This window comes from Coenobita brevimanus, chromosome 40 (assembly GCF_032717465.1).
Source record: "Coenobita brevimanus isolate Jiangsu-jjx chromosome 40, ASM3271746v2, whole genome shotgun sequence".
Taxonomy (NCBI): Eukaryota; Metazoa; Arthropoda; class Malacostraca; order Decapoda; family Coenobitidae; genus Coenobita; species Coenobita brevimanus.
This window is the reverse complement of record NC_136993.1, coordinates 57,512,582-57,584,670: the sequence shown is the minus strand read 5'-3', so window position 1 is coordinate 57,584,670 and position 72,089 is coordinate 57,512,582. Positions and strand designations below refer to the sequence as shown.

The 72,089-nt window shown below is 42.5% G+C and overlaps 1 protein-coding gene across 1 annotated transcript; it reads left to right on the top strand.

Moving 5' to 3' along the window:
* Positions 1-22,900: 22,900 nt before the first annotated feature.
* LOC145397134 (uncharacterized) lies at positions 22,901-65,026 on the top strand. The gene is made up of 6 exons (XM_080270332.1): positions 22,901-22,909; positions 52,426-52,635; positions 60,874-61,020; positions 62,998-63,182; positions 63,693-63,762; positions 64,774-65,026. The coding sequence occupies exons 2-6, from the start codon at positions 52,448-52,450 to the stop codon at positions 65,024-65,026; spliced, it is 843 nt and encodes a 280-aa protein (XP_080126458.1). The 5' UTR covers positions 22,901-22,909; positions 52,426-52,447.
* Positions 65,027-72,089: the final 7,063 nt, after the last annotated feature.

Below are 72,089 nucleotides of genomic sequence, written 5' to 3'. Positions count from 1 at the left end.
CCTCCCTCCACCTCACTCACGTACACTCCTATAGTCAATCAGTGCCTCATTCTCCATCCTCGTCATGTTGTGGGATATAGTATATATTGTACATGTGTAATAATGTGGGTTGTATATTCAACTAGTTGGCTACCCTGCCAAAAGGCAGCACTGCTGCTTCAAACTGGTGTCACATGTTTTAAGGACTCTCTGTGTTGTTGAGGAGCATTACCCCATTTCACTTTTGTGTTGTGCTCATGTACATATTGGGCAATTAACCCACATTGAAGTGACTCAGTGTTTCTGTGACCCTGCCAAGGTGAAGGTAGTTCCAGGTCCCTGAGAATTAGACAAACGGCACAGTGAGTTACCCAGAGTACAACATCTGTGTCCGACATTAACGGCCAGTTTTATTTCCCCCTTACTCATAATGATGTGGGATAACACTCTTCAGCGACTTTCTGTGTGTCTAGTGCAGTATTTAGTGCCACGTGTGTGTAGTACAGTATTGTAGTGTCAAGGGTAGTGCAGTGCAGTGTTTTTTTTATGTTGGTCAGGATCCAAGCGCGAGCAAGGTGTCTAAGAGAGCTGTGGTATGCCCCCTCTCTCCACTCTGGCTGGCCATACACTGAGGCTGCCAAAGTCTCCCACACAACACCACCTCCTCTCATATGCACACATATGCACATAAACATTTGAATGTACGAGTAGAAAAGATTTCTTATTTGTGGGTTTTCATCTATTTGATTTGCGTCAGTCCGAAATGTCATGGCATTGAGAGCAGTGTAGACCATGCACATAATCATGCCTAAGGGACAAAAGAAACCTACAGTGGCAACAGAGGTGGACCAGCCCCCTTCTGTGGTACCGCAGAAGGAAAAAGGCCCCTCCCCCCCATTTTCAAGCCACTTCCCCTTGACAGGCAAAAATGGATATTGCAGCTCCTTTGCGTTGGATGGAGGACCAGGAGGAGCAAAGGGCAGCACAGGAGCGAGCACGTCATGCAGAGGAAAAATAGCACCGTTGAGAGGAGGAAAGGCATCGTGCAACTGATGAAGTGACACGATTTTAAACCTTCATTTCATAGCTGTGCCACCCCACACACACCAGCATCTCTCCACCCTCACTGCCTACAACCAGCCATCCCACTTCGTCCAGTCACATCCCACACCCACATCTACCCGAAGCAATCATCAAACCACCTCCAGTACTCCCTCCAGATGAATCTTTTCAAATCTTCAAAGAATGGAGATGCAAGTGGGTGGACTATTCTATGGTGGTTGACTTCCTAAGTTTGCCACTCAGGAAACAACTGATCCAATTATGTATGCGCCTCTCTCTTTCGAGACCCAACATGTGCTGGAGTACAAACTATAGGTGCCCCCAGATGACACTTTCTGTTTATCAGGTGCTGGACAAGCTGGACCAGCACGTCAAGGGCCAGAAAAATGAGGCACTATGTCAGCATGAGCTTTTCGGATGCAGATGATGGCAGGTGAACCTTTTAATTACTTCTTTGTTAGGCTCAAGAATGCAGCCAAAACTCTTGAGATTTGCCGAGGCCAAAGTATGATCTGTCAGAAGACTCAGCTCAAGCAAGTGATTCTGATGGAAGCACAAGTTGGTGAGTTATTCCAGCACCTAATTTCACTCGCCCCTACCAGCTCGCTGGATGAGGTGATACAGGAGTGTTATAAGGCTACAAGAACCACCAGGTCAGCAAAAACATCTCCCCAGACCGCAGAGAGGGCCACCTCCCAGTGCAAGAAGGACAGAAAGAAGCCCCACAAAGTTTAGGTTGGCCTACCCATAACAAAGACACCCGACACCCCTTGCACCAGCTGTGGCTGGTTACGCAAGGTGCAACTGTGCCCAGTCGCAGAGTCATTATGACACAATTGTGGGTGACAGGGACATTGGTCCAGGACAGTGAGGTGGCCAGCCAACAGTGTTACCTGCAAAATATGTGGTCAAGATGGCCACTACAACAAATGCTGCCCAGCTTCCAAGCCCAAACCTCAATGATAGTGAGGTAGGAACCCCCTACATGCTAGCACAAGATACACTCAGTCTCCCCGTAGTGGTCCACACACCCATGGTCAACACCTGAGCCACGTCAGGAGAGTGAGTTCCACATTGCACACCAAAGCCGAGTGTCCTCAGCCAATCACCATCACCCATAGCAAGATGTCAGGACACTTACACATGCTTCCCGACACTGGCGATGATGCCACAGTCGTAGGCCTGGATCACTTGCTGTACCTAGGTCTATCCAGGGATGATCTTAAGCTGCTGCCCAAGGCTAAATGCTTCACAGCTGATGGGTCTGTGATGGCTCCAGACCTCAGCATATTCTAAACAAAAATTACATTTGCCATAAGGTCAATTACAACGTTGATCGACATTCATGAAGGAATACCAACTCTTTGCTGTCCTGCCATGATTGCAGGGAGTTGGCAATAATTTGCCATATCACCACCACCACCTCTCATCAGCAACACAAGCCCCTCAGAGGTTAAGGAATACTTCATGAGGGAGTTAAGTGATATGCTTGTGACCAAGGAGGACTTCAAGAATAATCCACTTAGGATAATGTTGGTCCACCCATGATGATCCACCTAAGGGGAGATGCAAAGCCTTTTGCCATACATACCCTTTGCCTGATCACCCTTGCCTTCCAATAGTCAGTGAAACAATGGCTGGAGTCTATGATAGCCCAAGGCATTATTACTCTTGCAGGTGACGACCCGTCTCCATGGTGCCACCAAAGAGTAGCTACTGTCAAGCCTAATGATGGTGTGAGAATCACCACTGACCTGTGCAAGCTGAGTAGTCAAATGTCACGTCCAGCGAATCCCTTGCCCACCCCCTTGCTGCCATTTGCAGTGTGGACCTGAAGGCATGCTTCTATACGATGACTGATGCCCTCTGCGGCTACTGGCAAATCGAGCTTGCTGAGGAGGACCCGCCAATGACTAGACTCATCACACTTTAAGGTGGTTTCAGTTATTGCAGCTGCCCTATAGGTTTTGCTGTAACAGAACATGCCTTCTGTCTCCGAGATGTAGCATTACAAGGTGTGACAAAGTGTGTGAAGGTCTTGATGATGTTCTCCTGTATGATGAGGACAACCTCACACACTTACAGTACATCACATCCATAATGTGCTATCCAGATGTTGTTCTAGATATATCCTGTCCATGGATGTCATAGTAGCTGATCTAGAAAAGATCAAGGCCATTGCAGACTTTGCCACTCCTGTCATCCTGACCTGAGGTCTTTTATAGGCCTTGTGAACCACTTGACAGAGTTCTCCCTGGACATATCAGCAGCCGCACAGCCCTTGCTCCCCCTAATGAGCCCCGAGCAGATATTCCTGTGGACCCAGAATCATGTTGAGGCATTCAAGAAAGTGAAGGAGGCCCTCTCAAGTCCACCTTTTTAAGCAACGTTTGACGCAGCCTTACCTACCATCTTGCAGACAGACACATCCCGCCTGCATGGCATCGGTTATGCCTTGTTTCAGGACAATGGTGGAGGACACCAGTGTGGCTCCAGAGTCCTAATGGATGCAGAGACAAGTTATGCCACAACTGAATTGGAACTATTAACTGTGAGTTGGGCAACATCAAAGTGCAAGTTTTACTTAAAAGGACTGCGGTATTTTGAATTTATCACTGACCACTGCCCACTCATACCAATCCCCAACCATTATTCACTGGATATTATAGAGAATCCCTGCCTCCAGCCTCTGAAAAAGAAGCTTTCACCATACCAGTTTACAGCAAAATGGTGAGCAGGCAAACAGCTCTGCATGCCAAATGCCTTCTCCCATTATCCTGTCAGTCATCCCAGCCCTGACGATGGCATGCTGAACACAGAGACAAGTATCTCCATCAGGACAGTCGTCACACTTTAGGCAGTGTGCTTCTTAGACAGTTCTCAATGCCAGGAGCCTTCTTCTGATGACAAAGTTATGGAGACCTTCCAGAAAGCAGTCCAATGTGACCCTTCCTACACAAGGCTCCTAGACTGCGTAAAGAACGGCTTCCCTTATCACCACTACGATCTCCACACAATACTGCTCCCATACTGGAAGATAAGATAGGATCTCTACACTGATGGAGACCTTGTGCTTCACTGGGCATGTGTTGTTCCTCCAGCCCTATGCCATGCCATCTTGGCCTGCTCCCACGACAGCCATCGTGGGGCATAGGCCAACAAGAAACATGCAAGGCAGACGTGTCCACTGGCCCAGCATCAGTGCAGGCATCACCAACACTGTCTACGCATGTGAGCCATGCCAGGTACTCCAGCCCAGCTAGCAGCAGGAACCACTGCTTTCTGATGGCACCCCAACAAGACCCTTTGAGTCTGTGTCAGCCAACTTCTTCAGTGTTACAGGGAAGTTCCTTCATAGTCATGGCTGACTGCCTTTCAGGCTGGCCTGTTGTCATCATTCCCTGTGGCCGTGACACGACGTCTGCCGCCACCATACGCCAGTTCTGGCACATCTTTCGTGACATAGATGTCTCCATGCGACTTAGGATTAATGGAGGGCCCCAGTTCATGAGCCGGAATCTTCCAACATTTTTAGACCATTGGAGAGTCAGTCACATGATCTCCTCACCACACTACCCACAGTCCAATGGCCACGTCGAGGCTGCCGTCAAGTCAGTGAAGATCTCAATCTCAAGGTGACCCCATTTGGCAATATCAAGTGTGAAGACATCGATCGGGGTCTAGAGCTTCACAACACCCTGAACCACACTGGACACTCCTCAGCACAACTTTTTTATGCATACCCCGTCTGCTCCTTTGTGCCAGCCCACTCAGAGTCCTTCTAGAAGAAGTGGCAAGTGAAGACGAAGTAATGTCACTGCCTAGCAGCCAAACGGGCTTGTGATATCATGACCCAATACAATCAACATGCCCATCCCATCTCCAGGATGCAGATCAATGAGCAGGTTCGCATCCACAATCCAACTTCACACCTCTGAGACAAGGTGGGCACCTTTATGGGCATTGGCAAGTCAAGGGAGTACTAGGTCAGGCTCCCCAGTGGCCGTGTTTGGTGGAGAAACCGCTGCTTCCTTCACCCAGTGCAGTTCCCCACGGATGACCTCTGTATTGATGATGTCTCCACCCCTCGCCATTCAGAGCAGATCCACCAGCAGCAGCAGCCCACTCAAGACTTCGCTAGGAGCGTATATAGGGGAGGGAGGTGTGGGGTATTATGTACATTGTACGTGTGTAATAATGTGGATTGTATATTTAACTAGTTGGCTACCCTGCTGAAAGGCAACACTGGCGCTTCAAGCTGGCGTTAGTTGGGACCAACCACTCGTGCTGTAAGGACTCTCTGTGTTGTTGAAGAACATTACCCCATTTCACTTTGTGTTGTGCACATGTACTCACATTGGGCACTAATAGAACCTACAGTGAAGTGAATTTGTTTTTGTGACCCTGCCAAGGTGAAGGTATTCCAGGTCCCTGAGATTAAGACACGCATATGACCAAACCATCTCGTAGAATTTCCATAACACTTTCATTCTCATCCACATCAACACCACAACACTTCTTTATCTCCTTATTAAACCATCTGTCTCTCTATGTAACTCCATATATTCATGTTAACTAATACATTTCAATCTCTCTCTCTCTCTCTCTCTCTCTCTCTCTCTCTCTCTCTCTCTCTCTCTCTCTCAAAGGATATACAGGTCAAGGTCCTTAGTAAGAGAGGGAGGGGTTTGGAAACTGCCTGTTCTGTTGTTTGTTGATGATGCTGCAATGATAAGTGGAGTTGCAAGGCTTGCTGAATGAGTTCGGTAGAGTATATAGCAAACGAAACTAAACGTACTATAATCACTCCCACTAATAACTTCAACTCTGAGCGAGATGATATGTATCATTATGATAGTAATCGCTGTTTAAGTAAAAACAAAAAGTTCTGTGATGTGTGTAAGGAGTGCCGGTCCTTAGAGAATGTATCATCAAGTTTATGTCCAAATTTTGATTATCTTATGACAAACAACTTTATTCTTTTCAGATGCTCAGCTCCATACTTACCTACCTCATCATCATCATCCAGTTCCGAGTACCGAGCCTCTCCACCTTAACCACACCTGGCACCACACTTGCCACCTCGTCTGCTACCACTCCTACCAGCATCAGCCCAAATCCACCCACGTAACTGAAATCCAGAAGACTGATTTTACATTATTTTTTGTTGCAAGATCCGTAGGTTATTAGTCTTTTAATGCTGTCCAGCTCCACGTAGTCCGCTACAGATATATGTTATGATTTAGTAGCGCATAGTGTGAATGGGTATCCTGTGTATGCTGCTATTCTGATTTGATATGAGTTTTAAGATGTATCTAGGCTTCTATAGTGTCGAAGAATTTGTGGTATTAATGCACTGGGATTATTTTTATGTAACTTATGTTTAGTGTAAGTTCAGTCCGTATGGTGAAGTACTGTACTGTGTTGGTATAGAAAAAACAAGATTGGTGGAGGATATGTTAGAATGTAGTGTCGGGATGGTTTCGTTTATTGAGATTCACACTTTGCGGGACAGATTGTTATTTAACGCAGGACAGGAACTTCACCTCTCACATCAAGAGATATCCAGGTTCATATTTTGCTCAGCTATTGGAAGCCAACAAGCACCGTTTGTGTACGGGCGTGAAATTACTAGCTGTAGAGGGACATGCAGTGGCAGTGTGGTAATGTAGATGTTCTGAGAGTTCGCGTGTACAGTAATGACAGGATTAAATTATACTCTCCCCGTTGTTCCGTCACTTCATTTTAGACACGGACATCTAGTTCGTACGTGCCTAAAGAAGGATTGCCTTTCACTGTTTCAGTGGTAAAGTTCCGCTGCAGTTATTCTTTTATTTTCTCAGTCAATTCAATATATGTAAAACTGGGAGACTACTTGATGGAGATATTGCCTCTTCTGAAGTTTGCTGATGATACTGCTTTGTTACTGAAGAAGAATTGGAGCTGCAAGGCCTAAAGAATGAGCATGGAAGTGTGGGCAAGAAACAAGGTTTACTTGTGAATGAGAGGATTTTCCTTTTTTTTTTTTCCCTAAGGAATGCGGTCATGAGGTGCATAGTGAAGCTGAATTATCAGGGAATGGATAAGTCAAGTGTCTTACATGGTTTGATAGTGTGGTAAGCAGGGATACAGTGGATTTTTGGAGGATGAAGTGAAACAAACCATAAAGAAAAGAAGGAAGGGTGCAAGTACACTAGTTCCAAAAAGATCTGGTGCACTATGAGTCGTATGCCATCACGAATTATTCGACCATGTGGAAGTTAAAAGTTTGTCAGTAACTATATATTGTCATATGCCCGACCTTTCCCTTATTGTTTATGCGATCTACAGGCAGTAGCTGGTATGACAATCACATAACATCCGGGTTACAAACATGTGCGAGGACGGAACCGCATTTCCCGGTTATCGATTTGTATGCCATAACAGTTGTCATATATTGTGCACATATATTTTGGATCTAGTGTACAATGAAGACAGTTACAAGGAGCTGGGAGGTGAGCATGGAAGAAAGGGAGTATTTGCATAACGGTTCTGTGACTCCCACTTATATATATAGGAACAAAACTTTGCCTTTGATAGTACACAAATCAAGTGGGAGGATGAGATAATGAGTTAACTGAGAGGAATGTGCGGAGTTACGTGTAGATAAATACAGATATCACTCATACATATGTCTTTCTGTCTCTGTGTCTGTCTGGACCTCACATACTCACAGAATCAGACATGCATACACACATACACAAATGCTTCTCTCTCTCTCTCTCTGTGTAGTTGGGTCACTTTGTGTAGTGGTGTGTGAGAGAATAGTAATATGTTTTGTTTGGTGTGGTTTGGTGTTAAGTGTCGCCGCTGAAGTTGCACAAGTCAACTGGAGTGACACACCTCATCAGACAGCCGAACAAGGCGGTTCCCACGCCTAATATTTAGTATAATATTAAGACGTACCATTTCTTGATCCTTTATAATTCTTACAGCTGAGAGTGGAGTATGTAAGTGCCCAGTGGAGGAGCTGGCAACACAGAGAAGCTTTTTTTGATGAGGGGAATTAATAATGTTCGTGCTAACAAGACCAAACGCCATTTTCTTACATGAATACTTTGTCTTTCCCCTTGAGGAGTTCCACGTCAAAGTCCATGGCCGTTCAGACTCATGGGCAGTGTTAGATTCTTCCATTGTCCCTATACACCATGGAATTAAGCTATGGACTTGGTACAATATCTAGTATGGAGTGTTGCAGTTCAGGTAAATGCGACTTATCCAAATTTTCTTGTCTGTTTGAACGACCCTTGCGGAGTCAATAGCCATTAATTCTAAGTATAGCTCTTTTTCCACGACGCCTCACAATAGCTGCCAAGGCAACCACAGCAAAACTGTAATGGCCCACTCCAAAACAGGTGGTTCTTAAGAAACTAGAGGCTCACAGTAAATACGTATACCACCATATGGATGTAGCTCTAAAAAGATGTCAATAACATAAAACTGGCTGACTATACGGAGATGCTCGCCAATGTTAGGCAACAGTTTCTCTCATAATCTCTATCCTCCTCGCCCCCCCCCCACTCAGTGGAGTGGGAAAAACAGACAACATGCGTGTCCCCTAACAAATACCACTGCCTGTGTTATTTTCGTAATGCCCAAACTTTTCAGTGATGCAACCAAGAACGAGAGACATAAAAGGTCAAATTAGTGTTAGTTCAGGTCTGCAGTCTAAGTGACCCTCATACAAAATAAAGCCAATCCGGCTCACCAACAAACAACTCTACTGCAGTTGGTTTATTTTTGCGTTATGGAACTGGACCACCCTCAAAACAATAACACTGTGACCGAATGAAATACCACGCCGGTCGGTAAGTAAAAATGATTTTTTTTTTTTTACTGGTTAACATGGGCCTTAAATCTGATCAACAACTGGGCTGTAAGGGATTTGAATCTTCATCCACTTAAGAAAGATGCGCTCTAGTGCATTCTTACTCAGTCGCATCAATACCTGCAGTTCATAACCCATCTCTGGTAATTAGAGGGAAGCAGCTGCCCTGGATCTTGTTCTGGAGGAAGAAGCTAAATTCTGTCGATGACTGCTCAGACTCACACGTGAACACACATACACTGCCTCGCAAACCACAAAAGCAACACTGGCACTCGCCAATTTACAACCTACTGAACTATTCCTAGCAGTACATAAGAAAATATCCCATTTCGTCTACCTGTCAGATGTATCCTTCCTTGATTAGGACATTACTTCAAACCACACCTTCTCCATATTGTAGTGGTGTATATTTTCTGTTCATATGTCCTTGTGGTATTTATATACAATTAAAGCAACATCTGTACAATAACAATGTCACAATTTCCACCTACTTTTTCTTCTTGTAAATTTCTGAACATGATAATTTGATATAATTAGATTCTGAGGGTATAACATTTTACAAATACAGATGTTCGTTTAGTACTTTAAGGATATTTTTCTTTATGCTTTTGTCAGTTGATTTTTCACAAAGAGAATTGTTGACCCCTAAACGAATGTATTTATGAGTCTGTGTGATAGTAATTGTGGTAGGTGGTGGCAACCATCATCCACTCACTTGATATAGTGCTGCCTACTTCTTCCTTAGCCTTTATCATTCTTTTTCTGTGTCTGCCCTCCTCTCTTCCTATTTCTCCCATCTTTCCTGTCGCTTCTTATTGCTTTTCCTTCCTTTACAGGTGGCTTTACATTGAGTGACAAGCCAAATGGTTTCCTGTAAGCCAAGAAACCATTTACAACGCTGGGTGGTAACCATATAACCAAACCATACGTGCTCCCTACGTGTCAACAAGTGGGCTGGTGGAGGGTTAGTGCCCCTCCCCGTAAAACAAATAACTCAGAGTCAAATGGCCACCCCTTATGGGATTATGGCGTCTGGCAATGGATGGATGGATGGTGATAGTAATATGAAACAGAAATCTGAGGCCAGAGGATACAAGAGAGGCACGATATGGTTGTGTTAGTACCCAGATGTCTCATTCTCAGCTGAGTAAAATCGTCTGGCTTAAGCTGAAATAGTGCACTTGGCTGTTGAATGTGCATAATGATATTATAGTTTCCTCAGTTTAACTTGGCCCTGACTTTCGCCCTTTTGCAGCTTACTTCACGTATCTAGGTGGCTCTACATCCTTTCCATAACATTTATTAGTGACTAGTATCGTATTCCATTGTCAGCTTACTGTCACAAGTATGCATTCAAGATGGAGGAATGACAGTTTTAGGCCAGGATACAGTGAACAGCGTATAGTATTTGCACTCTTTATCTTGTTTGTTTAGACTTACCTACATAAAATCGTCTAGTTTTAGCAGAAATGGGTAAGTAGGGTTGTTGTATGTATGAGAGGGTTAAAATGTATGTCTAGGCTATTGGTACCAGTATTAAACTTACATACTAATGACTCAGTGTCTGCCGTGTAAAACCATCAGGCATTAGCTGGAAAAGATTTGTCCTCATCATGGGATGGTTAATCGTGCCAGTATTATTTTTCTCAGTATAAAAGATTTGCCGAAGTTTCAGGACTTAACACATAGTATTGTTATATTAAAACTTTTGGATGAGACGAGATTGCTCCTAAGTATGAAAAAAAAAAGAAAACTTGTACAAATACAAGCTAATTAGAATGAAGACTGCTGAAAATATTTATAAATGGTTCTTAAAGACTACAAGTTTCACGATGCGAAGTCTATCTTAAGCCTACATAATTATACAGTATCAGTATAAATTAGACAAGTAGGATATCCATTAGATCCCCCAAATCTGGATTTTTTTCCCTGCGAGGAACAGTATAAAAAAAAAAAAAGTTTTTTCAATCCAGGCCACCTCACCACCTGAATAACAGTTATATCTATGCTTTTAGGTTTTTATTGGGCATGTTCATATCAGATAAGATTAAACAAAGCTCAGGTCAACTGGACAAGGCCCTTTTATATTAGCGTAAGCTTAGCTAAGGTCAACCCAGGTTAACTTTGATCTATTAAGGTTAGTTCAAGGACACTCAGGTTCAGTTAGGTCAATTCAGGCCATTTAATTAAAATCAATTTGGTTCACTCCGCTAACTTCATATTCATTTCAAGGCGATTTTGGAGATAGAGTCAGAAACAATTGCTTCAGTGCCAATTCAGATACAAACAGGAACATCACATACTTCAACCGTCAGATCAATTCCTAGTCATTTTAGGGCATATCAGGATAACCTACGTCTACTCTGAATTAAATAGTCCTTTTGTCTGCTCAGGTCATTCGCAATCATTAATACTCAGAGTCGCATTATAAGTGACCTGCAGATTTCGTAGCACTTCCTCCTCTGTAATTTATTCAGTACATTGCATATCAATATTCTCTCGTATGTTGCTGATGCAATCTCTGTTGATAATAAAACGAAATAAATGACATGGAAGAGAATGCTGAGTTACAAGAGAATGCTGAGTTACAAGAAGGGAAACAAATCGCCAAGAAAAATGAGATTCGAAGCCAACAATGAGACATAATGCAAAACCATCAGTCGGACCAGTGTGGGTAAATTCAGGAACCTGTAGGTTCATCTTAATAAGTCTAAATTTCGGAATGGTGAGGTAATTTTTGCCCAGATACACTGGCGTAACATTTATTTAATTAACGGTTAATGTGGTGATAGCGTGTGACCAATGTGACGAACAAGTATACTAAATAAATAGAGTCATCATTAAATTGCTTATTAAGACCACGTATCGGATGTTGATTGAGGCTGGATGATCCTGGTCGGTACTGGATGATTTCGTGCAGGAGTAGAGTTGAATATAACTGGATATTGTAAATATTAGAATACTTTTTTAATACTATGGAGCTTCGAAAAGAAAAATCAGGGGATCTCTGTTGATGCGGTCAGAGAGAGGGAGACTTAATCGCAAATGAGCATAAAACATCTACTGAAAACTCTTAAGCCTCACCATACGAATACCATAGCACGATAAATTATTTACATTTTATAATATTATGATTTCTTTTATATTTATAATCTTTACCAAGAAATTAATCCGGATGTCGGAATTACTCGTACAAACAGTCGAAACAAACGAATCCTGACATATGTCCATTCAGCCTTCACATTCAGGCTATTGATTCAGAACGAGTCACTAGGGGGAGGCGGTAGCTGTATCGGTTGAGAGGCGGCCTGCACTCCTAATGGACCCATGATCGAATCCCGGCTGAGGCAGGGAACAGTTTAAGGATTTAAATTTCCTAAAAGCGGACTTTCCTGATCGTCCAGATGACCCGTCGACATGTCGTAAAAAATACCCCCGCTTAGTCCTGTATGAGAAAGCCCTAGCATGTATTCAATATGGATGGTGGGTGTTAGCGCCGAAGTGGTGACATGTGGAGGTGTAGGAGGACTACTGGGCCTTGGGATAGGTCACTGCCCCCGAGAAATAGGCCCTGAAACCTTTGTCCAGAGTCGGACACGTAAAAAAAAAAAAAAAGTGTATCCACGTCAGGATTCATATGATTCATAGGAATCATGTAGGCCTATAGTCTCAAATACCGATCGTCAGGCAGAATCAATCGTAAGATAAGCTTGTTGTAAAAGGTTATATTGTTACTTTACTTATTTGCACCAAAAGATCTTCTGCATATGCATGTTTTTGTGGAGAGGATTCATCTGTTCGTATATGAATACTGTATATATATATATATATATATATATATATATATATATATATATATATATATATATATATATATATATATATATATATATATATATATATATATATACTTAGGTGGTAGCTGGGGGCACTCACCATCCCCTTACTCGATGTAGTGCTGCTCTCGGGTTTTCGCCTTTTCCTCTCCTCCCTCCTTTCCTTCATTTCTCTTCTGTCTTTCTCTACTTCATTCTTTCCTCGTCCTTCTGCCTACGGGTGACTTTACACTCCCTCTTCTGTTCTTACCAGTTCCTTCTGCCTATGGGTGACTCTACATTGAGTGACAATTTAAATAGTTTGCTGTACACAAGGCAACCATTTACTAAGCTGGGTAGTAACCATATAACCAAATTATGGCTCCTAGTAATTTAATTTGGAAATGCGGCGTTGCAATCGGATCGAGGCTGTGTAGGTTTATATCCAAGGGGTGGTTGGTGTAATTGCTCACGTAATGACACTCAGGGATGAGTGAGGCTGGTCACTCTCATCTTAAATGTCAGGACCGACTAGCCAAGCCCCGTGCTCCAAAAGTCACACGGTACCGTCCTGACCTTGCACCGTGTGACTTCTGGCTATTCCCTAAAATGTCAGAAAAACTTGCTGGGATCCTCTTCGAAGGGAACAGGACCTTGCTAGGAGGATAAATTCAGAACTGAAGAGTATACCTGTTTCTGAGTACTCGGAGTGCTTTGTTAAGTGGATGACACGGCTCCAGAAGTGTGTAAACCTTAGAGGAGAGTATGTTGAAGGAGTGTGAACTTCAATAAATGTGTATCGCTATTAATTTTGCTTTTATTACCCTGTTGCCAAAACTTTTTGAACGCCCCTCGTATATATAAACGCTTAATTGTTATTTGTTTCATGAGGGAAGTCCCATCTTACACTCAGTTCAACCAGAATAAACAGTACACATGCATGTGCTGTATTAATACATTTTAAAAGAGTGGAGGGGGGGCGTAAATCTACACTTTTTTTAACGCTAATATTGTCAAGGCAACTGTGTTATTCATTTCTGTTTGACGCCAGGTCATTTGATTTACGTGACATCCATCCATCCATCATCCAATTCTACGGTGCCCCATGAGATGCGTAGAAGCCCCGGGCTAGGCAATTTGGTCCTGACACTTGAGATGAGAGTGACCAGCCTCACTGATCCCTGTGTGGCATTACATAAGCAATAAACCCCAACCACCCCTTGGATATAAACCTTCACCGGCTCAAACCGATTGGAGTGCTGTAATTACCCACTAAACCACCAGGTGCCATAATTTGGTTATATGGTTACCACCCAGCGTAGTAAATGGTTTCCAGGTGTACAGGAAACCATTAGGCTTGTCACTCAGTGTAGAGTCACCCATAGACAGAAGAAAGAGGAAAGAATGAATGAAAGAAAGACAAAAGAGGGAGTGTAAAGTCACCTTTAGGCACAAGGACTAGGAAAGAATGAAGTAAAGAAAGACAGAAGAGGAAGAAAGGGATGGAGAGAGGCGTGGAAGGGGCAGACACCCGAGAGCAGCACTACATCGAGTGAGTGGATTTACGTGGCAATGAGTGAAAAAAAAATCCTAAATGCTGGTAGTCGCATCATTTACTCTCTCATGGGTGAAGCAATTCTAGCATTTTATTCCAGATCAATGCAGACAATTATATACACATGGGTCATAGGTGTCAGAGCTATTTAGAGATAAATCTCCTGATGTATTTCTTATCCTTGCGTCATAAATTGGCTGCCTATAAACAGACAGCCAAACACAAAGAAGAGTAGGGACGTTGCCAGGATTTTGTTACTTGGGGGACTGAATTTGGGTTACAATTATTCTTGAGACAGGGCAGGTTGGAAAGTATTATAAACGTATCTTTATTAATAAAAAAGTGTCTAGTGTTTAACAAGAAACGAAACAACACAATCAGTAATAGTGAATGACAACATTAATTTATGTATAACAGACAACTACCTTCGTGTTCATCACTTTATCACCCACCGTCATAAAGGTGGCTGCCTATAAACAGACAGACAGAGACGGATAATTAAGTGTAGGGGCAGCCAGGATTTGGACACTGGGGGAAACTGGGTTTTAGTAATCATTATTCTTGAGATATGACAGACAGGTAGGTAGACAGACTTGTATAAACAGATTGATAGAACTATTTTACCTTTTTATTATGTTTATTGATTAGAAGGGGTGATCCATTTTACACTTGCTTCAAGGTGATCTTCATGCGATTAGGTGAATCCGGTATAATAAGCCACTGGAAGGAAGATGTGACAGCCAAGCACGTAAAAGCTAAGAGGGCTGAAGTTACAGTCCAGTCAAAGCTGAACCAACAGGAACTACCCAAGGTAGGATTACAGTGAAGTCAAAGTTAACCCCAACGACATAAGTACCTCATTTATATGGCATTCCTGCTCATTTCTGATATCTTTATTCAGGGTAGGAGATATTTTCGTAAATGAATTGTTTGGTAACCCTCCTTTTACTAGGATACTGTGTTAATCTGAATAAACTAGACTGATAACAGTAGAAATGAAATAATAGATAAGTTCCTCTGACTGAAGAGGTTAAGACAGTAAGTACAGTAAACCAGTCTAAAAGCAAAGTTAAATTGGCTTATAGTTGTAGTTAAACCTGTTAAAAGAACTAGGAAGGCAAACCCCATCGTACACTCTCTTCAGCCAGATATTCATGTGGATAAACAAGGCAGACATAATGAGTCACTGGACTAAAGATTCGATAGGCAAGAGAATGAAAACAAAGAGGGAGGAGGCTACCTTTCTATCAGAACTAAACAAGTAAGAAGTACAGACAGAACAGAGTAAGGTTGAGATTAGAGACAAATTCAGAACATAGTGAGGCTAAGTTTGGATCATCACTCAGAGGATTTTTTTGTTTCATAGCCAGTATTGGAGGATTTCATACAAAAGACCGGGAGATACCGGATATAGAGACAGAAAGAAAAAGACATCCTTAGACTGAAGTTATAAAAGTCCTGTACCCGCACCTTCTTCCTTTCATGCTTCCTGTCATCATTTTCCCTCTCACTCCAAAGACGTCCTGTGTATTAGTTTCTTGCAGTCTTCCGTTTCATCCAGCTTAAGAGAGCGTCCTGTTTAAGAAAAAGTTAATGAAAGCTGTGCCTAATCCCTGTAGTCAGAAAAGTCTCCTGTGCTGTGCAAAATCATCTGGATGTCGGTATGATAAAATTATCAATAATTCATCGTCCTGGTGGGAGTTTCGACACAGTCTTCGCTAAAAAAAAAAAAAATTGTAAGTCCGAAAACGTAATTAGGTTTCCACATCTTGTATATCCTCAGTTTCTTTCTTCTTTCTTCCAAACGCCTTTCATGTTGGCTGCACAGCTGTTTCTAGGTCCAAATAACCCCTGACAACTTTCTATATTTTAGCCTGGTTAAAGGCTTTATGGGGTTACAGGTCAACCCATATAATCAAGCACAGTATGAGATCCATTATTTTTTACTTCATCAATCTTCACAGCAATTTACCAAAAAATCACGTCAAAGAACTGTAACTGTGTGTAGAAAATCTTGCTTTACAGTGGTATTATTATTTTTTTTTTTTAATTCCGCTCTTGCCAAAACCAGATAATTTTGCTTGAACTTTGGCCATATTCTTCGAACTGGATGGGACAGAGTGTCTTAAATTCTTCCCTTGTGTTTTTTCCAAGCTGGGCAAAATGACATACCGCTGAGCATGAACCACTTACTGGGTGCCTTTTATCTGCTGTTCCTTGATTCCGGTGCCGCCTTCCTCCTGCTGCTGGGGAAGAGCCTGACACTCTCACACAGGTTCAAAGGGCTAAATGTTTTATATAATGTAAGAGTATGTAAGTACATGGATGATGGTTAAAGTCACAGAACTGTATTGCTTAAATATCTTTTTGCAGTACATTCTAAATCTATCTGTCTGTCTATCTATTGCCAGACGCCTCAATCCCGTTCGGGTGGCCACAAACAAATCGCCTCCACGTCGCCCTGTCCTCCGCCATTTCACTGTTCCGCTCCCAACTCACACCCCCCTCTCTCATATACCTCTCCACACCATCCCTCCATCTCATCCTTGGCCTCCCCCTCCCTCTTCCCCCCTCCACCTCACTCACATACACTCTCTTCGTCAGTCTTTCACCCTCCATCCTCTCCACATGGCCAAACCATCTCAGTGTATTCCTCCTAACGCTTCCTATCACATCCACATCCACACCACAACTCTTCTTTATATTCTCATTTGTCAGCCTGTCTCTCCATGTGACTCCACAGGCTCCTCATAAATAACTCATTTCCACTGCTCTCACTCTTGACTTGTGTCCTTCCAGCAACGTCCAAGCTTCACTTCCATACGTTAGAGTTGGTATCACAATACTGTCATGTAGTAACTTTTTCACTTCCATGCTCACTTCCCTGCTTCTTATCACTGCTTTCAAGGAACCAGCAACCTTTCTTCCCTGCTGCACCCTTTCAAGCACTTCACCCTCCAAACCTCCATCCTTACTCATCACACTACCCAAGTACTCAAACGTACTCACATTTTCCAATTCCTCACCATCCAACCTCGCTGTACATTCACTGACTTCACCTCTCTCAAAGACCATCACTTTACTCTTCCCTACATTCACCTTTAGATTCCGTTTCTTACACACTCTCCCAAACTCATCCACCAAGCCTTGCAGCTCTCCTTAGTCTTCACTCAACAACACAGTATCCGAAGGAGTAGACTGTAGCACCAGTCGAGCAGGGCAGTACTCCCGAGGTGGATGGAAAGCTGATGACAGGGAGTGCTGGAGCTCCCGTTTCATCAGCCCTCAGGACTAGTTCCTGACCATCCCCCTTTGCTGAACTTTTTCAGTGTCTCAGTTACACAGAGAGTAGGCCAGCATGCTCTCCAGTACAAATTTCTCTAACTATCTTCACCAAACTACATGCACAGTACACACTACACTTCCTATTCAAAATTTACCAAAAATGGCGTCGTTTTATCAAGCCTCGGAGTCCCCAGGGGGGGGACCATAAATGCCCCCACCATCTGCCCCTCTCCCGGTGACGACTCAAGGTGCCTGGAACCACTGTCTGACTCTCTTCTTCTTCATTTCTGCAACATTCGCGGCCTTTCCTCTAACTTTCGCTCTGTTGAGCACCACCTCTCCTCCTCTAAACCTCACCTTCTTTTTCTAACGGAGACTCAGCTGTCTGAGGCAACTGACAGCAAACCCTTTTCTGTATCCTCCTACTTTCTCTATACTCATTTCAAAGCCAAAGGTGGCTGTTGTGTATATATACGCAACGATTTATCTTGCTCTCGTGTTCCTGAACTTGATTCTTCTGAATTCTCCACACTCTGGCTTCGGCTTTCCTGTCATTCTCTGACTAAATATATCTGTGCTGTTTACTTATCCCCTAATTCACCCATCAAAAATTCTTCGACTATCTTACTTCTACGATGGAACACATTCTATCCATTTCTCCTTTCTCTGAAATCTCCATTCTTGGAGATTTCAATGTTCACCACCACCTTTGGCTCTCCTCTCCTTTCACGGATCCACCTGGTGAACAAGCCTACATCTTTTCTATCCTTAATGACCTAGAGCAGCTTGTACAGCACCCTACCCATATCCCTGACCGCCTTGGAGAGAGCTCCAACATACTTGACCTCTTCCTCACAACTAATCCTTCTGCTTACTCTGTTAATCTTTTCTCTCCGTTGGGCTCCTCTGATCACAACCTTATTACCTTAACCTGTCCTATCACTCCGGTACGGCCTGTGGACCCTCCAGGGAAACGTCGTCTGTGGCATTTTGGAGCCGCAGACTGGGAGGCCCCAGGCAGTACTTCTTTGATTTTCCCTGGAATGATTATTGCTTCCATGGCCGTGAGCCATCTGATTGCGCCTTGCGCATTACAGAGGTTATTCTCTCAGGCATGGAAGCATACATTCCTTTCTCATATCCTTTGACTAACGCAAGAAAGCCTTGGTTTCATCACGCTTGTTCTAATGCTGTCCGCAACAAGGAGAGGGCCTACAAAAGGTACCGGAGCCAACCCACCCCTGAATCACATCATCTTTACGTTTCTGCCTGGAATCGTGCTAAGTCTGTTCTTCGCTCTACTAAAAATAATTTCATCCATACTAAATGCTCTCAACTCTCCAACTCGAATTCTTCCCGCTCCTTCTGGCATCTTGCCAAAAATCTTTTTAACAACTTTACCTCATCATCCTTCCCTCCTCTTTTCTACTCTGATGGTTCTGTAGCTATTTCTTCTACTGATAAAGCAGATCTCTTCGCACAGACTTTCTCCTCCAATTCCACCTTAGACGATTCCGGTGCTGCTCCTCCATCACTTCCCCCCTCTGACTTCCTCATGGCTGACATTAAAATTTCTTCAGTTAATGTATTTTCTGCCATCACTGGCCTCAGTACTAACAAGGCATATGGGCCTGATGGGGTCCCTCCTGTTGTTCGCAAGAACTGTGCTTCTGTGCTTACACCCTGCCTAGGCGAACTCTTTCGTCTTTGTCTGTCAACTTGTACCTTTCCTTCTTGCTGGAAGTTTGCTCTCATTCAGCCAGTCCCAAAGAAGGGTGACCACTCCCAACCCTCCAACTATCGTCCAATTGCTTTAACGTCCTGTATTTCCAAAGTTTTCGAGTCAATTCTTAATAGAAAAATTTTAAGGCATCTTTCCTATCACAACCTTCTTTCCGATCGTCAGTATGGGTTCTGTCAGGGACGCTCCACTGGCGATCTTCTCACCTACCTTTCAGACTCCTGGTCATCCTCCTTTCGGGACTTTGGCGAAAGTTTTGCCATTGCACTTGACATCTCAAAGGCTTTCGATCGAGTCTGGTATAAATCTTTACTTTACAAACTGCCCTCCTACGGTTTCTATCCTTCTATCTGTGCCTTCATCGCTAGCTTCCTTTCTGGTCGTTCTATAGCAGCTGTTGTAGACGGCCATAGTTCTTCTCCTAGATCTATCAACAGTGGTGTTCCTCAGGGCTCTGTCCTATCACCAACTCTCTTCCTTTTATTCATCAATGATCTTCTAAGCTGTACATCTAACCCTATCCACTCATACGCTGATGACTCCACCCTTCACCTTTTCATTCGGTTCCCGCAACGCCCATCTCAACAGTTACTTCAACAAACAAGGGATGAGGCTATGGCACACCTAATGTCTGACTTGGCTCGTATCTCTGACTGGGGTAAAAATAATATGGTTGTCTTTAATGCATCTAAGACTCAGTTCTTACACCTATCAACCCGACAAAATCTTCCACAGGTATACCCACTAATGTTTAATAATATTCAGCTTAATCCTGCATCATCCTTGAACATGCTTGGGGTTTCATTTACTCGGGACTTATCTTGGAAAGATCATATTACATCTCTTGTAAAATCTGCTTCCAAGAGATTGGGTGTGCTAAGCCGACTCCGCTCTTTCTTTACCCCTGCACAATTGTTGACTCTATACAAGGGTTTTATCCGCCCCTGTGTGGAGTACAACTCTCATGTGTGGGGAGGCTCCCCACATACAGCTCTTCTCAATAGGGTGGAGTCAAAGGCTTTTCATCTCATTAACTCTCGTCCTCTTACTGACTCCCTTCAACCTCTGTCTCTTCGCCGCACTGTTGCATCTTTATCTCTTTTCTATCGCTACTTTAATGGTCACTGCTCCTCTGAACTGTCTGCTTGCATTCCTCCACCTCTAAGACGGGCACGTAGCACCCGTCTGGCAGCAAACTCTCATCCTTTTTCTGTCCAACTCTCTAATGCAAGAGTTAACCGTTACTCCCAGTCTTTCATTTATTCAACAGGTCAGCTCTGGAACTGTCTCCCTCTGTCTGTATTTCCTGCTGCCTATGATCTCCAGTCTTTCAAACGCAGTGTGTCCAGGCATCTCAAAATGATCGGATCTTGAATTTGGCTCTATATTGTATTTTGTTTTTCTCTTGGAGGGCTCTGTTACTGCGGGCTCATGGCCTTTGGTTCCTTCTTCCCCGCATAAAAAAAAAAAAAAAAATCTGCAAACAACAGTACAGGGAGTTTCCAAACACTACCCTCTCTCACCAGGGCCACTCCAACATCCACTACCCTACCATGTACCTGTTTTATTACCCAATCCATGTACAGATTGAACAACCATGGAGACACGACACATCCCTGTTTCAACCCAACCTTTAAAGAGAAAAATTCAATCAGTTCACCATCCCCACGCACTGCAGCCTTAGCACCATCATACATACTCTTCACAGCATTCAACAACTTCCCATCTACTCCATATATTCTTAATACTTTCCACAATCCATGTCTATCCACCCTGTCATATGCTTTCTCCAAATCCATGAAAGCAGCATACAACTTCTTTCCCTTCTCTAGAAACTTTTCCACTAAAGATTTAAGAATGAATATCTGATCTATACAACCTCTTCCCTTCCTAAAGCCTCCCTGTTCTTCTCCAACTAATTCCTCTGTTTTTTTTCTCTAACTCTGTCAATAAGTATCCTACCATACACTTTTCCTATTATACTAAGAAGACATGCCCCTATGACTACCACACACTTCTTTTTCCTCTTTTCCTTTGTACAAGGTAATAATTATACCTGACTTCCAATCCTCGGGGACTCTACCTTCCTCCCAGGCCAATCTGCACATCTTCCACATCCATTCTACTACTATGTCTCCCACATACTTCAGCATTTCACCACACACTCCATAAATTCCTGGGTCTTTCCCCAATTTAACTTTCTTCATTGCATCCACAACTTCTATCCTACTGATTTCTTCCTGTCTTCTCACCTCCCTCCTCCTCCTCCCAGCCATTCCCCAGCCACTTATACTCGCATTACTTCCATCCTGTATGTTCAACAAGTCCTTAAATTGTTCTCTTCATCTGCTCACTTTTTCTTCTTTCTCCACTAGTAATCTACCATTTTTATCTTTCACTCCCCTGCTAACTTCACTTCCACCCTGTCTTACTCTTTTCACCTCTTTCCAGAACATTTTCTTACAATTCCTCCACTTTACACTCAAGTTCCTTGCAAATTCCTCGTCCGCTCTCTTCTTACTCTCTCTTACTAATCTTTTCACCTCTCTGTTTCTTTCTACATACAACTCTCTCTTCCGCCTCTGAACTTCTTCCACGCCCCTATTTCTCATCCATTCATTGCATGCTTTCTTCTTTTGTGCCACAGCCCGTCTTACCTCTTCATTCCACTACGCTGTTCCTTGCACCCCCTCCGTCTTCTCTTCCTCCCACACGCCACATCACATGCTGCACATATTTCTTCTGTAAATATCCTGCACACACCTTCCACGTCCCCCATCTGCTCCAATTCATATTTGCCCAATCGTTCCTCCACTTCTCTCTTATACTCTGCCTTTTTCTCATCCTCTTGTAACCTTTCCACTCTCATTACAAATACTCCTTCTTCCCGTCCCTCCCTTCTTCTATTTCTCCATCCTAATTGCACCTTGATTCTGCCCACCACCAAGCAGTGGTCAGAAAGTCCACTCCCCCAACCTCTATAAATAATAATAATTATGATAATAATAATAATAATAATAATAATAATAATAATAATAACAACAATAATAATAATAATAATAATAATAATAATAGAGAGAGAGAGAGAGAGAGAGAGAGAGAGAGAGAGAGAGAGAGAGAGAGAGAGCACAATGCTGATCACGTGCGAGTTCCAGGATAAAATGCTGTCACTGATAATTCCTTTTCAAATTATTTCCAGGTGGATGCAGGACAGCCACTGACTTTACTCCATTGGACATCTCTTTAATTTGTTTATAGTAACAGACCTAGACAATGGACGGTAGATTATGGAAATGATAAAAATACTGAAACATTATGGCGAGTTTACCTGCTTGCGTCAAACCAGGATGTTAACAGTGTAGACAGTGAAGGAAGGCAAATGAAATAATGCCTGAACAGTACTGTGAATATTGAGATTGTTCTTGTTTTTCCTATAATGCAGAAAATGTGTGTGTGTGTGTGTGTGTGTGTGTGTGTGTGTGTGTGTGTGTAAGTTGGAGCCTTTGAAGGTCGAAGCGTAGGCCCCGCCCCCAACCGTAGTGTACATAATAGGATGCTCAGTGCGCAAGAACCAGATTATTTGCTGACAACATAACACAGACAAGGTAAGCAGCCTGCAGACATACTACATTGTTCTTGCCAGTTGGTGTAAACTGTCCACCTTAGCGTGGCATAAAATCTCTTTCTTCTGCTCTATACTGAAGACTAGAATAAGATGGTAAACACTGAGAAATACTATTGAAAGAATGTACGACCATCATTTTGTCTTACTGTGTCACTGATCTACGGAAGGCAAGTTGTAAGTGGAAGAAAACTGGGTTAAGGTGATCAGTCTGTGGTTTATGAAGATTCTTGCCAATCTACTCCCCATGGATCAACAACACAACCAATATGAGTCTGATTTTAAGATGATGTACCGGGACCTCCCTCTCCTTTCCCATTTGTGTCCATTCATTCAAGTGACAGTTTTCTGTTAATGATGGAATCATCATCTCGATTTCAACCTGATTGTCATTCTTGTTTCTTCTAAACGTTTTGGTCAATTTAGGAGAAATTTCTCGAGCTCAGTGGATAAAATAGAACCTTGACTTACAAGTTCAAGAGAAGAGGTTTGCCGATCTTAGCAGAATCGTCTGGAGATGGCAGTAATAAAGAAATTATTTCATTATCAGGCCTAAATGGATATGCGACAAGTCTATGTGGTGGACTAAATTCGTTATGAAACACTTATGCTAGATGACGTTACAGTTTTTTCTTGTTTATTTTATTTAGTTTGGGCGAGCCATTACGAAATGATAAGATTAAATGTAGACCAAATAAACTACATTCATCTAAAAATTGTCGATGGTAGTGTCGTTTTAATAATAAAAAGACAGTCGTTGTGAAGTGTTTTAGGAAGCACAGGTGATGCATGGACAGCACGTTGTCTCAGAGTTCTTCCAGAAAGCAAATTAGAGGAGGCAAAGGAATTTTATGCTACCTTTAGGTATGTGAAGAAAAGGAATGTGGAGATAACTCACAATATAATCAATAAAAACTAGAGAGTGGAAAAACAGAATAATCATTTACTATTACGGTGAAATAAGGATGAGTCATTTTTCCGCCGATGGCGTAAACAACGAGACGATCAACGTGGCGCTCCAAATGATGGAGTCCACTGTCAAGGAGGCTGTGGTGTTCCAAAGCCTGGTGTATGAGTAAGTTGGGAATAGTTTGTAAAAGTAAAACTTTCAACGTGAATGTATCGAGGAATAAAGTTTTTGCTTTTGAGGGGAATGGAGTCACAGTATGTAGCGGAACAGAAACGTCATGAACTTTAGAATGTGAGTCAATTTATATAGGCCTATCTAATGCGATGAGCAAAGGTGGCAGTTTGGACGATGAAGTGCGACCAATGGTACAAATGTGAAGGAGGAGTGACTGCAGGTACAGCGAAAGCGGTGACAATAGATAGGTAGGGATACTGGCTTAAATATCTTTGTGGAAAGAATCTGACATACACTATACTGAAGCCAATCTTGAACTTTGTTGGAAGACACGCCAAGAGTGAAGGGAAATAGAAATGAGTTATTTTTGAACAGTGGTGTGTTACGTGGAGGGAAAGACGGACAAAAATGAGGAAACTCGAGAGCGCTGTGGTGTTCATATTGATATGATGGAAAGTATTATGTACTCTGAGATAGCTTGGCCATGTTGTGCGACTGCAGAGAAAAATTGGCTGGGAGGGTTCATCTGGGCGAGATGGAGGGAAAGAGAGGGAGTGGGTGAATGAGGATGAGGTGAAGGGACGGGATAGAGAGAGATATGGATGAGTGATGTGGAAAGGACTTATGTCACCGTTATGGCGAGAAGACGATTTGACCGTGGCCATTCTTTCTAGGATTAGGTCATCTGGTTAATGCTGGAAAGACAGACAGATGGAAGTAAAGACACAAGTTGTTTGACAGAGACGAGGGACGAATAACAGAAAACCTAAAAAAGAGAAAAAGAAAAAAGTGCAAATTGTTCTTTCTTATATAACTTTTAGCCGTGATTCCGTAGACAGTGATTCTTCGTACCTCTCTTTCATAACAATTTTCAAACATAGTGAAGTCTTTTTATCCTCAAGAATTTATTTATTTTATTATTGCTGTTGCCAGAATATTCTTAGGAAGAGCCGCTGTCCGTTTCGTCAATGCATCTTTGAAAATTTGATGTATAGGCAGTGAACGAGAGAGAGAGAGAGAGAGAGAGAGAGAGAGAGAGAGAGAGAGAGAGAGAGAGAGAGAGAGAGACTGGAAAAAGGAAAAAGGATAAAAAAAAGAATGGTATGCGGTCATTAGCGACCGTCCTAAGACGAGCATTTCCAGTGCAGGAGGAGCTTTTCGAACAGATGTCATATACAGCCTTCAGTAATATCAGTTATTACTAAGGTGCTCTATTAGTTCAATGATAATCCTTTGGTAGTGGTGTTAAACCTAACTGCGTCCTTGTATTTCAGACATCAGTGTGGGGGAGGGAGGGGAGGCAGTCTTTTTCAGATGAATGTTCCAAGAAATGAATCGAAAAGTACTATGATTATCATCTTTAACTCTCTTTTCAGAAACAACAACAAGAATGCACAGGAGTACAGTAACAGAACTAACAGAGCGCCCTACATAGTCGGCCACATATACCCATGTATGGCTTCCAACAGATCAGACTATACATACACGTCGGCACATCGGAGAATTTCACAGGCTTGAATGAGTATTTGAGTGTGAGTGACCCGCTGTATAATTATTCGGTATAATATTTACTCTTGCGAATCAAATTATCGTTAACTTCAAAGATTTAATAATAAAACCTTTCTTCTCGATTAATTCTCCATAGTGCACATTACCACTTCATTACGGAGGCGTATTTCTGTAATTTAGTCTTGCTGGCAAAGAGACGGGATTACAGGCAAAAAAATATTCGTTTGGTAGTCGATGGGTAAATGAAAGTTATAGTCCTCAGGACCGTCGGTTAAGGCCTCCTGACACCTCTTCCTAAGCAATTTATTTTGCTTCTTTTTTATGAAACGAAAAAGGAACCAAAGGTCAGGAGCCCACAAACCGTTCCCTCCAAGAAAAAAACAAACACAATACAACAGAGAGCCAGATTCAAGATCCGTTCATTTCGAGATGCCTGGACATACTGCATTTGAAAGACTGGAAATATAGGAAGTAGGAAAGACAGACAAAAGGAAGCAGTTCCAGAGTTGACCTGTTACATAAATGAAGGACTGGGAGAGTAACGGTTAACTCTTATATTAGAGAGTTGGACAGAAAAGGGATGAGAGTTTGTTGCTAGACGAGTGCATAGAGGTGGAGGGATGCAAGCAGACAGTTCAGAGGAGCAGCGACCATTGAAATAACGATAGAAAAGAGATGAAGATGCAACAGTGCGGCGAAGAGACAGAGGTTGAAAGGAGTCAGTAAGAGGAAAAGAGTTCATGAGACGAAAAGCTTCTGACTCCATCTTGTTGAGAAGAGCTGTATGTGGGGAGTCTCCTAGCACATGAGAGTTATACTCCACACAGGGGCGAATAAAACTCGTGTATAAAGTAAAAAAACTGTGCAGAGGTAAAAGAAAGGTACGGACTCGGCTTAGCACACCGAATCTCTTGAAAGCAGATTTTGCGAGGGATGTAATATGATCTTTCCAAGATAAATCCCGAGAGAATGAAACCCCAAGTATGTTTAAGCATGATGCAGAATTGTGCTGGATATTATTAAACATTCGTGGGTATTCCTGTGGAAGATTTTGTCGGGTTGATAAGTGTAAGAACTGAGTCTTTGATGCATTAAAAACAACAAGATTACTTTTGACCATGTCAGAGATAAGAGCCAAGTAAGATGTCAGGTGTGCCATAGCCTCATCCCTTGTTTGTTGAAGTAAATGCTGAGATGGACGTTGCGTAAACCGAATGGAAAGGTGAAAGGTGGAATCATCAGTATGTGAGTGGATAGAGATAGATGTACAGCTCAGATGGTCACTGATGAATAAAAGGAAGAGAGTTCGTGATAGGACAGAGCCCTGAGGAACCTCACAGTTGACAGACAGGAAATGAGCGATGGCCGTCTATTACAGCGGCTATAGAACGACCAAAAAGGAAGCTATAGATGAAGGCACAGATAGAAAGACTGAAATCATAAGAGGGCAATTTGGAAATGAAAGATTTATGCCAGACTCGATCGAAAGTCTTTGTGATGTCAAGTGCAGTGACAAACCTTTCCTCATAGTCCCGAAAGGAGGATGATCAGAGTCTGAAAGGTAAATGAGAAGATCGCCAATGGAGTGTCCCTGATGGAACCCATACTGACGATCAGAAAGAAGGCTGATAGGAGTGATGCTTTAAGATTTTACTGTTAAGAATATACTCAAAAACTTTTGAGACACAGGAAGTTATAGCAGTTGGGCGATAGTCAGAGGGCTGGGAATGGTCGCCCTTCTTTTGGACAGGCTGAATGAGAACAAACTTCCTGCAAAAAGGAAAGGTACAAGTTGATAGACAAAGGCAAAATAGTTTACCTAGGCAGGGTGTAAGCACAGAAGCAGTTTTTGAGGACAACAGGAAAGACCCCATCAGGCCCATATGCCTTGTTAGTATTAAGGCCAGTGATGGTAGAAAATACATCAGTTGAAGAAATTTTAATGTCAGCCATAGGGAAGTCAGAGGGGGAAAGTGATGGAGGAATAGCACCGGAATCGTCTAAGGTGGAACTGGAAGAGAAAGTCTGAGAGAAGAGATCTCCTTTATCAGTAGAGGAAATACAGTAGCTTCAAAGACATCAGAGCAGAAAAGAGGAGGGAAGGATGATGAGGTAAAGTTGTTGGAGAGGTCTTTGGCAAGGTGCCGGAAGAAGAGGGAAGAATTCGAGTTGGAGAGTTGAAAGCACTTAGTACAGATTAAATTATTTTTACCAGAGCAAAGAACAGACTTAGCACAATTCCGGGCACAAACATAAAAAAAAGACGTGATTCAGGGGTGGGTTGGCTTTGGTACCTTTTACTGGCCCTCTCCTTATTGTGGACAGCATTAGAACAAGCGTCATTGAACCAAGGCTTTTTTTTGCATTAGTCAAAGGATATGAGAGAATTGTATGCTTCCATGCCCGAGAGAATAACCGTCGTAATGTGCAAGGCACACTCAGATGATTCCCGGCCATGAAAGCAATACTTATTCTAGGGAAAATCAAAGAAGTACTGCTTGAGGGCCTCCCAGTCAGCAGCTCGAAAGTGCCACAACCAACGTTTCTTTGGACGGTCCACTGGCCGTACTGAAGCGATAGGACATGTTAAGATAATAAGGTTGTGATTGGAGGAGCCTAGTGGAGAGGAATGATTAACAGTGTAAGCAGAAGGATTAGTTGTAAGGAAGAGGTCAACTTTGTTGGAACTCTCTCCAAAACAGTCAGGGATACGGGTAGGGTGCTGTACAAGCTGCTCTAGGTCATTAAGAAAAGATGTAGGCTTGTTTACCAGGTCGACCACTGAATGGAGAGAAAAGCCAAGGTGGTGGAGACATTGAAATCTCCTACAGTGGAGATTTCAGAGAAAGGAGAAATGGACGGGATATGTTCCATCGTAATATAGTTGAAGAATTTTCCATAATCAATAGAATTAGGGAATAAGTAAACAGCGCAGATGTATTTACTCAGAGAATGACTGGAAAGCCGAAGCCAGAGAGCAGAGAATTCAGAAGAATGAAGTTCAGGAACACAAGCTCGAGATAAGTCATTGTGTACATATGCATAACAGCCATCTTTGGCTTTGAAATGAGTATAGAGAAAGTAGGATACAGAGGAGTGTTTGCTGTCAGTTGCCTCAGACAGCTGAGTCTCAGTCATGAAATGAAGATGAGGTTTAGAAGAGGAGGAGGAAAGTTAGAAGAAAGGCCGCGAATGTTGCAGAAATGAAGTGAGTCAAGCAGTGGTTCAAGGCAACGTGTTGAGTCGTGACCGGGAGAGAGAAGGATGTTGGGGGCATATGTGGTCCCCCTTTCCCTGGGGACTCGGAAGCTAGGTTATTAGACGCCATTTTTGTTTAAATTTTGAATAGGAAGTGATGCATGTAGTTTGGTGTTGACAGTTAGAGAATCTTGTATTGGAGAGCATGCTGGCCTACTCTCTGTGTAACGAATAGACTGAAAAAGTAGAGCTAAGGGGGATGGACAGGAACTAGTCCTGAGGGCTGATGAAACGGGAGCTCCAGCTTTCCTTGTGATCAGCTTTCCATCCACCTTGGGAGTACAGTCCTGCTCGACTGGTGCTACAGTCTACTCCCCTGGGGCTATTACACCTCATCGGTTACTTAACTCTTTATAATATCTCAATACTGTGGTAAAATAACGTACAAGTGTATATTATCCAGGTGTATTCAAAATTTATTTGCGGCTATATCGTACGTCTTCAGTCCTAATTTCTCTCATAAAATGAAGAAAATGATTAAGGACTTAAGAATGGATTTTTTTTTTTTTTATGCGAGGAAGAAGGAACCAAAGACCATGAGCCCGCAGTAACAGTTCCTTCCAAGAGAAAAACAAAATACAATAGAGAGCCAAATTCAAGATCCGATCATTTTTAGATGCCTGGACACACTGCGTTTGAAAGACTGGAGATCAGGACAGACTTCGTTTGTAGGGGTTTGTAATTTCTTGTATGTTACTCATAAGCCTAATATTGATATTATAAAAAAAAAATCAAGTTAATACCAAGGTATATTCTGCAAAATAAACCGCTAAGGCAGAGTTATTACGAAATTTCCTTGGTGAAAGAGAAAACAGCTTATAGCCTGTAAAGAAAGTGCTATATTCACAATGAAGACGTAACTACAATGAACGTGATTGGTGCAATGACTTTTTTTTATCTGCTACCAAAAGATTTAGTTCAGCTTAAGCTGCAGATTGTTCCTCAAAAAAAAAAAAAAAAATCAGACATATTCAAGACCAGTTCATTCTGAGATGCGCAGATACATTGCGTAAAAAAAAAAAAAAAAATGGAGGTCATAGGTACAGGGAATTTAGGGAAATACAGACAGGAAGACAGTTCGAGAGTTGACCTGTTGCCTGCATAATGTACTAGGAGTATTGGTTAATTCTTGCATTAGACAGTTGGACAGAATGGGGATGAGAGTTTGCAGCCAGGCAGGTGCTACGGGCCATTTATGTCCATTCAAATCTTTCACGTCCATGCAGGCACACTTAATTCAGTTCAGATTCGTCCATGCCCATTCAGATATAGTTCCGTCCACTCAGAGCCAAATCAGATCATGTAAAGTCCTGCCACCCGTATTCACTATGCTGGGTAACGTGTATGTTTAGGTCATGTTAGATCTAACCTGGAGTTCTAGTTCATTTCACCCATGACCACATCAGAGTATATCAATTCAAGATAAGTACAGGCAGTTTAAGTCCTCTCATGTCAATGAAAGTTCAAGAAGTGGAACTGGATCAGTACAGACTAGATACAAAGGCAAGTGGTAAAAAAGAAAGAAAAAATCCTCCCAGTAGGTGGAATGATTTATGATAGCCTATGTGACTTGGTACTTTTCTGCTTTGTACAGCTGTATACAAGCGGTGAAGGTGACAATGAACTCAGGTAATGGGTGTTAGGGCCTATGCCGGTATTAGCTACATCCATTCAATAGGTTTTTTAAATTGTTACCAGGGTTTTTCAGGTCCAGTGTGGGGCGGGTAAAGAAATGTGGACGGGACGGGCTTTGATCATGGTGGGTGTTGTGCTATGATAGGGAAAGCATCCCCTGTGAGTCTGAATGATTTATGCTGCCTGGTTATAAAGGCAGTTGTTCCAGAAATGGATGGCTTAGATGGACAGATGGACTCGGATGAGCTGAGGTGGTGATCAAGTCGATACAGATAGAGTTAGGTAATGAATATAAAAGAGTGTGCCTAATAGCAACCTGTTTTGTGCATTGGGTGTGATAAAAATATATATTCTGGTGTTTCACGGCTGCATAGGGTGGGAGAAGGTGAAGGATTGGTAATCAATGTTTTGGCGGTAGATGGTTGGCTAAGAAAGCGTTAGGATACCCTGTGGATATAGAGATTATTACAGTCATAACGTTATAAAAAAAAAAATGGGGGGAGGGGGGACAAATGAAGATAAGTTAGGGTGATGGGCTTGGAATGTGGTGGCTAGTGGGCTGAGTAAAGTGTGGGATGGGCTGGAAACAGGGTGGGACGCTGCTGTGGTAATACACCATGTGAATGCGGGTGGCACTGATCGACCAGTGTGGGCAAGGCAATGGTTGTCATAAAATTTTCTTAAGCAGACTTTCAAGAAATATTTCTCGAAAACTTAAGCATGATGGATGCTAGAATGCATAGATCAGAACTCATTATCTCTTAGTAATTCCATTGCTTGATTGTTAATGAAATAATCGCGTGCCATTACACTGTATAGGATTCAGCCATACCTGGTACTGTAAATCATATATCATGAACCAGCATTTAGAGAACTAGCTTCAGATTCTTTTCATTTTACCAAAATACCTGTCCTAGCGCATAACGTACCATAAGAGATGCTTTTTGCCAAGTATAAATAAGTATAAAAAGCAAAGTATGATCCATTCATAAATACACTGTGTTTCACGATTCTCGTTCGAACTATAACCACATGGTAGGTTTTGCCCACTGAGCTCCATATTATGGACAGGTTTTCTCAGGGGTAGCGCCGCGTACTTTGTGTGCCCGCCACCAGGGGCTTAGACTGGCGCTGACGAAGTACTGCACCCGACGCCCGCGCCTTTTTAAACTGGCCAATGAATTCGGAAAATATAGCGCTATGGTCCACTGAGCAGTTAATATATAGTGCCCTGGCTCAGCTTATGTAATCAACAGCGAAACAGAAACAGCAAGCTGAGAACAGTGTTCCAAATGCATTACCATGATGAAGGCGACTAGTGTGGGAGTTTCAATGTGGCGGCCAAAGTCACACGCTCATTGCGGAGTTGGCCTCCCCATACTATAGATCTCTGTGGTTTTGCCTCACAGATCGGACGATGAAATATATCTTCACTGCATCATTTTTCCGTTAGATCCCTCTTTATTACTTTTTCCTGCTGCCTCAGTAATATTATTCCAATTATGATAATATTCGAGCTTAAGTAGTGATATAAAATCATTATTTACTCTTCACTGCAAGACAGCTTCTTCATGCTGAGCAAAATAGTTTGGTCGAACAAAAACATAAATATTTCTCATAAGATATGTGAAAATATCATTAACTATAAAATAACCAAGATAAAACTGATATACTAACCGTCAAGCATGTATGATACTTTTTTTTTTTTTCAAACAAATAAAACTTAGTAAATTTTTGGTCAGCAGAGTTATGAGAAGCACAACTTGACCGCAGTCAGTCAAACAGTAGAATCTTGCTAAACTGGCCAAGAAAGTATGGCTTTGGCCTTGGGTTTGGAGATGCTTGAGAGTGAATATTTTTATAACTCATGGGACAAACAGAAATAAAGAATAAAGTCATAAGGAACTTTGACCTTTGCCTCAGAATTTGAGAAGGAACTAAATACCCTGTTGCTCAGCTGGATGGCAGCACAATCTGTTACCGTCGCAGCAGGTGGTGGGATATGTAAACTAACACGCTCATTCACCTCAGAGACAGTGGGCAGTATGCCACCTGTTTCAAGAAACCAGTGTTGTGTATGTGGGAAGCCAAGAGAAACGCGCCCCAAAGTAACTTTTGCCTTGTTCTCCAAGGACATTATAGGTGAATAACCAGGTTAGGAGTTAATTTCAAAGTTTACAATACAAAATTGGTGCATTCATCATACCAGGTACCCTAACAGCTCCAATGTGACAAGTGTTTTCTATGCAGTTATCATTACTGACATCAGTTACATTTCGGTAAAGGTATGCTTACATTTTATTCAAGCACCACATAAAGAATTCAGCAGGCATACCCAGGAAAATGGCCGATAACAGGTCAATATGTATGGCGCCTACACCCACCGCGAGTGCAGCATATCCCTGCTGATACTTTGGTTCTTGCTAGTTTCTTCTGTATATCTTAGGTTACCGAAGGCTAATTGCTATAAAGTCGAATAGATACTGGCTTTTAAAGATGTCTGTGATTGGAGTCGGTATTTAGAAGCAATAATATGTGTGTGTGTGTGTGTGTGTGTGTGTGTGTGTGTGTGTGTGTGTGTGTGTGTGTGTGTGTGTGTGTGTGTGTGTGTGAGATTGGAGTCGGTATTTAGAAGCAATAATGTGTGTGTGTGTGTGTGTGTGTGTGTGTGTGTGTGTGTGTGTGTGTGTGTGTGTGTGTGTGAAATTGGAATCGATGTTTAGAAGCAATAATGTGTGTGTGTGTGTGTGTGTGTGTGTGTGTGTGTGTGTGTGTGTGGCTCACTCTGTCTGTCAGTCTGTGTGCGTGTGTGGGGGGGTGCGCGAGCGCGCTTCATTCCAGTTCTCTATTACGTCAAACACTGTTAACTCTTTACCCAAAATAAGCTTATTACAATGTAACAATTGTATCAGGTCGTTAAGAACTCTGTGCCTTATGTACAGTATCATTATACTATGATAATCGTGAATAAGGAAAAGACACATATACAAAGCAAGTTGGTAATTAAGTTTATTAAGCATAATTGACCAAATTCGCTGTATGAAAGGAAATAAATAGTCTGCCCTGAAACACCAGTTACCGTCTGATTTCTCGTCTATTTTCCAGTAATTGTCTGCGTTTTTGGTGAGATGGCAGAACTGTTATTAACACAGAAACATTAATGAAAATTTGGACTTCCTTGTGACCCTACACTCCTTGGAGTGTATTGTCTCTGTTGTGAATATTTAGTTAACTCTTTGGAAACACATGCAATTATTTTGCTCAACAGAGGTGCGAGACACATAATGGACCGCAGACTGTCAAACAGCCCGGTGGTGATTGCCGAGAGAACCAAGATAGTGTGGCTGTGGCTGCGAGGCGCCTCAGCCAGGTCCATCTCCCAACAGACCGGCGCCAGTCTCTCCACCGTCTACCGCTGGATCAGGCGATGGCAGGAGGAGGGATCGGTGGAGACCAAACATTACCATTGTAGGCTTCGCATGAACCCATGGATCATTGAAAGATATCGTTTACCACCTGTTACAGACTCTGAAGTTCTCCCGGTTAAAGGAGAAAAACATTTAGATGCAATTAATTCTGCTTCTGAACTATCCTTATACAAAGAAAGAGAAACAGTGTCAGCAGCGTCAAATTCTGCCAACATGCAGATACACTCGTTTTGCGATTCTCGTTCCATCCAGCTTTGCCAGTGCTCCAAAATAGTTCCTCATTACTTTCCACAACTGGTATATCCGGATGGGACTTGCTAAAATACTCTTGTATCAGACGAACCACTGTGACAGCTGAAAGTGCTGGGGGGAGGAAGACAGGTTAGAGCTTGAACTTTCTATTTTATCTAACTTCTTGGCCTACAAAGAACCCATCTTCAGAAAGTATGAACAAGAAGTGACAGCAGAGACATTTATAGCCCTGGAAATTCCCTCTTCCTTCTCGTGTAGCAACCTGATTGGCTTCCTCTAGGAGAAATCCGTCGTCCTATCCCACCCCTGAATGCGACATAAGTGCTATCCTTGCAGTATACCTACATAGGCTGAAAAATCTCTCTATATGGCTAGTTACATTTTTTTTTTTTTTTACACAAATGTGAGCTGCTTCCAACATTGTATTTGTTAACTCAATTTTTCTCAGTGACTGTAGCTTTTTTTCCACCTGGACAAATGGTCGTGCTGATCTACAGTATATGCAACATTAGGTAATTACAGTAGATACTCTGCGGCACCATACATCTGCTTTGTATTCTGCTATCCTTGTTTCCATTCCTCATCCTGTGTCCCATATGTACGTTTTCGAGCACCCACTGCTGTATACTACACTTCTCGTTTTTACTTCTTTTCACTTTTATTTTGGCTATTTCTCCAATTTTCCATCTTGAGAATGCTGCAACATTAGGGTCTGCTTTTTGTACGTGCTTATTGATAGACGAAGCTTTGAGTGATTTGGGGACATGCGTATCTTTTATTATCGTTTGATTGAACATTGGCATATATTTTCTTATTAATATTATATCAATTGGTTTCCTTCATAGCTGTAGCAACATGCCAGTCGGATAGCACTGCATCTTAAAGGCTTTTGTTATGTGTTTCAAATCCAGTCTTATATTCCATGAACTCATTACTGCAATTGTGTATGCCCTCAGGAAACATTCTACAACCACTTCAGACGTAGTCCTTTCCTTGTGTGCAGAGAGCTAGTGGATAGAATCTTGGCTGGTTAGTTTACAGTATATAGAGAATTTAGCTCCCTCGCCTGTTCTCCATATTGTAGTATCTAAGAATGGGAGCTTCTTCTGTTTCTCTTCTCTACTCTGAACTAAATGTCATCAGTCACGTTGTTTAATATCCTCAGTGTATTTACAACATTGGTATCCTTAGGCATACCCGGTACTTACTAAAACATCGTCCACATATCTGTACCAATCTGCACTCATACTTGATTTTCCTATAGTAGTCAGCCTCTAATGCTTCCACATATAGGCCAGCCATGACGACAGAAAGAGGCGAGCCAATGGATAGACCCTTGAATTGCCTATATTCCTTTGTACTGGATGTAAATGATCCGAATTTAACACACAGTGATATTAATTTGATGTTAGTCAAATTTTGGTAATGGTAGTTCCTAATCATCGATGGCATCCACTGCTCTTCATGCTGCCTGCATGGCTCCCTCTATCGGCACGTTGGTGAAGAGTGACTATACGTCGAAGTTTACCATTTGCTTATTCCAGAAGTTCACGTCTTTAAGTTTTTCGATTAAATTCGCCGAATTTCTTAGATGTGCACCACTTATTGTAACCGGTGAGTTAGAGAAGGGCTTAGCTAGCCTCTTAGCCAGCTTGTGGGGGAGTGCTCCCAATGCCAGATGTCATCGGCATCATTGGAATGCCTTCCTTATGTACTTTCCTTAGACCTCGAGGGATACAAATATATCTCGGCTTTGTCAGTTCTTGTTAATTCTCTCTGAATATTGGTTCTATGTAAACCAGAATACTACAGAAAATAAAGAACTCAGCTCTAGCCTGTGTGTGTCTCTCTCATCCAACATTGCCACTCATCTGTCAGTTGTAAAAATATACCCACATTCATTGGCATATAAGGTATAATGAAATTATAGAATACTATTACTTCAAATGGTCAGTGAGTTAATATCCCCAAATGCTTTAAGTACGTATTACTGTATTAGAAATGACAGTACTAACTTATGAACAAATCCCAGTTTTTTATGTTAATATCTTAAGTACAGTGTTATAGTGATGGTAGAAACTTCCTGACCTTTCTGTATCTTTGCAGACTAGACTATTGTAGGATGGCAGCTGATGACATCTAGGAACTAAATGTGTTCCATACATGACAGTAAGAAAGTCATGGGTTACTTATACGTTTGCAAACTGAGACCTAATAGTATATACATAGTTAACTAAATGGGTATAATGTTAGGGAAATTTGAGGATAACAGTGTGGAGGCGAAATAACCTTTTGCCTGCAATGGGAATGCCTGATCCTAACAACATTATTTGGCTTTTGCTAGAGTAATATAACAATTTATTCCATATCACACAAAATTATCTTCGTGTTTTTAACTCTTTTTCCTGCTGTTATTTTACCTAAGCTAGATTTTTTTTTTTTATGGTAGGAAGAAGGAACCAAAGGCCACGAGCCCGCAAAAACTGTTCCTTCCAAGAGAAGAACAAAATACAATAGAGAGCCAAATTCAAGATCCGATCATTTCGAGATGCCTGGAAACACTGCGTTTGAATGACTGGAGATCATAGGAAACAGGAAATACAGACAGAGGGAGACAGTTCCGAGTTGACCTGTTGCATAAATGAAGGACTGGGAGTAACGGTTAACTCTTGCATTAGAGAGTTGGGCAGAAAAGGGATGAGAGTTTGCTGCTTGACGGGTGCTACGCGCTCGTCGTAGAGGTGGAGGAATGCATGAAGACAGTTCAGAGGAGCAGCGACCATTGAAGCAGCGATAGAAAAGAGATAAAGATGCAACAGTGCGGTGAAGAGACAGAGGTTGAAGGGAGCCAGCAAGAGGAGGAGAGTTAATGAGACGAAAAACCTTTGACTCCACCCTACTGAGAAGAGCTGTATGTGGAGAACTTCCTCACACATGCGAGTTGTACTCCACACAGGAGCGGATAAAGCCCCTGTATAGAGTCAACAATTGTGCAGGGGTAAAAAAAGGAATGGAGTCGGCTTAGCACACCTAATCTCTTGGAGGCGGATTTTACAAGAGATGTAATATGATATTTCCAAGATAAGTCCTGAGTGAATGAAGCCCCAAGAATGTTCAAACATGATGCAGGATTAAGTTGAGTATTATTAAACATCAGTGGGTTCACCTGTGGAAGATTTTGTCAGATTGATAGGTATAATAACTGAATCTTTGATGCATTAAAAACAACAAGATTACTTTTACCCCAGTCAGAGATACGAGCCAAGTCAGACATTAGGTGTGCCATAGCCTCATCCCTTGTTTGTTGAAGTAACTGCTGAGATGGACGTTGCGGGAACCGAATGGAAAGGTGAAGGGTGAAGTCATCAGCGTACAAGTGGATAGGGTAAGATGTACAGCTTAGAAGGTCATTGATGAATAAAAGGAAGAGAGTTGGTGAGAGGACAGAGCCCTGAGGATCACCACTGTTGATAGCTCTGAGAGAACGATGGCCGTCTACAACAGCGGCTACAGAATGACCAGAAAGGAAGCTATAGATGACGGCACAGACAGAAGGATAGAAATCGTAAGAGGAAGTGAAAGATTTATGCCAGACTCGATCTAAATCCTTTGAGATGTTAAGTGCAATGGCAAAGCTTTCGGCGAAGTCCCGAAAGGAGAATGACCAGGAGTCTGAAAGGTAGGTGAGAAGATCGCCAGTGGAGTGTCCCTGACGGAACCCATACTGGCAATCAGAAAGAAGGTTGTGATAGGAGAGATGCTTTAAAATTTTTCTATTAAGAATTGACTCGAAAACTTTTGAGATACAGGATGTTAAAGCACTTGGACGATAGTTAGAGGGTTGGGAATTGTCACCCTTCTTTGGGACTGAAATGTTTTTATCTCAACAAGGAAAAAATTACAGTTCCCATATTTCCACTAAAAGGTTAAAAGATATAGCTGGCATATTTACGTATCAGTATTACGTTGGGTCTGGTTAGTACTTGGATGGGTGACCGCCTGGGAACACCAGATGCTGTTGGCATCCCTACGTGTCAAGTGGGGTTGGTGGAGGATTAGTGCCCCTCCCTGTAAAACAATTAACTCTAAGCCGTTGGCCACCCCGTTTGGGATACATGGCGTCTGGCAATGAATGAATGAATGATGAATTACTTTCTGTTTATATATGCCGTCATATAATAAAGGAATTTACATTAGGTTTTGGGTGGTTTAATTTGCAGTGTATAATAAATGGTCATATCTAAAAAAAAAAAAAAAAAAAAAGTTTCTTACAGTATACTTAAGTTTTTGCTAGATAGCATTTGCCACTGTTCGAGAAAAAGGGCAGTAACTTATTACTAATGCTTCCTATTCCACCCATCTTTCCTGTCACTTCTTATTGCTTTTCTTTCCTTTACAGGTGGCTTTACATCGAGTGACAAACCAAATGGTTTCCTGTAAGCCAAGAAACCATTTACAACGCTGGGTGGTAACCATATAGCCAAACCATACGTGCTCCCTACGTGTCAACAAGTGGGTTGGTGGAGGATTAGTTCTCCTCCCCGTAAAACAAATAACTCAAAGTCAAATGGCCACCCCTTGCGGGATTATGGCGTCTGGCAATAGATAGATAGATAGATAGTAAACTGATTATTAATGACTCTAATATCCCTAGAGGCAAAAATATGATTCAAGCACCATTAACTGGCCACTGCAGCAAAAAAAAAAAAAAGTCAGGATTCATACGAAAACTACTATTTTACGATAAGGTATCACATTTTCAAACTGTTGCTGCTTCCAAATCCTTGCAGCATCTATGGGACCGAGGCTAAAACCCAGTGGTAGACAGCTTAACATAAAACGATGTTTCAAAGTAGGTTACATTGCTGCCGTGCTACAAGATTATTTACGAGCTTTTAAGGCTTCTTACGAATATTTCAATGTGCCGTTTTTAACGAATTTTTAAAGTGCTGCGAGGTCGGCAATGCGTCCTTGTATTAAAATGAATGTTACATGTACAGTTGAGATCAAAATTTTTTTTTCACTGCATCAAAATCATGGAAACCTACCTATATATTTCTAAGCTGGTCAGCAATAAAAAAGTTGGTTCGAAGTGCTGGGATAATTATTTGACAGACTGAAACCCTAGACACGTAAACGAAGTACAGTGGCAACTGTATATAAATCAAGGTTATTTGCCATTACACAGAGGCAGAATCGGAATAAACTTGCTAAAACAGAAAAAAAAAAAAAAAATAAGTGTCATGCTCGAGAAGGTAATGTCTGTAACTGTCTGGAAACTCAGTGGGTTATGGCATACAGATACAGTAGCTATCACTGGCAGTTCAGAAAAGTCTGTTGTTTAAGGGTTTCACTGTCTACAGCACTGTAATGTACTGGACGTCTTCATCAGTGACTTCACTCCAATGATGTATGCCTAATTTTAGTCTTGGTACCTGAAGAAATTTTCAATCAGCCAAGGTTAAATAAAAAATTAATTCATCTCTATAGTATACTAGGTTTCCCGGAACTGAGTAAAAACTGCCTAGAAGAAGCTTAGTTAAAATATGCATCACGACCATTAAAGAAGCATGTGAAGAGACAGGAAAACAAATGAGAAGCGTATTGAACATTGTGGTATTAATTTGGATACGCTAGGAAAAGTAACGCTGTCACGTCTTGCCGCATGTAATGTTACGTTCATTTATTCTTTAATTAGATGTATTATTACGTGCTTAGATTCACCTTCAGTTCCTTGAAAAGTAATTACATCAAAGTCATTTCCACATATCCACCCACCCACGCATCCACCTACACACTCAGCCCATCCAACACAACCCACCGGACTCACCCTGGGCACTCACCCTGCCCACTCACCTGGGCAACCCATCCAGCCCACCGATATTGGCCATACACCCTGCCCACCCACCCCAAGCTCGGAACGACTTCACCCATTAATCATCCCTCAATGCCTGTTTTTCCCAAAGGAAGATTGGTCCCAAGTCTTGCGAACTATTGTTTGATGGTTGACTGTATAATGATTTAACAGTATGAACAGTACGTTATAATGAAACCAGTACAGGGACGATAATCATTATTGTACCAAAATATTCGTACAATAAAACTATTGCCTATTGGATAGCATATCATGGAATCCTAACTGAAATATATCCATAACGTAGCTGAATTAAAGTAAGTATGTCGAAGGTATATTATCGTGTGTAAGCTGATGCTAGAAAAATACTGGACACTTTCACCCTCCTTTCCCACCCCTCCATTTCGCCTTGGTGGCTTCATCTGCCTGTCCCAGCTCTTCCTGAGAATGTCTTCACACGCTTTACGTCCTCTCATGTTTCCATTCCTGCCTTATATAGGGAAGCAACAATGTTCTATGCTATCAGTCACTGACAGTTACGTTGATTTATACCCTTTTCTTTATGCTTTTCATACTCCTTAACATAAAAGTGGATTTTTTCTTTTGTGTCCGACCTTGGGCGTAGACGAAACAACGGCTTGAATGGACCCAAGCAGTCGTACGTGTCACACACCGATCACCCCTTACGGCATAGGATTTAACTCTTACTAGCATGGACAAATTTATAAGTTTAATCATATAAGAGCATAAATATTGATAAGTTTGTATAACCTCCCTGTTGACTCATCAGAGTGCAAAACTATCCCAGCATGGTATAAGAGATGGCTTGCCAGGAGAAATTCAAAGGATCAAAGACTAATTCCACCAAAAAACTATTCAATATGGTTGCAGTCAAGTGCACATTTGACTACGACCTGTGTACCACTGACCTCACGATCTGTTTTCCCTTTTCCCCATACTAAGGTGCTGGACACAACTCCTCATATCTAATCATATGCTCGTGATATCCCATAACGATATACACCCATATACTCACTAAAGTGCGAGCGAAATATAACTTTGCACGATGTTTTATTATATCTGTGTGTGTGTGTGTGTGTGTGTGTGTGTGTGTGTGTGTGTGTGTGTGTGTGTGTGTGTGTTGTATCTCTCTCTCTCTCTCTCTCTCTCTCTCTCTGTATATATATATATATATATATATATATATATATATATATATATATATATATATATATATATATATATATATATATATATATATATCGTCTCCGAGTGTGTGTGTGTATGAGTGTGTGAATGTGTCTGTGTGTGCATGTTTGTGTATGTGCGTGTGTGTGTGTGTGTGTGTGTGTGTGTGTGTGTGTGTGTGTGTGTGTGTGTGTGTGTGTGTGTGTGTGTGTGTGTTTATGTGTGTTTTGTTTGTGTCTTACTGTGTGTGTGTGTTTTGTTGTTTGTTTGTTTGTGTGTGTGTATGTGTGTGTGTGTATGTGTGTGTGTGTGTGTGTGTGTGTGTGTGTGTGTGTGTGTGTGTGTGTGTGTGTGTGTGTGTGTGTGTGTGTGTGATGGAGTCAGTCGGTTGGGGTTAATGAGGTTGAGTTGGTGGGTGTGGTGGTTCCTTGCATCGTCAGGGTGTGTGGGCAGGATGGTTGGTAAAGGTGGATGTGGGGGGTGGGTAGTGGCATAGGGTGTGTTGTAAGGGTAGACGGATTAGTGAGCTGATGTTTGGCGTGGACTGGGTGGGTGGGTGACTGAATCGGTGGGTGGTCTGGGAGAGGTCGGTAAATTAGCTTTGATCGATGAGTCGTTTCGAATGGGCGACTTGGATGGGGGGGGGGGATCAATGGGGTTGGATAAGAAGAGTTGTTGGGTATGTGGATGGGCGGGTGGGTCGGTGAGAGGAGTGGGTGGCTAGGATTGGTGTGTTCTGAGTGTGGTGTGTGTGGGCAGGGTATGTGAGAGTTGAGGGAGTGGTGGGTGGGTACAGTGCGAGGGATGTGTGGGTGGAAGTGATGGATGGCATTGTTAGGTGAGCAGGGTGGGTGGAATGCTTGGTGGGTGGGTAGGATGGGTGTGTTCTGAGTGTGGTGTGTGTGGGCAGGGTATGTGAGAGTTGAGGGAGTGGTGGGTGGGTACAGTGCGAGGGATGTGTGGGTGGAAGTGATGGATGGCATTGTTAGGTGAGCAGGGTGGGTGGAATGCTTGGTGGGTGGGGAGGATGGGTGGTAGGGGTTGGTGGGCAAGATGTGTCATCGGAATGTGTGGGCAGAGTGGATGGCCAGGTTGTTCTGGGTGGGTGATTGTCTTGATGAGTTGGGTGGCTGGATGGGTTCAGGATCGGTATGGTGCTGAGTAGCACTGAAGGTGGGCTTCAAGGGTGGAATTCATGGGTGAGCATGGTGGATGACTGGAATTGGTGGGCCAAGTCGGTCTCCCATGTGGCTGGATGGGTCGCCTAGGTGGCTGGGCAGAGTGAGTGGCCGTGGTGTGTATTTTTTTCTTTCGGTATCCTGGTCATTCAGTCATATTGGACATGTCAAGGAGAGTTCAGCAAGAAATGGCTCTGCAACGTCGCGCCTTCCCTTGGGAGTAGATGAGACAATTCAGCTAATCAAACCATAAAATCATCAGAAAATCTGGATTTTGACACTAAACCAAACTATACCCAACCAACTTAGGTCCAAGCCATGGTTAACTTAGCATAAGTCCTTAATTTGCCTGGGGGGATGAGGTAGGTGCAAGATTGTCAAGTAATTTTTCGAGGCACTCGATCCGAGATTGCGAACATGACTGGATGACCAAGTATACCAGGAAATAAAATTGGGGTGTCTGGGGTAAGGTCAATGGGTTGTGTTGGATGGGGTGAGTGGTTAGGTGAATGAATGGGTGGGTGGATGAGTAGGTGGGTGGGAATGTTGCTCTCCAGATGATAAGGCAGGAGAGATATTTGTGTAGCTAGTAAACACATAATTTATCGGTGGTATTTCGATTTTAGTATATCTATTAGAACAAGGTCCAGATAACACCAGGTCAGTCCACGGAAGGAAGAAAACGGGTCCTTAGCAGCGCATGACGTCACTAGGCCTGCTGTCTCGGTTTGATCCAGGCCACCACACTGATCGGGTCGTGCTCAAGGTCGAAAAAATGCTAGATTATTGTGCAGTTTATGGCTGCAGTTCTCCTTTTTGCACCAAAGAGACTGTTCTCTACAGAGACTTCCTCAAGATGAAGAACTTAGAAAGATGTGGATTAATCTGTGTTGGAGAAAAGACAGTTTTAATCCCAAAAATGCAATGGTATGTAAGTTACATTTTGATGCTGATTTCTTTAAAAAAAAAATCTAAAATATGAACTCCTGGGCAATCCAGTTCCAGCAAAGATCCGAAAATTAGTGGAAGATGCATTAGCAACTTTGTGGCTTCCCACATCAAGAGGCAGACATAGACATGTATACAGTACAGCTTTATGTGACGTTTGCTTCAATATTAAAGTAAGATTTTATTTCAAATATGATCTTAAGAGCTTAAGAACATTAATTAAAAAAAAAAGTATGCCTAAGCTATGGAGATAAATACAGGAAAGCATATGTAGGGGGATAAATGCAAGAAGCATATTTATTATTAAATCAAATGACACACACACACACACACACACACACACACATACATATAATATATATATATATATATATATATATATATATATATATATATATATATATATATATATATATATTGATATGCAGCGTGTTATGTGCCCTGACTTCTTGGGTGCAGACGTGGTGCAGCTTTGGGTTCTTTATTCCCGACCGGGTCAGTACTAGCATGGAAGGAAAAACACAAACACCACTGGTCAAAGGCACAGTTATATATTTTCAACAGACAAACACACACCGTTTTATGAGCAAAAGCAAAGAACTTACAATGACTTAGAATAATGTATACAACAATCACTTTCCACCTAGCATACATTATAGCATTGTTGTATAGAATAATGTATACAACAATCACTTTCCACCATAAGCAAGTCTGGCTTATACATGGGGTTTCACCTTCCTGAATTAAGGTTATATCTACACAGTGTCACGGACAATATTACCACAATATGTCAGGTATGTCATATTCCCATATACAGACAGAGTAATATAGTATACCCATTCCATCAGGCCTGTGACATAGATGATGGCATATATTTAAGTCCTCAAGCCTAGGGATTCGCGTGACATAGGCAAGGCCCTAGCTAGTACAATATATATGTGTAACATTGACGAGGCCTTAGCTAACCTTAAACTATGTACGCGTCACATGGGACAAGAGTATATGATGTCTCACACTTGACTGGGGGGAAAGGGGGGAGGGGCATTAGTGAGTCTAGGGTGGGTTTATTCGTGTCGGGGACGGTGGACTAGGGGGTCTGGGGGAGGGAGAGAGGGAGAGCACACTGTGGGAAGGATCACACTGATGTATACTGCCTGGTGGGGGAGGGGGCAACACTGAGAGGAAGGTTGTCACTATCGGGGAACCGACCCCAGGGGGGATGTCGAACACTGTGCGCGTGAGATCACAGGTAGAGTTCACTATGACACACTGAGGGAAGATAACACTGCAGCTGCTGAGGGGGAGGAGAGAGGTACGAGGGAGGTAGAGCACTGAGGAGGGATGTACAACACTGGGGAGACACACCGCACGTACGGGGAGGGGTCACAGGGGTTAGTTCACTAGGAGAGGGATCCAGTAGCACTGGGGAAGCATATAATCATAGCATCTGGTAATCATAATCCGTGCAGAGGGGAAGACATGGCCCATGGGGCAGGAGGGCCTACATCGGGAGCTCCAGATGACAGTCAGGCATGGGAGGTGGGCCATCTGGTGAGTAGTGTAGAGGATGGTGGTCCATGTAGCCACCACTAGTCCTGGAGGAATGGGTGGGTGGTGTGTTGGGTGGCTCCCTAGCCACGATGGCCCGGCAGGAGGCAGGGCTCTCTGGGCTAGGGTCGAAGAGGGCCAGAAGACGCGCTGCTCGGCACTGGCCATTAGTCATCGTCAGGGTCTTGGGAAAGGACCTGGGGAGGCCCGGGCCTGTCGGCTGGGAGGAGGGCAATGTCCTTGCTGGGCTGCCATCTCGTCCAGCAGGGGTGGCCGTCAGGGAGGAACTGCGGCCACCTGCACTGGGGGAGGTCCAACTGCCACAGCAAGCGTCTGGGAAGGCCTGCTGACTCCGGGTACTGCAGTCTCAGCTGGAGGAGGAGGCCGTCAGGACTGGACTGCGGCCTCTCGTCCTGGCGGAACCTGACAGCAACCGGGGAAGGTGAGGCTGCAAGGACCAGACACCTGGCCTCTGGGACGTCTTGCCCAGTCTGTCTCGGGTGAGGAGCCTGTAGGGGAGCAAATCTCGCCTTCTCAGGTAGAGAGGTGGGGAGAGGGGCGTCTCGTTCCGCCACAGAGGTGGTAGGTGGAACTAGAGGTGTTCCCCTCTACAGGAACTTGGGGACTGGAGGAGGGTGGGCGACCGAGGGCCGAGCCCCCTGTTTGGCGGGCCTGTAGAGCCCCGCCAAAACTCCAGTCCAGGGTGTGCAGAGGAGGTCAAGGGGATGTTCCCTCAGTCAGGCAGCCCCTTTGGCATTGCCTGTGCTCCTAGGGAAGGCAGGAGTGTGTCAGGAGTCTGGGGAGACTCTCCGGGGCACTGCTGACCCAGGCGGCTGGGAGATAGTGCCCGCTGGGCTCTCCTGGTCACAGCCACAGATCCGGCAGAAATTGCACTCCGGCCATAGGGCCTGGAACTCCTGCCCCAGTGACGTCAGGAGGAGGAGGTCAGATGTACTCTTTCGGCTTATGCCACAGCTCTGACGGAGAGTGCCCTCCTGCTGCTGGGGCCGGGATTCCTGTCCTGGTGATGGAGGGAGGAAGAGGTTGGATGAACTCTCTCGGCTTTTGCCAGAGCTTCGACAGAATGTGCCCTCTTTCCAATGGAGAAGGGTTTGTCCCAGGGACGGGAGGAGGAAGAGGTCGGACGAACTCTCTTGGCTTTTGCCAGAGCTCCGATGGAGCGTGCCCTCCTTCCCTAATGGAATAGCAACCCTTGAGGCTCCTCCTGAGTCCTCTATTAAATAGGAGGCTGATCCAGGGGACTTGGCATCCGAGGATGTGCTTGGGACTTTGCCACTGCAAGTCCCACCCCGATTTGGGTGAGCTTTCCCACTGCTGAAGAGTAGTGTACTTTTCCTGTACACTGCCGGGTGGTCTGGCTGCGGGGAAGAGGGATGCCGGGTCACGGGAGAGATAAGTTGCTTTAGACTGGACGGTGAGCCAGGTAAGCCAGCCTCTCCGTCGTCCCCTTGTGGGGTGGGTATCACCCCCTCATACTCTTTTCCTGGGGTTGTGGTGTCGGGTTCACCCCGCTGCGTCGGTATTTCATATCTCTCTCTCTCTCTCTCTCTCTCTCTCTCTCTCTCTCTCTCTCTATATATATATATATATATATATATATATATATATATATATATTAATATACAATAACAGATATGGATGCACATATATAGTAAAGAGCAAGGTTGTGGTTTACTTTTGAACACTGAGTGAGTTTGAGCTGTTCCCATGCGAAAGAGAGCAGGAGAAGCGAGGGATGTAAGATGGGAGGTGAGGCAAACTCATTAGTCAGGAAGGAAGGGCGTATGGGGTTTGCAAAGAAATTACCACATGTAGGTGAAATGTAAGATGGAGTGGTTTAAGAGGAAAGGAGTAGGATGGAGGACAGAGGAAGAAGGAAGGGAAAGGGGAAAAGGGAATTGAGGAGGGGAAAGAAAGGGAGGAATGAAGGAAAGAGAAATGGAGAAATCACACACACACACACACACACACACACACACACACACACACACACACACACACACACACACACACACACACAAACCTTTCAGTTATGTAAACCAGCATTTATAGATAAGTACAGGTACACGTAAATGTGGAGTATAGTATTGATGAGAATGAAACAAGAGTCAGAGGGGAAAGGAAAAGAAGGTAGGAAAGAACAGAATAAGGGAAGGAAATACATGAAGGAAGGAGACAAGAAAATGATGGAAGAGTGGATAAGCAAAGGGAAGGGGGGAATTATTGGGAAATGAGGTACGAAATGGAACAATGAGATGGGTAAAGAAAATGAGGAAGGTGGAGAGGACATACTAAGAAAAGTAATATAAGAGGAAGATTTGAGGGGGAAAAAAGGAGAGGGAGGGAGAAGGAGCAGGCCATCTGTCATCAGGCCTACTGACTTCATCACGGTCCCACTCACATGCACGAGGTCTGACCTGGAATTCTCTGGACCTTGGATTAGAAGACGTTGCATGAATATTTCGAAACCAAACCCTATACTCGTACATGAGGAGTCTTCTACTGAAATCTGTTAAAACTTAGATATAATAAAATTTCATAGAACTGAAGGTAAGTTTATCCACGTAATAATATGAAAGTAACATTACATGGAGCAAGAAGTGTAAGTTAGCAAAGCTTCAGATCTCCGATCCATCTGCCCAACAAATCAGTGGTTTGGTGGGGGTTTGGAGGAGGAGTTGAAGGTGTGTGGAGTTATGCAATTAACCTAACCTCCAGTGGTAGACTACCTTGCCCCCTTACACTGGGAAACAAAATAAAAAAAATTCGTGTCCTAAGGATGGATATACCTGACTCTAATTGTATTTTTTGTGCTGAGTCCAAATATGATTGTAAAACTTCTCTATCCAGCAAGGTTCCAGAGTAACTTGCAATTAAATTTTTGAATGCTCATATATTTACATACTTAAGAGCTGCAACTTGTAGTTTAAAAAGCAGCTTTGTTAAATGTTCTATGGTATTTTGCCTCATGAATGTCTGTTAAGAGTCCAACAATAGTCAGCCAGCATACTGGTGCTAGAGGCGGTGGCTCAATCGGTAGAGAGGTGGCTTTCGGTCCTACCGGGCCCAGGTTCAAATCCCCGCGGGGGCAGGGAACATTTTAAGGATTTGAATTTCATTACGGCAGAATTTACCGATCTACCAGAAGACCCGCCAACATGTCGTAAAAATACCCCCACTAATACCAATACACCAGTCCTGTATGAGACAGCCCTAGCATGTATTCAATATGGACGGTGGGTGTTAGCGCCGAAGTGGTGACATGTAGAAGTGTACGATATGTAGGAGGACTACTGGGCCTTGGGAGCAGGCTGAGAAGCCTATGTCCAGAGTCGAGCACATAAAAAAAAAAAAGGTACTTTGGTAACGTTGTTCCATATTAGAATATATGTCCCGGTGAAAACCCCCATCGTGTTCATCGCTCACTACACCAAGTTTTCTGAGGTATAAAAAGTCCAGTTAAGGGTCCAAAAAAATGAATCTTTAATAATATATTGCACCTCACTCCATTGTAAGACTTAAGAAGGTCACACATTATATCTGGATAGTTTTCAGGCTTGCAATTTCCCAGAAAGTTTGTGCAGAAACTTGCAAATCTGCCACGCAGCTTTGTCAACTTCATTCAACTCTCCCTTGGATCACTCATCTCTTAACAATTCTCTGATCTAAGAGCCTACAAAAAATACCTTTAATCTTGGCGTCAATGATCTGGAGAAAATTGCATGTACTTCTCAAGTATGTGAATCGAGTTTGCATTTTACCCACTGCTTTAACAACGCTCTTGATACGACCAAGCGTGACGTGCAGAGGAGGATGGTACACATTCTTCGGGACAACAAGTGGACTGTTCACAAAATTTTTCATGCATGCAACAAGTGAGGTACGCTTAGGCCAATCCTTCAGAATGTAGTCATGTTGCTTGTCCCTACTGTCCCACTCATACAGAACAACAGTAATTTGTTTAACCTGGCAGCAACCCTAGCAAAAGTGCAATGACCTTCAGACTTATACAGATATTACACTCATATTTCTGATACTGAGCTTTTTCTAAAAGCAACTTCATGTTGTTGCGTGACTTCCATGTTTGTAGCAAGTGCAATAGGTACAGAAGGAAGTTTATTTCCCTAATGAAGAAGGACTGCTTCCAAGCTGACTTTTGAGGAGGCAGTGAAGAAGCACCAGTCTCTCGTCCACATCGTGTTCATGACTAAGGGCCCTCATGACTGAATTAACATCTTTACAAAACACAGATCCATCCTCTTGAGAGAAGCATTTTTTAAATCATCATGCCGGCTGCAGAAAAAAACAAACTTTGGTATTATGCTGCAGTAGATTCCAACCCGTTAATCTTGAACCTAAAAGTACAGCCTGTGTATTTGATGAATCCAAGTCACGAACAAGGTAATTCAGAGCCCCTTGTGACAGTAAATGTGGTTCATTGAAAGAACAGTTAGCCTAGAATGTTGGATAAGAAACTTCTTCATCTTTTTCCTCATGACATGCCTCAGCTTCGTTTGATTTCTCATCACTTAAAGTTACATGCCCTAGTGGATTTAGTAAAGGAAGTTCAGCACTGTGGGGAACGGGTCTCATTGCAGATGCTAGATTATGGTATTTCACTAACATTTTTGAAGTGATCCCTTTTGTATTTATAAGTCAGAAATAGCACTCTGTTGTGTGATCTTTGGATTCCCTCCAAATCATTAGAACGGCAAATAGCATGAGACGTGAACCGTTTAGCCATCTTGTGAGTAGTCTTGTGCATGCTACACAACAAATGTGAGGAGACCAGTTCTTACATCCGAAATAAAGTTCATAGCATTTCTTATGAATGGTGTAAAGTTCCGTTTCTGAGATTTAAATGTTAGTTCACCACACACAGCAGAAGGAATTGGGGTGATTTACAGCAGTTCCGAGATAGGACAAAACATCTAGATGAACACAACACTGGTGTAAAATAATAAGAAATAATACTTTAGAAAGAAGCAACACACACTAACTGTTGACACTGTGGCACCTGCAAGCAGGCTGGCTTGGAGCTGCTCTACACACATGAACTAGGTTCATGTCTGAACAAGTCTACACATGTTTCAACATGCACAATCTGCTGTTCTGACAAAATTTATCCTGCCATTGTTATTATATTTTTCTCCAAAGGAATAAGTTGCATTTATTTTACAGAAAATTTTCAGCTTAATACAAAAAATAACATTTATCTATTTTTAATGCTAAATGATGAACGTATGAAGATGGCGCCCCCCCCCAAAAAAAAAAAAAATCGGATTTCATAGTTTGAGTCAACATGAAAAAGTATACTTAGAGCACCAGTCAATACCTTTGGGACAAACTTGTTGTTCACCAGTGTTATTCGTGTTCATGTATGACTGTACCATGAAATGATATGGCCAGGTAGGGAGAAGAGTGTGTATGTGAGTGAGGTGGAGGGTGAAAGGTGTTCTTTGGCCGAAGGGGTTAGGTTAATCCATAGACCTTACTGTAGGGGGGGGGCACTAATAAATTACGATTTGAGAAAAAATTTAGTGTTAAGTAGAAATATAAATGTCGGTGTATATGAAGGTCACTTTCGTTGGTACTCTTTTTAATTAGGTTACAGACTTGGAATGGGTGTTTAAACTGCTGTTGGTCATTAACATCTTGAGTATACTGACGTCTTAGGCTTGCTACCTTCAGATGATTTAGTTAACTTCGGACTACTTATCATATTGAATGACCTGCAGTTTACAGTCATTTACCTGTCCAGAACAGGTGGATCTTTCTGAGACTAATAAAATCATGTGGAACTGGAAAAAATAAAGCAAAAATGGCTACTTAATTTAGAATGGGAGGACCTTTCTAAGGCTAAGAAAATCATGTGGAATTGGGAAAAATAAAGCAAAAATTGTTACTTATTGTATCATAATTTTGTTGTTACCACCCGACACTTCTCATTAATCTCGTACTGAAGGTCGGAATGAAAGTTGTAACATTGTTGGTTTCACAAGTCTGAAAAATTAAATCCTAAACTGAGTAACATCATCTGGAGATTGCGAGAGGAAAACGAAAACAAAACTTTCGCAGTTTAGAACCTTGATGTAGCCTAGCTGTAATTCACTCCCAAAATCGTGTGTTATTAACGGCAATCGAACACTTGAGTTATCCCAAAAATGAGAGGCATAATGGTTCCAATTTTAACATTTGGGTTCCAGTGACTGACTTGCACCGGAATAAAAATCAGTTGGCATCAGCTAGTATAGAGCCCCAGAGTAGTCCCGGCAATGAGAAGGTTAAAGATATAGATGATGTAGAGTTTTTCATCATTACGATCATTAGTGAATGGTGAAGAAAGGCAAGAGTAGTCGAGAATGTATAATACTTCAATACAACGACGTCTTTGAAAATATGCCGTCGTTAGTATCAGATAATATAAAGCTTAGGAGAGACACTAACTTGATCGAAAATAAGAGAAAATAATCGATATACCCTTCCACGGTCGCGTAAATCTGATGATAAATTATGGCTGACACCAGCAAAAATGAGGCACAGGAACAGAGTGATCATTGTGTTTAAATCCCTCCCATGGTCATGCCAACTTTTATTATTTTGTTTCAGCATACAACGAGCGGTTAAATTCAGCTATGATGGAGTGCCACTCTATTTATTACTAAAGGTTCTTCCAAAGCCGAGTCAAAACGTCTGGTGGGCAGCATGATAAAGCAAAAGTGTCCTCTGGATGAAGGGGTTTAATACGTTGGTGATTACGCATTTTATTTAGAGAAAGGAAGAACAGGAAAGTTGGGAGTGATGGTAACCATAGTATTTCACATACATAATAACGGTCTAAAGAGGTGATGATATACAGGTATGTAGGCTACTGCAAGACACCTTCGTTTAACTGAGAGTATTACTGGAATGAGGTTGAAAAACAACTCGACGGGTCACTATTTTCACACAGCTGTCACGATTACCAAAAAGCTGAGGTTTGAGGGGAAGGTGTTTTTTTCTTACAAGGTGCTGTGGAGCAAAGATCACAGAATAGTAATACACACACACACACACACACACACACACACACACACACACACACACACACACACACACACACACACACACACACACACACACACACAAAGGCACACACACACACACACACACACACACACACACACACACACACACACACACACACACACACACACACACATACAAACCCACTGAAACACACACACAGAAAGACACACACACAAACACAAACACAGACACACACACACACACACACACACACACACACACACACACACACACATTTACAAAGCTTTCGCTCCCTCCCGCCCCCTTGTGTTCATTCGTAAAGGTATGATATGAAAAATAATGTTCCCAGTATGGCGGCGTTAAATTTAATAAAGATGTTAAATATTAGAATATGTCGCTATGATTTATTGGAATAAGAGGTTCCTTATTCGATTCGTAGGCAAAGCAGAAGACCTTTGTCCAAATGTTTGAACATTAATCTGAAACAGGGACACAGGAGTGCAAGATGAACGGCTGCTTAAGGAGAATATTTTCTAAATTTTATTTCAAGCAGCTATTTCCATACAGGAAAAACAATGTGCCAGGCATTATGAAGTGTTTGTGGCGTCTAATCTTGATGGTAGGCGCTGTGGTTGCAACGGGTTTGAGTGGGCAGAAGTTGGGCGTGGAGCAGGTGGGTGAGATGGTGGAACAGGTGGTGGAATATCATCTCATCGGCTGTCAACTTATGCTCTTAACAACAACACCACATTCACCTGCTATCTCTACAATCCTTAAGTAAGTGTCTGATTAGAGAACCAATAATTGCTTGGTTCCTAATAGTCCATGGAGTATGATTCCTTTGTCTTTCCTGCAACAAATCTGAATATTTGATTTGGGGAAGACCTCTCTTTGTCAAAAGATTATGAACAGTCTGCATTCAAGCTCTCGTTATGATAATTCTAATTGTTACTTCATTGTTTTCCACCATTTTACTAACAGATGAGCTATTCAATTAACAGGGACTCTCATGTGAAGAAGGGGTTAGGACGTTATCAATCATTATTGTCTCCACATATTTTTACTTTCCTCTAATGCATAAAGGACCATAAAAATAGGCGAACCATCAACAGATTACACAATGAAATCGACTATATACCCATGCACTCATCACATCCGGACTAGGAATGAGAGCAGGAGTCACTGTATGTTTTGCTTTACTAGCGAGCATGTGCGATATTTAAGGGATGAAGGTGAAGGTCTGGTTGAATCTTACAAAGATGATAAAAATGCACTGCCAGAGTCTTTGTAAGACAGAGAAAGAGAATCCACAAGGCTTAGGTCACTAGGACGCCCAGATAAGAACCATCTGCAAATTCGTCTCAGCAACATTTAGGATGCAGTGACAGATACTAAAAGATCATCGAAATAAAGGATGGTGACAGGATGCAAGAGTATATAGAGGTTGGGGAAGTAGATTTTTTGACCACCACTAGGTGGTGGTCAGAATCAAAGTCCTAATGAAATGGAGAAATAGAAAAAGTGAAGGAGAGGAGGAAGTAATTCATACAAGGATGGTGTCCAAATGAAATGGAGAAATAGAAAAAGGGAAGGACAGGAGGAAGTAATTCATACAAGGGGGGTGGAAAGGTTACAAGAGGATGGAAAATGGGCAGAATATAAGAGGGAAGTGGAGGAGTGACTGGGTAAATATGGACCAGAGCAGATGGGGAACGTGGATGGTGTGTGCAAGATTTTCCCATAAATCTGTGCAGCATGTGAGAGAGGGTGTGTGGGGTCAAGAGAAGACGAAAGTGGATGCAGGGAACAGCATGGTGGAATGAAGATGTGAGAGTGGCTGTGGCACAAAGGAAGAAAGCATATAGTGAGTGGATGAGAAACAGGGGCGTGCAAGAAGTTGAGAGACGGAAGAGAGAGTTACATGTAGTGGGGAAGAGAGAGGTGAAAAGATTAGTAAGATAGATCAAGAAGAGAGTGGATGAGGAATTTGGATGGAATTTGAGTCTAAAGTGGAGGGGATATAAGAAAATATTCTGGAAAGAGGTAAAGAGAGTTAGACAGAGTCCCAAAGAAGTTAGTAGGGGAGTTAAAGATAAAATTGGTAGGTTACTCGTGGAGAAGGGAGAAATATTGAGCAGATAGAGAGAACACATTAAGGAATTGTTGAACATACAGAATGAAAGTAATGCGAGTATAAGTGGCTGGGGAATGGCTGGGAGATGGAGGGATGTGAGAAGAGAGGAAGAAATCAGTAGAATGGAAGTTGTGAAAGCAATGAAGAAAGTTAAAATGGGGAAAGCCCCAGGAATTGATGATGTGTGTGGTGAAATGATGAAGCATGGGGGAGAGATAGTAGTAGAATGGATGTGGAAGATGTACAGACTGGCCTGGGAGGAAGGTAGAGTCCCGGAGGATTGGAAGTCAGGTATAATTATTCCCTTGTACAAAGGATAAGGGGAAAAAGAAGTGTGTGGTAATCATAGGGGCATTTGTCTTCTTAGTATAATAGGAAAAGTGTATGGTAGGATAATTATTGACAGAGTTAGAGAAAGAACAGAGGAATAAGTTGGAGAAGAACAGGGAGGTTTTAGGAAGGGAAGAGGTTGTGTGGATCAGATATTCAGCCTTAGATCTTTAGTGGAAAAGTTTCTAGGGAAGGGAAAAAAGTTGTATGCAGCCTTCATGGATTTGGAGAAAGCATATGACAGGGTGGATAGACAAGGATTATGGAAAGAATTAAGAATATATGCAGTAGATGGGACGTTGTCCAATGCCGTGAAGAGTATGGATGAGAGTGCTAAGGCAGCAGTGCGTGTGGATAATGAACTGAGTGAATTTTTCTATTTGAAGGCTGGATTGAAACAAGGATGTGTCATATCTCCATGGTTGTTCAACCTGTATATGGATGGGGTTATACAAGAGATACAAGGTAGGATAGTGGACGTTGGAGAGGTCCTAGTGAGAGAGGGGAGTGTTTGGAAACTCCCTGACCTGTTGTTTGTGGATGATATTGTGTTAAGTGAAGACGAAGGGGAGCTGCAAAGCTTGGTGGATGAGTTTGGGAGAGTGTGTAAGAAACGGAATCTAAAGGTGAATGTAGGGAAGAGTAAAGTTACGATCTTTGACAGAAGTGACGTCAATTAATGTACAGTGAGGTTGGATGAGGAGGAAATGGAAAATATGTGTGCGTTTAAGTACATGGGTAGTGTGATGAGTAAGAATGGAAGTTTAGGGGGTGAAGTGCTTGAAAGGGCACAGGGAAGAAAGGTTGCTGGTTCCTTGAAAGTAGTGATAGGAAACAGGGACTAGAGCATGGAAGTGAAAAAGTTACTACATGACAGTACTGTGATACCAACTCTGACGTATGGAAGTTAAGCTTGGACCTTGTTAGAGGGACAGAAGTCAAGAGTGAGAGCAGTGGAAATGAGTTATTTGAGAGGAGCATGTGCAGTCATAAGAAGAGGCAGACTGACATATAAGGAAGTGAAGGAGCTTTGTGTTGTGGATGTGGATGTGATTGGAAGCGTTGTGAGAAACACACTGAGGTGGTTTGGCCATGTGGAGAGGATGAAGAGTGAGGCTGACGAAGAGAGTGTATGTGAATGAGGTGGAGGGAGGGAGAGGGAGGGGGAGGCCTAGGATGAGATGGAGGGACAGAGTGGAGAGGGATCTGAGAGATGAGGACGTGAACTGGGATCAGGGCAGCGAAATGGCGGAGGACAGGGCGACATGGAGCTGATTTATTTGTGGCCACCTTTTACGGGATTAAGGTGTCTGGCAATAAATAGATGACCACGGCAGAGAGAATGACACTAAGCGTACTCCCCTGAGGCACCCCATCTACGAGTGGACGAGCATTAGAATGCAGATCCCAAATTCCGATTCCTAGAAAAGGGTTAAATACAAACTGCTGAATAAAATAGGCAAGCTGCCACGAAAACCAAACACAAAGAGAATGTAAAATGCTATTATGACAGGTGGTGTCTAACGTCTTCGCCAGATCAAAGAAGATTGTGACTAAAGAAACCTCTTGGAATCCCAGCTTTCCACGGGAATGTGCTGAGGGCTTCAGTTGATGTGCTCGATTATGAACTCGATTTTAAAAGATATCCTGTTGTAACACTATGTTTTCTTGCATGATTTCTAACAATAATATGTCGGATATTATTCTCATTTCTTATGGACAATTTTTTCTATGTTTAGAGGGTGAAATCAGCAAGGGTCACTGCCCCATTTAAGGGTTTTATCATTCGATCAATAGTGTTTACCGACGCAGTTCATTGACACAGCAAGTTAGGAGCAGGGAACTGAACACTTATTGTGATAAATACTATGGCGTCTCGCTATACACACATCCAGCGCCTGGACAACTTACGCATTGTCGAAAACACACTCCAGCTCCTTTTGAAGGAGCTAAAATTTACACCAAGATGAAATTATGATGATAGGCGTATGTACAATCGCTCGATCGCTCGTCACGAACTCACAAAGTGCACTTTTTTTAGTAGTATGGAATATGGAAGCTCGAAAATACAGGAGCATAGTAACCCCGAGTTGGAAAAAGGAAATCTGGGCCCTCTTCATTGCTTTAGGAAACGAAATCTCATGGGTACGAATGAACATGATATCTTCTTTTAAAACAGTAGTGAGGAGAATCTTGAGAAGGTACAACATGGGCACCCCCACAGTGATAACATTTAAAGGATCCCAGACAGTCACTGATACATTTGGGGCTGCCTCTGGATACAGAGACACCAGGAAAGCCAGCCTATGAACAACAGCAAAAAGAAGCAAACATCTCCATACCCTTGACAGTGGAAACCCCTTTTGGGGGCTTACACAAAAAGCTTCACATGAAGTGACAGCCATGCTAGTTTCACAAAATCAGGCAACATTCACTGGTCAAAGGTCAGGAGCGAGGAAGGAGTTGGGGTCAGAATGCCATCTCTTGCAAGTGCTCAATAGTAACATCACCGAAAGATCACAGTTCCTCCAACAGTCGTTCCTTTGATTCATGGAGGACGAAAATTTACACCCTTACACTGGCTAAAGGTGGCATGAGGGAAACACATGTTGTTACCAGAGACAGAAGACAGTTTTAGGAGACGGAAGTTCTCTTCTAATACTACTGGTTCCCAGCCACAAGTGCACAGGCATAAACAATGGCATGGCGGTAAAATGTCAAGATAAAACACCCGGAGATGATTTCAACAAGAGGTGTTTCTGACATGAAATAGGCAGCACCAACCCAGTGGAAGCCAGTGTTGCCAACTACAGGGTAATTACTCTACACATAGGGCAATTCAGCCTCATTTCCTGGTCTGTAGGTAATATTACAAAATCTGAGCAAAAAGTAGGGTAATTAAGAATTTTTGGTATGAGTGATACTTATTTTGCAGCAAAAGATAAATGATATAGCATATGGAATGGGAATATGCTCAAAAGGAGTACTCATTTAAAAAATTCTCAACTATCCTCTAGAGTCTACTATGTCAAAAGAAAAACCTCTTCAACAGTAAGTAATAAGTCATCCAACATTATAAAAAATGCTTCTTGTGATTCAGCTGCCGGACTGCAGGCGCGGCCCGATCATCGCAGAAATAAGACAATTAAACCTGAACACTTCAGTCTTTATAATGTATATATGTATGTATTCAAAAATTTAAAAAGTCAATAAAATGATTTGTAAATTAAGATTGGGTGGCTCCAATATTTCTGTTTGGGGCTGAAAAACGATACCTCTATTACAACTTTAAGAATGCTTATTTCTTTTTCAAAAGAAGCATGATTTTGATTTAGAAAGGCCCAATAGCTACATTCTAAGTTCAGAGCCTGATGTCATATTGTCAATAACAGATTCTAGTAAAGTGACCATGAACTGCTAATATCAACCTTTACCCTCCCACCCCTCCACCCACCATAGACCCCAACATGGGAAGGCCACATGCCACAGGAATCACTGGGGAACCCAGAGAACGGTGACTCCAGGACAACAAGAGCCATCAGGACACTTGACCCTGGTTGGGCCCAGTCAGGCTGCCTCTTTAGCTAGAACGGAGGATCAAAGAGGTGTGTTGCTAACTGCAGAGTACATCATGCAGCACCACTTAAGCCCCAGGACTACCATTTCCCAGCATTACGGCACACCAAGCACAACAAATGCGTGGAGAGGCAAACCCTGCCGTGCTGGAGGATGGGCAGGGACGACGAACATCACTAGGAAGCTCCCTCTACCAGTGATGCTGGGGATTGGGGGGGGGGGGAGGTTCTTGGTCTATGAGGCCAACACGCTGAACCCTACAAATGCAAGCAATCCTCTTGAGTAGGAGGCATTGCTGTCTGCTCTTGAAGCCCTCCCACCATGATAAGGTGATCCTCTCAGCAGGGAATGTATAAAGGAAGTAAAAAGTAGAGTAACACAGGGAACATAAGTGGATTATGTTATGAAGGCCATTACACGAAATGGGTCAAAGTGGCGGCTGCAAGAGGCATGCATGGAGTTTTAGAGTCTCTTAGAATGCAAGTGTAAGAATTTGTGGTGCATGAAAACGAACACTTAAGAGTAAGAGCAATGGAAATATATTTCCTGAGATATGTTTATGGAGTGCTGTTAATGGATCAGATAGGTATAATGTAGTGTTGGGAAAAGTGTGGAGTTGGGATGTCTGTGTGCACCAGAGATGAGGAGGGCATTCTAAGATGGTATGATCGTTTTGAGAGAGGGGAGTTATCGGGGAGATCAAAAGGGAGTAATATGGGAGGAGAGGTTATCATAATCATGATTAAGTTTAACATCCTAATACCATACACTACATTTAGATGGAAGAAAGAAATGCGACAACCATGATGACAGTGACAGGGACTAAGGATAACTGTGGTGATGGCACTGGCGATGGCAGTGATAGCAATAAGGGCGACAACGACGATGGTGATGGTGATCATTATCATCATCATACTGACATTCAAATATCCGAGTTAAAGCAACACAGTTAACTGATAATGCATTTTTACCCTACACCTGACGAAGTCAGAGGAGGGTATTGTTATCACTGGGATCAATAACAATAGCTGGCACAGGGATTTCATTTCCAGGGCAGAACTCAGAAAACATTCACTATATAGTCGTGAAATTTCATATAATTATATGTATTATAGCGAACTGGAGCCTTTTGATAGGTAGAATACTGTGTCATAAATACAGCAGTTTCTTTGAAAACAGTGAGAAAGTAAAAAATATATATATATATTTCTCTGCGATTTCAATGTGACCCACACAGGGAATCTCAAAGGGCCTAATGAGTTTTTCTGTTAAAACTTTGCAAGTATTACACCTAGGAGACAGAAAATGTACATGATAAATAATGATATGAATATTTAAGTATGTATGAAGTTTCATGATTGTAACTTATTATGTAATCGTAAAAAATGGCTGCCGAAATTCAATAATCACCAGTCATAATTTCATCAGATCTGCACGTAGCTTCATTACCATCATGGATAAACTACTATTTTTTTAAATTTTAATGTCTCTGTTATATGGGGGGGGGGGAGCTATGCACTTGGTTAGGTATGCAGCGAGGTGGGAGGTATGTGCTTGGTCAGATAGAGCATTACAACAGCGTTGTATTGCCTGTGTTTTATAGGCGTATTATGAAATTTTGGAGTACTGCTGTATTTACCATTTTACAGTACTTAAATAGAAAACAGGCTAGTTAAATTCAAAGTACTTTCCTTGGGAGTCAAAACACTTAGCCCAGCCTCAGTAGTTATCCAGTGAAGCTGCTCTGCCGTGTTTCTTTGAATCTCTTACATATCTTATTCCTTTAAATTGGACCTCCAGTCTAGGAAAGAGAAAGTCATACAGAGAATGATCTGGAGAACAGAGGGGATGCTGCACTTGTGCTATCTCATGCATCATCAAAAATTACTGGACAATCTCAGTACAGTGTGTTGGTGGAGTGTCATGGTGGAGTTGCCACTGACCTGAAGGCCACATTGCTGGTCATTTGAGGCGTACTGCATCACGTAGACGGAGTAAAATTTGCAAGCAATTGTCCTTGTATTAAGTCTGACCATCTGGAACGTGCTTATCAGAAGCAACGTCATATTTGCCAAATTCGACTGTCACACCTTGGGTTTACTCTCACCCTGGTGAGTTTTCTTGGGTCTTTGTGATAGCTGGGACTTCCTCACTGAATTACTGAGCCTTTGTTTCAGGCTTATAGCCATAGATCCACGATTCATCACCAGTAACGATATATTTGAGGAAGTCTCCAACAGATTCTGCACAACGAAGCACATCAGTGGATGTGGTCGTCTTGGACTCCTGCTGAGGCAAGCAAACCGTTTCACGCCTAATCTTCAGCTAAAATTACATGACATGACCCAGATGACATTAAACATCATCCAATAATGCTCTGCTCGTCATACTTCTGTCTGGTTTATCCGTATCATGCACCTTTTCATTTGTCTTGCCATTTCTGCTTGTGGAACATCTCCTTCGACATTTCTCACTGTCCACTGATGTTCCCTCTTCCTTGAAGCGGCGACACTAATAAAAGTTCGAGAATGGCTCATTGTGCCTTCTTCATAACTTATTTTACAGCATTTCATAGGTTTCAGAACTTGTTTTGAGCAATTTTTAGCAAAATACAATGCACACTGGCTAGTCAACTTTTGTCATCAAACTGTGACACCATAAAAACACTAACTTAATGGCAGCATGCAAACATAACTATGAGGAAAGCAAGCAGGAAATTATTTTATTATACCATACAATCACAGACTATCATAGCATGATCAGGCTGCATAACATGACTCTAAGCGTCTTAGATCAGGAATTGTAAAAACCAGTCTTAACGCATTTTGAACACACTGCCTCCTCTGACTGTGATGGGGTTCTGCCTGATTCGTATCTCCTTGGAGTTGGTGAGGATAAAATAGTTATTGTAAGTTTGAGTATGTTAATGGGTCAACCCATGGCTTCTAATTCTGAAAATAACATGTTTAATCCAGGCGAGTGAGTCCTGCGGTTATGGTATTTGATGGGACCCCGGGTCAAGAAGCTCTTCCACCCGGGGTGTGGGGGGACAGATGGATCACCTGCCGATCTGTCATCTTCGTCCTCGACACCAACACAAACACCACCAACGAGGCATGCAGGTACAACTGTGTAAAGAATGCAAGGATGGTTATAAGTTAATTTGTTTTGCTGGGAAAATTGGGCAAAATATCTTATAAATCAGTGATGTATGATTCTCATATACCACTCCACAAACCACCTTTTTTTTCCACCAGATATTTCATCGTTTATACTTCAGATGAACTGTACTGTCTACTTTGGCCTGCCCTAAAACTACAATCTCTGTCTTTGCAAATAAGATGTAGCAAAAGAATGACATTAGAAAATGACGCTGGCTATGAACAAATGCTCTGGAAAGGATGTGAATCCATAATTCGTAAGGGTTGGCACCAGGACTAATCCTTGTGATGCGCCAGCATCTGCTTTTATTTTTCTGTCACTGAGATATGAGGAAAGCAGAGGAACAAAAGTCGTTAGTCCATAGCATGGGAATTTGGATATCAGAGAACGGTGCCACACTCAGTCGAAAGCTTTAGAAATATAAGGGCTACTGCGGGAGTTTCTCCATGTTGGTCAATTGAATGATGGAGGGTACGAGTCAGGATATTTAATGTATCAATGGTGGATCTTTTGTAGAGAAAATCATATTGTCTGTCACTAATTAAGTTGTTGGATTCAAGGTGTTTAACTATGTACATATTAATTACAATTTCAAATACTTTACCAAGAAACTGTTTGATAGCTATTGGTCTGTAATCAGAGGGGTCAGAGGAACTTCATTTCTTTAGAATTGGGTGGATATTGGTTTCTTTCCATGAATTAGGGAATGAAGAAATACATATGCATAGTCCGAATAATTTAGCTAGAACAGAGGCCAGTTCTGGGGAGCACATTTTCAGAACAAATGGACGAATTCCATCTGGGCCTGGAGCTTTGTTGGCTGGTAAATTGTCTAGTATGGATTTTATGTATCTAGTCTGTATTTTAAGTGGAATAATTTTGGGAGAGTGAAGTTCTAGTACTAGGACGTTCTAGCTGACTCTACGGTAGAATTTCTGGCAAATGTAAGGAAGAATGTTTGATTTAATGAGATTTATTTCAGCTTTTTCATGGTTTCCAGCAATTTTAAATTGACAGTGATTCAGATGTTTTTTTATTTTAAGTAAGAATTCTGTGCTAATGACTTTTTGGCCGTTGCTCTGGCCAATTGCTATTAAACTATTTTGGAGAGTACGATCTTTTAGTGAATTGTTGACTTGGTATGAATAATCCATACCAGCTAGTATTACGTCACGAATGTGGGACTGGGTAGAACTGACATCACTAGAGAAGAAAGACTGCCATGGAACGTCAGCAAGATAACTTCTAAGTCCATCCCAGTTTGCCTTATGAAAGTGCTAACGGGTCACCCTGACAGGTTCAGAACGGGGAGGTTTGAGGGAGTGGACAGAACGGGAAGGTTTGAGGGAGCCGACAGAACGGGGAAGTTTGAGGGAGCCGACTAATGAGGCTTTGATGAGATTATTACTAACCTAACCTAACCTAAATTATCCTATTGTTAGCAAACGATAATTCAAAATGGTTATGATCCGTTCAAGTTGATTAAAGGTAAGATTCTAAGATAATCTGTTTTAATTCGGCGCCCTCTGTTTATTAAACTCAGCAGCCATATGAAGTTTAATGTGTCGCCAAATTGAAAAACTTTTTTTTTTTTTTTTTTTTTTTTTCAAGGCAAATAACAGAGCGCCCAAATGAAATGTGACGGACACTTGTCAGCGGCAGTGTTTTTCAGCTCACTCGGTCTCAGACTACTATGGTAACTTCAGAATCACATGAATCTGTTCTTGCCCTGCTCAAATGTATATACGCAATTAAGTGCTTCATGTCGATTCGTCAGCTTTATCGGAGTCTACGTACTGTCTGCCAGTCGTACATTTTCAAGTACTAAAATCCTTTCTTTGCTTAACCAAACACAGTAATTCCAAGTTTTATTCTTTCATGTTTACCTTCATTCACTTAATGGCTGCCAAACTAATATCACAGTTTTCATCATGCAGTGTGTTTGAAGAAGCCGGAATGTGGAAGAAACCAGACACGCGTGTTGTGGTGGTTGGTGGTAGGGAAGGCATGGAGTCTGTTCTTTTCCACCCGCTCCTACGCAACAGTCTTCACACTGTCTACTTCGCTATTAAACCGCTGACTTCTGACTTCAAATTCCTTGGACTCAACCTCGTCAGAAGAAGTTAGTTACAGGGACCTTATGCTTGTAAGTTTGAAGTATCTTTAGTATTGCTCTGTAGTATAATTTGCACATTGGAGAAACCACCTGAGAATGATGGGTTATTCTGGGGGGAATATTCTTACTATTAACAAACGATTTTTAACGCATCTGAAAACCACTGATAGTAAAAAGTTAATGAGGGCTCTGTGTAACATACTTAAAAGGTCTCCAGTAAGCTAAAAATCGTCAATCGATTACAAGGAAAAAATACATTCACTGGCAGGTGCTTTAACCTTTACCCTCTAACACTGTGTACTTTATACTGGCCTCTGGAAAACTGCCACAAATGGCAATATATTCGCAGAATGTGCCACAGATTTAGAGGAAAGGAAGAGGGGCTATACAGTTCAGAAAAACAACTAGAGGGGCACTCAGTGGAACGCATCTCTCCGACAAGGGCAATGTAATTTCCAAACCACTCTTCATAATGGGTTAGGGTTTCTCATCATTAAGTTTTACAATGTTTTCCAGATCCAGAATCCATAATACGATCGGGATCCATCCCGAAAGTTAATCGATTGTTCTCCGGTACGTACATGGGGTATCTACCAACTATATTTTGTCATACTTTCTCTTTGTTTTTGAGTAATCCTACTAACAGACAAATGAACAAACAAATAAACAAACAAACAGGAATGAAAGCATACTTTCCTTGTCGGAGAGAAGTATACGGAGAGAATGTAAAAAATCAGGTCCATATTTCTCACTAAGACAGTTAACTGATCCAGTTATGGGGCTATAATGAATTGCAGTGAAAGCCTGTGTCTGTGCATATTTTTTTTTAGATCCGTAGATTTAAAAAATCCATTGAGATTTTTGGTAACCTTTTATTTGTAGATTTCGTGAAAGGTGCTATATTTCGTAAAGTCTCAACTAAAATTTTTCCATCTACAATACAAAATATGAGGGTCCGTGTTCAGCTCTAACTATATTCAGCGATCTTGCAGTGTGTCAGTAATAAGACATGCATATTAGAAATGTCATCAATATCACGAAAACCGGCATGAACGAAACTGTCTCTCGTATCTCTCGACAAACTCTTCCCTATAACTGCCGAAACGGAAGTGCAAGGCGAGTGGTCCGGAATTTTCGTGTGTGGCAGAACTGCATATCCTCACACAATGAAATTCTTAGCCTGGTTAGGACATGCTATAAAACTGTACTTCACTGATTTGTGGTTCTCACTGGAATGCACAGGAAGGAAAAGAAAAAATCAGACGATTCATGGAAAAGACATTCGACGCCAGCTCTCTATCATCCCCAGTATCCCTCATGGTGAGGGGTGTTTGTGATTTTGGCAGTTGTAATTTATTAGTGGTCTGTAGTCAAATTACTCTCCTTTGTCTTTCCACGTACTACCCAGTTTTCTCCCGATGTCCACACCTACATCTGGGAAATCACACCAACTGTGCAAAATCCTATCGCAGAACGTACTTTTTATTTTATTTATTTATTTTTCATTTGTCTGTATTATCAGATTGATGCTTTTTTGCCCTTTTTGGTATAACAGATCCTTCCTGTTTGGTGTATGCCCCATTTTATATCATTCCAGGATAGGGCTAACATTACCTTGGCGGAAAGTCACCGCCACCATCACAAAATGCCTTTACAATCTTATAGAGTGCGGTTATACCAGCCAAATAGAGTTTCAGCCGCCCTCAGCTGATCACTCCAAGGCCACAGTAGCAATCCAGACCACTGATACTACCACTGGTTCCATCCAGAATACAACATTACAAGCATTTGCTGCACCCACCATGGACATCACCACTCACCCAGTGGCCAACACCCCCACTGTTGACTAGTTGTGCGCTGTGTTGTAGTGTTTGTAGTAGATGGTAGTGCCATTTAGGATTTCAAGCCACACATCAACACTGTGTTGGTAGACGTTGAATGACCTAATGGGATTTTGCCATATCATTATACATTAGTGATGACAAGATGTCTGGCTCCCCACTTCCAGCTCCAGGTGTAAATGTAAGGGAGTCAAGAGTTGATGGGCTGGAGATAACTGAGGCTTTTATGAGAGACGAAATGACTTGGTTTTCCAGCAAGACGCTAGTGACAATGGTTGTGATCTGTTGTTGGAACGGATTAATGTGTACTCCCTCCCTGCACCAGGGGTGGTGACAATGGCTACGATGTGATGGTATGGAATACTGTAGTTTAGTTGGCTACAGGATTACCAGTCCATTTTACTACACTGATGGCAGAGATATGGCAGTGCAACATGTCACCAGCCCCACTATTCTTGTCTGGTTAGTCCATTATATAAGGTGACCCTGCTGACTGGAACTCACAGGCGTCTATTTTTGCCCACGTGTGTGTTTGCTGTACTGAAGAGTGCCAGACATTGGAGGTAGCTGTCTGTTCAAACCTTTTTAATGGTACGTGGGAAGCCTTTATTTGAGAAGGTTGACCAGCATAGAAAACAAGAAGGGAGAAGATTTGAGTTGTTTATATAATAATAATAAAAAAAAAATAAGTTGGGAGCACAACTGCCAGGGCCATACACCACCGGACAAGGTAAAAGTCGCCAAAAAAAAAATAATAATAATAAAAAATATGAACTGTAACAAAATTTATATTCCGATGTAGAAATAAAAAACTCAGAATGACGACAGAATAATTAATTATTAATTACCTATTAAAGGGGTAAGAAGCCCATCCCCTCAAGAAAAATAATAGCCGTAGGACTCATCAGTTAACGGAACACGCAACGACACTCCCCAACACCCCATATACAAAACACCGTACAACAAATACAAGTCAACACTCAAATAAACAATCAAATATCAAAACAGCAAATACTATACTGGAATAATTATCTCCAAACATTTGACCACAAAACAAACACCAGCAAACTCTACAAAACACTAAACAACAACACTCTCCAACAGCAACACTACACAATCACACGCTGTCATCACAACAGCAGACGCCATACCCTCAAACAAATAACAAGCAAACACTCTCATCAATCACTTTTCACATGTCAGCCATCTAAACCCCCATCGCGACGACCTTTCACTTACAACCAGACGAAGCACATCATTAGCAAGCATAAGCACTCATCTGCCTGTGGACCAGACAACATAAGCAACATTCACCTTAAACATCTTGGACCACAGGGCATACAACCACTCATTAACATATCAAACTACAGCTACTCACACAACATAATACCCAACATCTGGAAGCATGGCATTATCATCATTATATTCAAACCCAACAAAGACCCCACGTTACCTTCCTCACACCGCCCCATCACACTCCTCTGCACCCTCTCCAAAGTCACTGAACGACTGGTACTACAACTAGTTACACCTACCACCCCCCTTCCCCCATCACAACATGGCTTTAGGCCACTATACTCCACAAACACTCTTCTTACAGACCTTACACAGAGAGTTTTTGATGGCATGAATTCGGCTAGGCAACCACACAGAACACTCCTAGTGGAGTCCCTCCACACATCAGGAACCCATGAGTAGGCTCCAATTGCTGAGGCATGGTGGGAAGTACCCTCGGAACAACCACCCTCTGAAAAATTTTCTTCATATTGAACAGCAGCATCCCACTGTCTTTGCCAACAAGTACGAATTGCAGACCTCAAGGAGAGTGTCATATCGGAAGCAGGAAGTGGGTAGTTGGTAGAGGTCCATCGAGAAGACCCGACTTTAGCTAACGTGTCCACCCTTTCTTTGGTCTCCACAATATGTGCAGGAACACAAAAAAACTGGACGAGCTTACCGCACCTCTGTATCAGAAAGAGCGACTCAGGAGGCGGTGGCTCAATCGGTAGAGAGGTGGGCTACAGTCCCAAGGGACCCAGGTTCAAATCTCCGCTGGGGCAGAGAACAGTTTAAGGATTTGAATTACATTAAATCAGGCTTTACTGATCTACCAGAAGCCCCGCCGACATGTAAAAATACCCCCACTAATACCAATACACCAATCCTGTATGAGACAGCCCTAGCATGTATTCAATATGGACGGTGGGTGTTAGCGCCGAAGTGGTGACATGTAGAGGTGCATGGTATGTAGGAGGACTGCTGGGCCTTGATAGCAGGCTGTGAAGCCTATGCTCAGAGTCGGACACAAAAAAAAAAAAAAAGGAACACCAAAGACCAGGGGATGAGTTGATTTAAAGGATTCAACAGCCAAAGGGGTACTTTGTGAATAACTAAAAATCGTCAAAGAAGCCTTGTGTGTTAAAATTAGCTAAAGAGCTAAAACGACAACAGTCAGAACTGCAGTAATACTAGAGGAATCTGCAGGGGGACTCCCTCCCCTCATAAAATTTGGGAAAACCATCCCAAACTTAACACCTGTGTCTGATGTCGAACCATCTGTATTTCCAGGAACAGTGCCTCTGTGAATGGATGAATAATCCAAGAATAGGTGATGGAGAGCTAGAGATGAGATAGAAGACTTGGCCTTCAATATCTCTGCATACCTGCACTCTGGAAGGAACCATAGAACGATCGTATGGAGCCAGACAGGGCAGACACACTCTGCAGAAGACCTAAATCCCCCATAATCTGTTTGACCTTGTACCAGAAGGGATGCAAAGTGTGAAGAAAATGTGAGAGATCGTGAGTCTGAATGTCCAGGGACAAATGCACGTTTGTCAGTGGAACTATTATTCTATAAAGCCATATACAACAAAGAACAATTTAACTCCCTCACCCCTCCACCCACCATGGAGCCAAATAAAAGGGGGTCATATGCCAGGGACAACACCAGTGTTGACCACAGGGGGAGGCGGTGGCTGAATCGGTAGAGAGGCGGCCTGTAGTCCTAATGGACCCAGGATCGAATCCCGGCTGGGGCAGGGAACAATTTAAGGATTTGAATTTCCTAAAAGCAGACTTTCCTGATCTACCAGATGACCCGCCGACATGTCGTAAAAGTACCCCCGCTAATACCAATGCACCAGTCCTGTATGAGACAGCCCTAGCATGTATTCAATATGGACGGTGGGCGTTAGCGCCGAAGTGGTGACATGTGGAGGTGTAGAAGGACTACTGGAGTAGCCTTGGGATAGGTGACTGCCCTCGAGAAATAGGCCCTGAGCCTTTGCCCAAAGTCGGACACGTAAAAAAAAAAAAAAAAAAAAAAAAAAAAAAAGGTAGTGCAGAAGTATATGCAGGTAACAACTGGGAGACCCGAACAAGGGTGACTACAGGATGATTGGAGCCATAGAGGTAGGAATAGGGTAGAGTCGGCGTGAGAAGGCTCCGGTGAAGCCAGAGAACTGTCAAACGGCCATATTGGTCAAGTCAAGAAGTCACGGCAACACCTACCTGACTTGAAGAAGATTGCTGTGCACTCCTACCTCTACGGCTGTGCCCATAGAGATAAGAGTCCTAATCCTACCTCCGTGGGTGTGGCCATGAGATTATTAAGCCTTTAATACCTCCAGCTGTGTGTCCACCTGGTATTCCTCTGGGAGAATGCCAGAAACAACGTAGACTTCATTCTACCTCTGGTTTTAGTTGTAGTTCAGCTGTGGGTGTGAGACGTTCTGTCCTAAGTTGTATCTCACCATCAAATAACCTAAGTCTCCAAAAATGCCAACCACCTGTGCCGCATTTGGGTGTAATGAAAGAGGAGATAAGACATCTGACCCATCCATTACATTTCACTGGTATCTTTAGAGTGAATTATAGTTTTTAGGTTAGTATGCAAAAATAGATAAATAAATATAAAACATTTTTTTCTGTTTGCAACTAAGAAAACACTCCCGCCTGGTCAGCGGAACCAAGGCAGACAGCTGTCAAAGAGGTCGCCGCCATGTTGGTTGAGTCAGGTCTGTTGGCCTCACTCTGTCCTACCCTTGGTTAATCCCATATGCCGCCTCTACCTACTCCTACCTCTAAGATTGGAGCCACCAGGCCCCCCCAGGTGGTGGGTAGGGGGAGGCCTTGCGGATATACGAGGTACCGTCTTACACTGTGCAGACCATGGAACCCCTATAGATATATAGGGCTCCACAGAATATGCTGAATAAGGTGGCACAAAAACAAAAACAAAAAAGTTACATCTCACCAGAAACTATGTGGCAGGGAGCTGAGATTATTTGCCACAATCCACCAACCCAAACATGAATTCTACTGATAAGGATTTCTCGGCCATTCCTGTCGGATCATTGTCTACCACAGGTCAAACCACACTGCCTCCTGTGCTTACGGGCAGTGTGCCACCGAAAATAAGTAGGCAGTGTCTCAGCAAATCAGAGACAGAGACATCAAACAAACTGAAATCCATGAAGATCTACTTGTACAGCGTAAGGAGCCTTTGAGAAGAAAATATTCGTCGGGATGAGGTAGGTAATAGTGAGATCCACAAGAAAGAAGAAAAATTAATTGAGCTCCAAGACAGCAAGAACCTATTGTACTACAGAGGAAGGCAAAATGGAAGTGTTAGTGGTGTACGATTGCTAATTAACAAAAATTTTGCAGTGTATCTGACAGACCAGCATTAACTGTAATAAGACTCGGCAAAAGATACACCCTGAAAGTAATACAGGTATATCCACCAACGTCTCAGAGCTCAGATGAAGAATTAGAAACATATTATGACGAGATCTCTCAGATTATGGAAGGAGAAAAGACCACATATACTATACTCAAGGGAGACTTCAATACCAAAGTTAGCAACTCGAAAAATGAAGAAGCATGTCTTGGGAAATTCGTAGTGGAAGAAAGAAATGACAGAAGTGAAATGGTGGTAAACTTAGCTGAAATGTATAACATGACAATAATGAACACATTCCTTCACAAAAGAACGGGGAGAATATGGATCTGGAGAAGACCAAATGTAGAAGCATAGAAGGAAATCGACTTCATGATAGCAGACAAGAGTAACACAATCGAAAATGGCACAGTTATCAACAAAGTAGATACAGAAAGTGACCATAGTGTTGTGGGTTGCACAGCCAGATTCAATTTCAGACGTAAAAGAAAGACGATGAATAAAAGTAAAAAGGTCTGCACAGTGAAAGTAAGCGAAAACAAAGCAGCCTTTCAGTTAGAAATAACAAACAGATTTCAGGCTCTAGGTTATGCTGAGTGTGACATTTATCAGTTGAGTGATAGACTAACAAAAGGGCTATGAGAATCAGCAGAGGCAGTAGGGAAAGTTAATACAACCAAATCCAATAAGTATTCAAAAATGATCCTCGAGCTCATGAAAAAGAAGAAACGAGATGAAAGTTAAACAAAGAAAGATGAAACTGAAAGAGCAGAATGAAATAAACTTATCAACACTAGACAGAGAGAAGATAAAAGATAGAGAAACATGGAAGAGATAAAAGAAACCATCAAAAAAGGAAAAAGTCTGAAACAGGTCCAAAATAAAATGGCACAAGGAAGGCAAAAAGTTATAGCAATTAAAGACAAAAATAGTCTATCTATCTATCTATCTATTGCCAGACGCCTCAATCCCGTTTGGGGTGGCCACAAACAAATCGCCTCCAAGTCGCCCTGTCCCCCGCCATTTCACTGCCCTGCTCCCAACTCACACACCCCTCTCTCATATACCTCTCCACCCCATCCCTCCATCTCATCCTCGGCCTCCCCCTCCCTCTTCCCCCCTCCACCTCACTCAGATACACTCTCTTCGTCAGTCTTTCACCCTCCATCCTCTCCACATGGCCAAACCACCTCAGTGTGTTCTTCATAACGCTTCCTATCACATCCACATCCACACCACAACGCTCCTTTATATCCTCATTCGTCAGCCTGTCTCTCCACGTGACTCCACAGGCTCCTCTTAAATAACTCATTTCCACTGCTCTCACTCTTGACTTGTGTCCTTCCAACAGTGTCCAAGCTTCACTTCCGTACGTTAGAGTTGGTATCACAATACTGTCATGTAGTAACTTTTTCACTTCCATGCTCACTTCCCTGTTTCTTATCACTGCTTTCAAGGAACCAGCAACCTTTCTTCCCTGCTGTACCCTTTCAAGCACTTCACCCTCCAAACCTCCATCCTTACTCATCACACTACCTAAATACTTAAACGTACTCACATTTTCCAATTCCTCACCATCCAACCTCACTGTACATTCACTAACTTCACCTCTCTCAAAGACCATCACTTTACTCTTCCCTACATTCACCTTTAGGTTCCGTTTCTTACACACTCTCTCAAACTCATCCACCAAGCCTTGCAGCTCCCCTTCGTCTTCACTCAACAACACAGTATCATCTGCAAACAACAGTACAGGGAGTTTCCAAACATTATCCTCTCTCACCAGGGCCACACCAACATCCACTACCCTACCTTGTACCTCTTTTATTACCCCATCCATGTACAGATTGAACAACCATGGAGACATGACACATCCCTGTTTCAAACCAACTTTCAAAGAGAAAAATTCACTTAGTTCACCATCCACACGCACTGCAGCCTTCGCACCATCGTACATACTCTTCACAGCATTCAACAACTTCCCATCTACTCCATATATTCTTAACACTTTCCACAATCCTTGTCTATCCACCCTGTCATATGATTTCTCCAAATCCATGAAAGCCGCATACAACTTCTTTCCCTTCTCTAGAAACTTTTCCACTAAATAGTGAAGTCATTAAATGCAGAGATAGGATGGTGAAGAGAGTTGAAGAGTTTTAGAAAGAACCGTATGCATCAAAGAAAACAGTACCCATAGCCATCTTTTCAGTTGACACAAGTGAATTACCCGAGGTAACACCAGACGAATTAGAAATTTCTCTTACAAGTATTAGAAGAGGGAAGGCCCCAGGAGAAGATGGAATAGTAGCAGATTTACTGTCAGATGCAGGAGCAGAAGTACAAAAGAGGCTCGCCCATTTACTTTCTCACTGCATAAAGAAGAAA

What these genes read in the sequence shown, in the direction of transcription:
- LOC145397134 (XM_080270332.1), top strand. Translation starts at nt 52,448, where the DNA reads ATGAAGTGTTTGTGGCGTCTAATCTTGATGGTAGGCGCTGTGGTTGCA. An exon ending in ACCACCAACGAGGCATGCAG is followed by an intron (nt 61,021 to 62,997) that starts GTACAACTGTGT and finishes TTCATCATGCAG; the next exon opens with TGTGTTTGAAGAAGCCGGAA. An exon ending in ACTCAACCTCGTCAGAAGAA is followed by an intron (nt 63,183 to 63,692) that starts GTTAGTTACAGG and finishes AATGTTTTCCAG; the next exon opens with ATCCAGAATCCATAATACGA.